At 40.7% G+C, this 52,801-nt stretch overlaps 1 protein-coding gene across 1 annotated transcript; it reads right to left on the minus strand.

Moving 5' to 3' along the window:
* Nucleotides 1-1,628: 1,628 nt before the first annotated feature.
* On the minus strand, nt 1,629-44,087 carry ICE1 (interactor of little elongation complex ELL subunit 1). The gene is made up of 20 exons (XM_086743086.1): nt 43,865-44,087; nt 42,972-43,030; nt 41,373-41,408; nt 40,915-40,932; nt 40,033-40,144; nt 38,961-39,037; nt 30,243-30,280; nt 28,312-28,394; nt 28,003-28,042; nt 27,857-27,913; nt 26,015-26,104; nt 25,878-25,931; nt 18,864-19,207; nt 13,560-18,263; nt 11,682-11,850; nt 8,426-8,586; nt 5,859-6,049; nt 4,325-4,431; nt 3,468-3,566; nt 1,629-2,548 (listed from the first exon to the last, which is right to left on the minus strand). The coding sequence occupies exons 1-20, from the start codon at nt 43,949-43,951 to the stop codon at nt 2,367-2,369; spliced, it is 6,708 nt and encodes a 2,235-aa protein (XP_086599212.1). The 5' UTR covers nt 43,952-44,087; the 3' UTR covers nt 1,629-2,366.
* Between the last annotated feature and the right edge of the window lie 8,714 nt (nt 44,088-52,801).

Below are 52,801 nucleotides of genomic sequence, written 5' to 3' on the forward strand. Positions count from 1 at the left end.
ATAGACATCTGTAGCAGTGCCTGTTGTGCACAGGTATTACTAATATTAATAGACATTTTTCATTTACCTAGTTAGAATCATAGAATCATAGAATGGTTAGGGTTGGAAGGGACCTTCAAAGGTCATGTAGTCCAACCCCCCTGCAAGGAGCAGGGACATCCCTGACTAGATCAGGTTGCTCAGAGCCTCATCCAGCCTGGCCTTGAATGTTTCCAGGGATGGGGCATCCACCACCTTTCTGGGCAACCTGTTCCAGTGTTCTATAACTCGCATCGTAAAAAATTTTTTCCTAATTTCTAATCTAAATCTACCCCCCTCTATTTCAAAACCATTACCTCTCGTCCTATTGCAACAGGCCCTACTAAACAGCCTTTCCCCATCTTTCTTGTAGGCCCCCTTGAGGTACTGGAAGACCGCTATCAGGTCTCCCCGGAGCCTCCTCTTCTCCAGGCTGAACTGCCACAACTCTCTCAGCCTGTCCTCATAAGAGAGGTGCTCCAGCCCTCTGATCATCTTCGTGGCCCTCCTCTGGACTCCCTCCAACAGGTCCATGTCCTTCTTGTGTTGGGGGCTCCAGAACTGGACACAGTACTCCAGGTGGGGTCTCACCAGGGCAGAGTAGAGGGGGAGAATCACCTCCCTCAACCTGCTGGCCACGCTTCTTTTGATGCAGCCCAGGATGCGGTTGGCCTTCTGGGCTGCAAGTGCACATTGCCTGCTCATGTTAAGCTTCTCATCCACCAGCACTCCCAAGTCCTTCTCCTCAGGGCTGCTCTCAATCCATTCTCCACCCATCCTGTATTTGTGCCTGGGATTGCCATGACCCAGGTGCAGGACCTTGCACTTGGCCTGGTTGAACTTCATGAGCTTGGCTGTGTTAAATTCACTTTGGTCAATTAGATGTCAAGAATGCTAGCAGCTATATTTGCAACTGAAATCAATGGACACTTTGCACTGCATGGTTTCACTTCAGAGGAAAGAACCTCTCAGAGGGCTAGGAGACTGCATTGGTTCTCAGGCTCTGAAGAGGCACAAAAACCACAATGCATATTAACACCAGCTCTTGCACCAGAGCTGACCATGTCAGCAGGACTGGCAGCAGAAATGAAAAGAGCTGAATGCCCCAGGCTAGAAGAAATTGCAACTGTGCTTGCAAAGTGCTTGCTGCAACTTAAAGATACTGAACTGTCTGAAGACAAGCCAGAAAGAGTAGATGTGCCTGCAAAGACACAAGAGGTAGGAGAAAATTAGGTGTAAAGTTTATGTTGTCCAGTTCACTCCAAGTTAAAGACTTAATTATCCAAGCCAGCTGGCTCCAGCAGACCTTCAGCCTTTTGACCTTTTTATGATAAAAAAGGGAAAAAAACCTGAACACTATGTCAAAGCTCTGGCAGAATCAAGGTCCCACTACAATGAGAATCTGCATTAGCAAAGCTCATCCCTTCGTATGGTTACAATCAGAGAGTGAAAATATAAGTTTTCAATGAATTTTTAAAACTACCTCCCCAGCCTCCAAGGCATACCAGAAAATTGTGGAGAGATGCAATAGACCCTCTTTCCAGTGGTCAGAACTGCAGTGTTACCGGCAGTTCATTCTATGTTACTTAAAAAGACCAACAAGAACACGATGGTGTTTGCTTCTTTTATTATGAAAGATACAAAAACACAGAGTGTAGTGAAGCTATCATTAGAAATGGGAACTTTTTTGAACCACCTTTCTATTTACATACACAAAATTCCCCAAGTGGAACAATATCAAATGTGAGACACATTATCAGAATATACCATATATACAAGTTCAGAGATTTAACATCTCTGTTACTCTATACATGATTGTTACACAAAAAGTCAATTCCCACTTGTCTTACACAAGTATTTTAAATTAAGCTTATGAGACTACTCAAGCAAAATAAAGCAGAATCTGGGCAAAGTTCTGCTATCTGAACGGTTACTTTATAAATATAGTACAAAACAATAGAGCCAGGTTTTCAGCCAGGCTCAATCTTCTGTTGTGTCAAATAGCCCATGCTCCAAACTGATGGAAGTAAAATAATGGAAATTATTACTGATTTTTATTGACATCCAACCAGAAAGATCCCAGGAGTCAAGGACACACTGGTTTTCCAATCACTGATCAGCTATTAGAAAAAGTAAGTATTTTTACTTATTTTTTAAAAACTCTTCCCTCAAACAGGAAAACCAAATAAAATACTTGAGCTTGCTTTGTGTGACTAGACATTCTGTTAAAAAAAAAAAAAAAAAAAAGAAGAGGAGACACACCACTTTGTATTGTTTTTAACTGGAAACAACTACTGCTTAGTAAAATAAGGCACTTCTTCCTTTAGATCAGTCAACTTCCCCAGGTTTTAGTTCAGCTCCATTTTACACAGAGAAGTGATTTCAGCTATGCCACTTGTGACAGCCGAAGGGATGTTGTTAAGAACTGTTGCTCTCCAAGCATGGATGGCCTCAACAATACCTTCTGGATTGCTTGCACCCAAGTCACACAGTGAATATATGGCTGCCAGTTGCACACCCCAGGGAACACCTGCAAAAAGTTAACACAAATCAGCTTATAGAAATTTTGATATGCAATAATGTTTTTGGGAAACCTCCATCTAAATAAATTATTAGTTTAAGAACCGGAATTAAAACACACGAACAACTGAGAGGCGTAAAACCAGAAAGCAGCAAGATGACGACTCGCATGCAAATTCCATAGTCTTATTTTATACTAGCACTTCCTAGGTTTGTTTTTTTTTCTCCAGCAGGTTTTCAATATTCAAAGGGCACAAAAGATTTGAGCATTGAGTTATTCTACTCTAGTTAATGGTGATCAGACTTCTATGAAAACAGTCAGGTTTACACAGAGTCTGAAACAGATACATATACCACTTACTTGGAAGAACTTGAGATTGCAAGGAACAGAAGCTATACAAGTTATTCAAAACAGCTCCCTGACATCAACCAAAGCTTCACTGCAAAATGTACTTCACAACGAGAAAAACTTAGCAATATAAACCTCTCCTGCCCTAATTGCCTTGCTTTGTCTTAGTCAGGAATTCGGACTGTCTTGCAACTCTCTCCCCATACAACAATCTTGCTAGTAGCAAGCTTCAGCATGAGCTGCTGGTAAGTGATTAGCTGCTGATTAGCTGCTGCTAACACCTTAGCTATTACTGCTCAAGTTAAGATCACCCTTTAAGTTCTCTGAGGCAGCTGATAGGCTGTTACATGAAGCAGTGTACTGAGTTGTTCTCCGTCTCAAACAGAACGGATATATGATTCATTAACTTTAGAAGAGAAAGGGACTCAAACTGAAAACTGTTTGTACTGTTACGCACTAACATAAAACTGCACAAGCAGGCTGTTTTGGCAAGTGTGTCTCAATTTGTGTATGTTCTGTTTACACTGACAAAACTTCACATTGCAGATGTTAGACTAAAGTTTGTCTAAATAAACATTACCTTCCTCTTTTGCATGCTGTACAAACAGTCCAATTACAGAACTAATATTCTTCACTGCAGCAAGATATCCTTCCTTTAAACCTATTTGGCCTAATCGACCTGAAAGGAAAAGAAGTTACTATGTATCTGACATTCAGACAGTCAACTTGCTAATTTTTAGACCTACGAATTACCTGTTGAAGTGTCAACAGAAAATGCAAATTCCAATTACAAAAATTAGTCATTATTGTTACCATGTTGTCTTGGGAATAACAGCTGTCCTCTTCCTTTTGTGACTAAAGACCTCTAGGGATTTTTCATTAGACTGATATAACCTCCTGCAGGTTTACAATTTTTAAGTGCAAAATTCTCAAAGAATCCAGTTGCTGTTTAACAAACAACATTATATAGCCTACATACTGAAAATATCTATTGAAACACAAAGTTTATCTATTTACCTTGAATGCCATCTAGATCCCAAATAAATGAATGTAACTTAAAACTGCAGGAAAAGGTATTGTGTTGCATGTAAAACCTTATTTTATACACTTTGCTATGAAGCATATGTAGCTACAGATTATTTTATCTTAAATACATAAAACATGTTGGTATTTTTTTGTGAAATCAAAGTAACATCTCTCAAAACTTAAGGACAAGCTTTCCACAAACACAAGCTTTCTAACAAACAGAAAATATCTGCATAGGATTGTAAAGCTTTGGCTTTTAAGGTGAAAATTTTTTAAGAAAATGTGACAAAAAAGAAAATCAAGATCCAAAAAATTGCAAAAATACTTCAATCCACTTTCCAGGCAGGTTGACACTTTCAAAGGGCATACTTACACAAAGCAGAAGTTCAAACAAGAATTTAGATTACTTACCAATTAGCCTGAGTGTCAATGCTACAACACTATCAGGAATGGATTGAGCAGTTTCAGGTCCCTTTCTCCTCTTTACCCATTTATTCATAGAAGGCCAAAGCACTTTGCTGTAAAAGACAAATGAATTTGAAAACCTGATACTGCATGAAAGGGTGGCACAATATTCATACAATAATGAACACAAATGATTCTTCTGTTTACCATGTATTTCCATAGCTCCACTTGCATCTTTAATTCACCTTCTAGGGAAACTCATAATAGTCCAAGGATCCACAAATCTGAGTAATGTAAAGAAGGTTTTAAACCCAAACAATCAAAGTTTGGAGGAGGAATCATTCCTGTTCAGAACAGTATTCCTGTTCATCTTCCATTAATTTCCCTGCAACATTCTACATCTCTACCTAAAGTCAAGAACTCACTCCACTGACTTCATAAATGTATATGAAATCACATTTCTTTCAAATGTCATGCTGAGATGTTGTACAAGCTTCTTATATGACTGAAAAGTCACAGTTCGCATGTTACAAGTAGAATCTGAAGCTTGGTTTTAAACCTGAAAGGACCTGAGATAAGACTTTTTTCATCCTTAAAATGATGCTAAGAGACCTAGTTACCTATTAACAGCACAACTCCACACAGACAATTAACTCTGTACAGCTTTAATTAAAATGATACACCTTTCACTGAAGCCAATTTGCATTTATTTTAAAAGTATTTCACTAAAAATAACTTCTTTACTATTCGAAAGCATGGAACTTGTATAAAAGACTTGATGATGATTGTAAGTTATTTGCATTTACTTTATACTTAATGTTTACATTATGCCATAGTTAACAAAAGCTGTATTTTTGGAGATTCTACTAGGTTACATAACCTCTACATAGAAAACAGGGGCTCTCAGATCAGTGTAGGTATCAAAATGAAGTCTTTCAAACCAAGTAAAATATGGCAGCAGTCCATGCACTGGATTATAGGGTTCAAAGAAAATTTAAGACACGGAATCTAAGTATTACAATGATTTTAGAATTTAAATCAGACTGAAATCAGGATAGTACACTAATGAGTATGGTTACATTTCACTTTCAGCACTGAAGGAGTGCTACGTACACATCAAAAGTTCCACCCTAATTTTCTAGTGATGGGGGAAGGGGAATTCAACAATTAAGTTCAGAGAAATACAATCAATCATTTTGCTTCGTTGACAAACAATCCATCTAAAAATCTTTCACAGTTGTTCACATATAGCTATTTTTAAAGCAATTCCTTATTAGAATGGTTCAAACAGGGTTAATTTCTTGGAGTAGTACCATAAAATCCTGTATCTCCTCATTGATCACTCATTCTAATCTTACAATAAGGCACACAATAAGTCTCATCAGGTTAAAACTCCTTCATTTCTACATAGCTATGCAATGTTTTATTATGTTAAAAGCTAAGTCATAACGTCTCAAATTTGGGGAAAAACCCCAACACTAAAACAAACCACAAAAAAACCACACAGGAAAACATTTGAAAGAACTGCTTGCCACAATACCTTATAACATTGTCATGTGTCCAATCCCACTTTAGGTGAGAGCAGAGTAGATCAACAGCAAATATATACTGCCAAGCATCTTCACTCAGATCTTCTCCGTATTGCTCACTCAGTTGAAATTCTACTTTTGGACATGACTGCATTTCTAAAAGCAGGTTTGAGACCATAACACCAGCATCTAAAGAGGAACTCTGGAATTTTAGAAAGTGATTACCTTAATTCATGAAAAGTTAACAACTCAGAACCAAACTCTATACATGTATTTGATTCTGACTGTTCACAGCATCTTATACCATAAATTCAACTTTAGGTTTGACTTAACACAAGCAAACAGAGTACATAAACCAAAATCTTCAAGCATTCAGTAAGTATTTTTCTTGATGCTTTTACTAAAAGGAGACTCTGGGAAAAAAACTGCAACAAAAACCACAAACCCTACACCCATTCTCTTCTCTCCTCCTACCGTTTGGGGATTTTTGTTTCTCTCAATGAAGTTCTAGGGTCAGAAGAGTGTTCTCCAATGCAAGATATTACAGTAATCCTAAGTAATTCTAAGGTTTTTTGGGTTTTGTTTTTTTTTTTTTTTTAAATGATTTTCTGATGCTGAAATTTGTTACTGTTTATTGTGTATTAGGGGCTAATTTCCAAGAAAGTACTTTCAATAGTTGAGGTAGTAGTAACTGAAAACATGTAATGTGAAACAATTTTGCTAATTAAATAGCTAGATCAAGCAAGGAAATTAAAAAACAAACATCCTTTGAATATCTGAAGTGTGAAGAAAAAAGCCTAGGCTTATCACATAAATACAATGAGTGCTTACCATTTCTTCTCGGTACAAAAGCTCACATAATTGGCAAGTTTTGCAATGGTTTAAGTCACTAAAGTGGCATACTTTGACCAAGAACTAAATATCCATTCTACCTGAGCTTTACTTTCAGAAATAGAATCATCTTCTCATAAAATCGTATGTATAGCAGAGTGTCAACCACAATCCACTTGAAATTTGTCCCTGTATTTCCACCTAAGAAAAAAACATCTTACAGATAGGATGATGTCATCTGCTATCATCAATATAGAAATTCCTAAGGTCCTTCTCCCCAGCTGCAGCAGCTCTCATGTTTCATAGAGATCCATAAAGAAAGTAGGTAGTGTGAGTATACAGAATTAGTATTTCCAGGAACATTTACTGAGACATACATATGTGCATCACTATTGGCATAACATTGAAAGCTGTAACCTAATAGAACAGAGAATAAAAATTCTTTCCTAAACAGGTACTGCAGTACAGCATAACTCTGAATACCAGAGCTTAATGCTACATCACAACTGTGATTTAATCAAAAAAGAAACATATACAAATCCATGCCCTCTTAAGGCATGGATTTGTATCGTGTACAGTGGAGTGCCCTCACTCTACTTTAAACTTCCACTATATCAGGTTTATAGGGGCTGTAATTCCAGTGGTACCACATTAAATTCAGGGCTGGTTTCAGATCTATTAAAAAAAAAAAAGGTCACACTTTCTCCAGTGAGTGAAACACCCAAAGGCTGTGCTGACAGCAGTAAGCCTAGCTGCAGTCCTGAGGGCGGCTGTGGAGCAGTGTGTTAGGACAGGGAATAGGTGAGCTATGAATCAAGATAATTTTGTTCACTTGACATTTACAGAACTGTAGCACTTTCACCAAGCAAGCCTGGCATTACTATGGGGTTTTCAAAACTACTGGGGCCCTAGCCTTCAAGCAAATACACAAGCCTGTTACACAAACTCCTTCTCCAAAAGCAAAGCACCTCCAGGTTTCCATCTGCATGATATAAATTTTCTCCTACTGATACCAAGTGTGTCCCAATTTTTCCTCTGCAACATCCCTTTCAGGATGGTAATATGTGCCTGCTGAAAACTGATATGAATTAAATGACTTGCCCAAGGGCTCAAAGACTTGAAGTCAAATCTCAAAAGTCCTTAGGTCCTTAACATTGGTCATTCTCCTTCTACTGTCACTGCAGTTTTGTACTGAACATGCCAACTGCTTATGAAATGAATTGGCTGATAGTTTTTGTGGTGATAAATGGGTATTTATGGTCTACCTCATGGAAAGATCATGAGTACAGAGATAGGCTTATCTTGAAATTAACTGTGATAAATAATTACCTATTACACAGAGAACTATGAAAGACAAACAAGCCCAATACATATTAAAAAACCCCGACAAAACAAACCCAAAAAACCCCACCTGAAATAACATCAAAGTCACAGTTCTATAGAGGGACAGACTTCCCTAGTCCAAGAACATTCCAGTCAAAGTTTAAAGACAATGTTTACTTTGAATGTTTAATAGAGGGAATACTATTTAATAAGGTAAACCAGAAAAGTGTTGTGTTCTAGTAGGGTTAGACAACCACAGGAAAAAGGCCTGAAGCAGCATTAGTTGTGCAATTGTACAAACTCCACGGGAGATTCACAGGGTATCTTCACACCCTTCATGAGAAGTAAGCTGCTTGATTTGATTAAGCCAGCAAAGCAACCAATGCAGACAAAAGCTGATACTGACAATGAAAGCAGACATTACCTGTTCCCAGTTGAGATAAGCACTCAAACAGGCCAGCACCTCATTGCTTGCACTCTGCCTGACAACTAATTGCATAGCTTTGTTAATTGCACCTTGGAAGATAAATATGTCAGACCACACATTTGTGATAAATAAAATCAATTTTTCTGAGTCTGGAAAGTCTAAGGAAAAAAAGAGAGAACAAAGTAAGATTTTAACGTTTAGAAACAAAAAAAAAATGTATATACTCAGGCCTTAAAAGATTAGTGGGAAAAAAGGCATAGAAGTCACATAACAACTGCAGCTGAGGGAAGGGGAGTCATACTAGCACATCTCAGTTCCGAGATTAAATATGAAAAAAAGACCTAAGAAAAAAAACTACCCCCTCCCCTCAAATCGACCTCCCCCCAAGTAATTTCATTCTCTTTTTAAGGAGAAAAAAAAAAAGGCTTCACTGGACTTCACTGTGTAACAACATGCAAAAGGACCTTTCCTTTTGCATTTTGAGGTTAGTCTCCCTTCTTCCTTCTTAGTGCACTTTAGTTCACTAAGGAGAGCGGTCTTGGAGCACTGAAATTGGATTCTTTCAGGATAAAATTAAACTGGAAGATGCGCTCCAGAAGCCTACCTAATACACTCCAGTTACAAACGGGCACTCTGATCACTGGATCAAACTAGAGTTAGTAAAGAAAAAAATAATACTGAGTTGCATAATAATGTGAAAAGCAGGTCTCCAGTACAAATCCACAGTACTTGCTAACATCTTGCACCCATACACCTATGAAATTCACATAAGAAAAAAAACCTTTGCAAAGAACTTTCATACAATTCAAATATGAAATCTGATATTGCTCAGCAATTTTCCCAGACTCTGTCAGGGAAATTATACACTATACAAGTTGTAAGTGAGCATGTATGAATGATGTATGCCAAAATTTTTATTTCCAAAGACACAAAAAGGTGTACTTCTGCGATAATCGAAGAAGCCTCATTCATTAAATTAACTCACAGCAAGTATCTAACAACTATATATCCAGAACTATACAAGTAAGAGAGGACAGAGTTCCAGGCCATCTAAGGGTACCTAATAGACCCTTCTGAATACCAAAGCAGAGATCTTCAAGGCGAAATATTAAGGTAAAACATGACTGTGTAGACTGCAAGCAATAAAAAGTACATTGGAATAAGCAATAAGTAGGTATTACTTTCATGCATGAAATCAATACTGCAATACACATGCCTGAAACACTACTGTCACTATAAAAAGGCACAAAAAGCAATGAAAACTTAGAAGCTAAATTTGTCTTCCCTCTTCACTTCAGCATAAACTCTACATTTTTAGAGAGATCTTAAGAACTAGAGAGTATATGAAAATATATAAAATCAAGAAACTTTACCAGATTCACTGAGCATAAAGAACTCACAAAGTTCCATCCAGTGTCTTGGATGGACCTTCCCTACTCTGAAGCCCCTCATCACATAAGAAGGAACCTTTTCTTCATCAGAACAAGGACTCTTGCTAAACTAGAATTATCTACATCCTGCAACTTGAATTGCCTGCGCATGAATTTAGAACACTTAAAGACTCACTCAGTGATAAGTAAGAGTTAAAGGGGCATCAAAAGAAGAAAAGAAAAACAGAAAAAAGGAGGGCAACAGAGAAGGGGTAAAAGGAAAAACAACTGAAGAAAGGTAACATTAAATTTATAGTCATTTAAGGCAGAAGACCCGAAAGGAGAACAGAACAAAAAAGGTTGGACAAGAAGTCATAGAGAACAGATGATGTAAGTCTGATGAGGTAGTAGTGACTGTTTATAGTCAATTTGGCAATTGTGTAGCTGGCACATAGCTCACACTCCTGTTGCCATAATTCTGATGGGAATTAATATATGAAACTACATAAAAGAGAAAACCCTAAAATTAATACATTGTAATCAAATAAAAATAAACAGATTGAACAAAAAAACCCACAACCCTTAAGATATGTTTACAGCTGTTCACACTCAAAAGGTAACAATAAAACCACAGAAAAACCACAACAGGAATTTATGCAATTCGAAGTACAAACCAGAAAATCATTCAACAAAAATCTGCTTTTAGCTACTGAAGTTTGAATCTCACCCAGAAAAAGACAGGAAAAAAAGGGGAATGTTTAATATTTGCAAAAGCTCACAAAAAGACTAAGTACCAAGGTACTGCAAAACAGAAGGCTTAACTGTTAATTTAGACTAAGAAAAGATATCTGACAAGTAACAGTTTCTGACATGGTGCAGTATTAAAACTATTAATATGAAAAAAAGTGAAAGGAGAGTTATGATGGACTGCCTGAAGGACAGAAAACCAGGTAAGAAAACAGGAATTCCAAAAAGAACCCAAGCAAAAAAACCCAAACAAAAATATCCCAACCCAACAAAAATAAGATAATTTAAGAACAAAATAAAATCACAATCCTTAGTAACATTTAAAAAAAGGAAAAAACACAGGGATGTTATATGGAAGATATCCACTAACTGAAGCAATCAAAATTGTAGTGTTTTGCTCCTCAGTGCTCTCAAATTTTATTTTATTTTAATTTGAAACACAGATACCAGTATACTGTTTTGAGTCTTGGATGGCTCAGTATTTTCAAACTAAGTGAAGTTCTTCCGTAACTAAGACAGACTCTTAATTTCATACAGTTTTAGTATGTATGTATTACCTTTGTTACTGGCAACAAAAGGAGGTGGGGGAGAGGAAGGGAACCAAAATGAAAAAAACTTCTCAACCAAGTGAGACTTTGGATAATGGGAAGTAAAAAAACTTTAAGGACATGTTGTACAAATGCACTGGTTTTGATATAGATATTGTCCAACTCCTGACACAATTTTAAGCTGGTACATGTTCTCAAATCACACTTGCTTTATGAATCAGTGCTTAGTTAAAAAGAAGAAAATACTAATAAGCAAAGTACAAAATTCCCTGGAATCACATTAACATTTTGGAGATGGTAGGGCAAAAATGAAAGCATAGAGGATCCTAAATAAAATATTTACTTGGAAAAATGAGTGGAATACTAAGACCCCTGGTCATCACCAAACTGAGACACAGATGTGGAGGAACTGTGAGAAGGGAAATTTCTTCTAGAACAGTCTATACTTCTGCACTATAGAAAAAAGTTCTAAGGAAAATGTCCCTATCACAGGATTTTTGTTTGTTTTTACAAAGACAATCATCCTTGAACACTACAGCAAAAACACACAGCATATTTAAGATACAAGACCACTAAACCATACTATACCTTCTTTAAGTAGGCTATAGCAGAAAAGGCGGGCTCTTTCCAAATCTCCCAACTGTCGACAAATTCCTATATAGACTCGACATAGAGCCTGATTGAAATTGTAATTTGTGGCTTTCTTTTGAGCCTTGAGTTTATTGAGAATAACACGCAGCAAGGACTCTGCTAGATGCTATAAGGCACAAAAATACTGTTAGACTATTATATACTTGAGAATATTTGATAACATGATAGTAGTATGACAAGTAAAAACAACTGTCTTATTTGCAATAACATTGCATACATATAAAAATGCAGAAAACTAAATCAGAGGCAACCAGTGAAAGAAGAGTAACTTCCCAGAATAAATGTGCCTTAAACAGATGCAGAACCGGACTTCTATTCTTTAAATATGTAATTGTTTAGTTATATGATTAAAAACTATCTTCCTTAAACAAAAAAGTGAGGAGAGGAATAATGACAGGTGGAGGAACCCCAATAACCTAATCAGAGCAAATGGAGTACCCTGACCTGGCTACTCCCAGCGCTGTCAGAGGGGGACAAACAGCACATTGTCCAGGTGTGAGACTAGATTAGTCATCAGAGTTTCTCCCCTTATGCACTGCAGGAGGTGAGGAGGGCATGTTACTGTCTACAGTAACATGGGACTCGGTATGACATGCATCAAAGGAGAATATTGGGATTGTGCAAGACTTACTATAGGATGTTTAGAGGGAGTGCTAAAAGCGAGGGGTAGAATGAGAGTCTTAGGAGCCAGGTGCCAGAGAGGCCACAGTTTTAGACTGGGTACCCACAGACACCAGAGAGTCAGAGTGTTGGCTTCGTGAGGAACCAGAATGTTCAAGCTAGCTACCTGAAAGACCAGGAGTCTGAGGGTCAGACGCAGGTCAAGCCATAGGTCTGGACCAGCTACTGGAGGGATGCGTGTCTGCTTCTGTGTCTGTAAATCTGCCAGTGCGTAAGACAAGTGGGGAGGACAGGAATCACCTACTGGATATAGTGAGTGTCCAATGTTAGCTACTGCAGTGATCCATACTGTCTGTATATATATGTATGCATTTTCCCCTGCCAGGAGTTCATCCTGAGCAGCCAGAGAAGGGAACAAGATTAGGTGCACATTGTGCCTAACAGGAGTACGTACTCGGCCTTGCTACTGGCTGGACATGGAAACAAAGCTGCCGCAGCCTTGCTTCTATAAAGTTACCAGATTTGGCAACTCCTAACAAAGATGACCCAAGAACTTGGCAGCAACTTCTGCAGAGAAGTTAATTATATTCAAGAACTGAAACAGGGCAAAATGCTGCCATGCATCAGTTGGTGAACTGCTCTGCTGCAGACTACAAATTATGAGAAAGATGGCAATTAAAGTGGATTTTTTCAGCACTGATGTGAAGCAAATTCTGAAAAACAAACTAACGAAAGGTTTTTCGAATAAAATTCATACGAACAACAAATTATGTAGAATAATAAAGGTAAACACGGAATGAAAGGGTATGTCACTATTGTATTTACAACGCAGTTTATATTACTTAATTGAAAAAATAAAAACAGGTATTCAAACCTGACGCTTTTAGAGGAATTCCTTTTACAACTGTTAATGCTATCCACCACAAAAAAAATGCTGCAAAAATAAAGGTTTTTTAATGCATACATCAGGAAAGGATGCAAGTTTTGCATCTTGGACACTACTGAACAGTAATTTCTTGTGAAGTTTTATATTTTCTTCAGTTATACAAGTTTAGACGTCTGATAACCTTTCAAGACTGCACTTTGGCACTGCAGATTGCCTGAACAATTGAGAATTCAAACACTACATACTTATACTCTTCATCTGCACAGAAGTAATTATTAAAACACAAAATTAAAAATTATGCTACTTACCTTGTTTTTCATACCAAATTCATAGACAATTTCTTTCTCTTCATCTCTCATTATTGGAATCTTTGAGATATTGCTGACAAATACATGACCTTTTATAACTGGTAACAAGTCAAAACAGGATTCAGCGATTTTCTTCAATGCCAAAGAAACTTTCTGGCAATCAGGATCAATAATTTTCTTGTCTGGTAGTGGTGCTTCTAAACTGGAACTGCGTGCTGAACCACTGATTTCACAGCTTTTGTCATGGAAAGCCTCCTGCATTTCAGAGACTGTATTTTTAGGATTTCCAATAGCAGCATTATCATTGGGCTCCAGCTTTGGAGATTCACTGTCCAGCCTCAGTCTCTTTGCACTTCTTGGCATAGATATTGGCAATAGCGTCCGTTTTTCAGGATGATTTGATGAGCCTGAAAACAATTGCTGATTTTGCACATCTTTGTCTTGATCTTTGCTACTATCAGATTTCAAATTGCTCCCAGTTTTAACAAAAGCAGTTGATGTGGATGCAATTGCTTTGAACCCACCTACTTGAGTCACAGGTCCTGGTAAACTCTGGCTGTCTGAAAAAGCACATCGGTTAAGCTGAATGTTGCCTTTCAGAATGTTCAGTGTCCTGGCCCTTGCAGATAGCTCTGGATACATAGCGTCCAGTATTTTCACAGAGTTCTCCTGAAGAGCACCTGGAGCAGCATTATCAGCTGCAAACAGAGGAAGTCTTCCTGGGACGGGAAGTGCATGCTTTGGAATGGAAGTACAAAATTTTAAAGGTGAGGAGCAAATCCTTCTACCTACTGCCATCTCTGAGGGTGAAAGAGGGGAAAATAAAAGAGCAGATTTTACTGTGGGAGTATCTGTTAATGGAGACATGAGAGGAGGAACAGGAGTTTCACGTAGCGGGGATATCAGGTCATCAAGAGGGGAAAGCAAGGAGGATCGACCAGTAGAAGACATTACTGGGGACATGGTACATGCAGCTTTTGGAGGAGTAGCAATCAAAGGCTGTAGCAAGGGGGGCAAAGGAGGACCCATCTCTTGCCTAATTTTATTTATAGTCTCGGACGAGCATTTTGTTGGCATAGAAGTATCAGCACTTGCAAGAACTGGCTGAGTTAGTTTAACTTTGAGAGTCTTTGTTTTTCTTTTACCTTTAAACAGTCTTTTTGATAGCCTAGCATGCATTACTTGGGCAGCTGTCTTGGTTGAAACAGTCAAGATTTCAGATGGTTTCTGCTCTTTGCTCTTAAATTTACCACTCTTTTCGAGAGCAACATCTACACAAGACTCTGACTTCAACATATGTAGCTTCTTCTCAAAAACTGGTTTTGGCGGCTCAGAAGGCTGCCTAACTGTCCGACAACTGCATGCTACATCACACAGTGCTGGATTTGGAAAATACTTGACATCTAGGATAACATCAGTGTTGTTTTCTCCTATGTTGCAAGCAGTGCAAGTTTGATTATGATTATAATCTTCAAACACTGAGACTCCCATATCAACACCGTGTAGTAGACTTTGCTCCACATTTGCCTGAAGTTTTTCAGAATCATTTTCTTCTAAGAAATTGCCAAGTGCTAACATTCTTTTATTTAATTTACTGGTTTTCACATCCAGTCTGCAAGTTTCTGAGAATCTGGTTAACATCTGGCATAGCGGTAACCTATTTTTTGAATCATTTGGCATCACAGCGCTTTCTTTTGATGTCCCAGTTTTTAACAGACTTTCCTCACTGTCATTGACGCATCCAGCTCTGTCAGAATCTACCACACATTCATTAGCACCCTCAGTATTTTCAGAGGTTACTAATACACACTCTCTTTTCCAAGAGGCTATGTCTTTAGGATAATGGTCCCCAACCACACTTGACAATTCATTTGCAGTATCTGGAGAAGTGTTTGTTTCACAGTGTGTATCCATATCCACCAGAGTGTCTGCTTTTAGACGACTAACTGTCAAAGTGTTTCCTGGGTGCACTGTTGAACGAAGTTCACATACCTGGTAATTGGTATCAACAATTGCACCAGTTTCCACAGCATCTACTGCAATTCTCCCAGAAGCAATCAGTTCCTTTCTGATCATGGGAACACATTCGGAACATTCAACATATTTAACTTTTTGTGTAGAACAGTCTTTCTCTTCAGATTCATTGTTTTGCTCTGGCACATCAAAATCATTTTTAGATCTTTTATTGGCATTTTTCCCAGATGCCTCAAAACTATGAAATTCTTTGCTTTCTGCACCAGCTGTTAGTGAACTAGTTCTAGAAGGATCTGTTCCAATCTCCCATGTAGAAGTCCTGCATCCTGATTCTTGAGAATCAAACTTTTGGAGAAGTAAAGTATTCTTATTATAAGAGTTTGCATCTAGGATCTGTGATTTAACAGATGCCCGAGATTCTTTATCTTCTGGCTGCTCTTTCTCATCTGGAATTTTCACTTCACTTTTGTGTACATATTCCCTCTCAGGGCAGTTCAGTTCTTTGCACATGTTGTCTTTTTCAACAGATAGGATCTCGGCACCCTCTTCCAAGATTTTTGAAGAACACTTAAATGCACTACCCGTAACACAATTTTTATCTCCTTTGTTTTCCCATGTATGGGAAAAAGCAGCCTTTTCTGTGGAATTAGTTTCAACAAAACTGTCAACTTTCTGAAGATCGAAATTTAAAGTAGGAGGTATTGTGGATTCCAAGCCAATTCCCACTTGCACAGGAGAATCTGCTTCTTCAGTATTTATACAGCCCATCTTGAAGTCCCCTTGAGTAGAAAAAGTCAAGCCTCTATTAAAATCTGTTTCTGAAGCAGGCTGGCAGATGACCTCTGAAATATTTTTCTTCACAACATTCTCTTCCCAGTTAAATGAACTGGAACAAGTCTCAGTCACCCACTCCTTTATTTGTTTATTTAACTCCCCTTTTATTTCATCACATTTAACATTTTCAGTTACCAAGAACTGATTCAGAGGTTTTGCCAACTGTGCCTGGGAAGTAAGATTACTTTCTACTAAGACAGATTCAATGGTATCCACTCTTTCTAACACCTCATTATTTTCATCTCCAAAATTTTCTGGATTAACTTTGAATTCAGTTTCTTGAGATTCAAACACTTTCAAGTTTTGAGTTTCAGACAACCCACATTCTAATGTACTACACAGGTTTTCAGGTTCTTTTATTTCACCCTTTATTTCTGTAAAATCTAACACAGGGGACTCACACTTAGCTACACTGCTTTCTTCATCAATAATGCATGATGTGTTTGGTAGTGCAAGTATACTTCCAAAGTCTGACTTCCCTTGTGATAAATTACTACCATTTTTTTCCTGGTGTGGTTTGCCTTTTAAATATCCCCCCTCCTTTATATCTACTGATTTTCCATTTTGTGCACTATGGAGTAGCCTTGATGATTCAGCTATTTCTAGAACATTTTCTCTGTTAAATTTCATCACTAGTTCAATAGTGTCAGGTCTGGTTATGTTCATGTCTTCAATTTTGAGCTGCTCATCATCTTTTGGAAAGGCTGACAAAGAAGTCCTCTCCATACCTACATTTTTGTCTATGTCATCCATAGACAATGAATTTCCAATTCCTTCAATAGTAGATACAGGTAAGTAATGTCTAGAGGGTTTAACAGTCTCTGGTTCATGTTCTCTGTCTGTTTCATCTTTTATTGTTTGCACACATTGTTTCTCCAGTATCTCTTCACTGTCATGTTTTATTTCAGAGCACTGAGAGCGTGAAGAGATCTCAGTACCTCCAGTGTATGCCTCAGTCTCTGTAATTATTCCCTCCCCATCATGCTGTATCATTAGGTCTTTAGGACACTCAATTTCACAGAAGGATTTTAAACTACTGAAATTAGATAATACATTTGCAGAGAGTTCTCTCTCATTATTTGCCTCTGCACAGAGTCCTTTCATCTGTATTGCAGCTGTTATTCCCTCTCCAATTATCACTTGTTTTATATTTTCCCCTACATCACTTGCCATATTAGTTACATTTTTTGATTCACTTTCAACCACTTCATTCTGTATCAACACATCAGATTTCTCCTCAGAATCTTCACTTTGAAGCACAATGGATTGCTCAGGTGGCAAATGAGTAACATTTTGAGGAACAGATACTGCCCTAGGAGGTTTTCTCTCTCCTGATAATCCATCTCTTTCTGCTTTCATTAATTCACCAGGCTTTTCATGTGCACCCTCAGAATCAGCAGCTTTGATTAAAATTACATTCTCCTCTGTTTGCTCCAATTCACTACATTTTTCCATCTGATTCTGATGCTCTTCACTGTGCATGTCCTCACTATCTCGGTTCTGTTGTTTGATGGCTTCCAATTCATGTGCTGTTGCTTCAATTAGTTCTCTCTTCTCAGTTTCCATATTCTCAGAATTCTCCTCCAAACTATCTTTGTTAGTTTCCATGTTTGTAATTAAAGTAGCTTCAGCTTGCTTTGTTTCAGCATTTCTCTTCTCTTTGCTTGACATCTTTGGACTGATATGGACATTCTTTTCATTCCAACTCAGGTTATGTGAGATTTCTGCATCAAAACTGTGCTCATGTGATTTGTTTTGTCCGTGACACTGCTTATTGAGGCTGAATACATCACAACTCTGAGGCTGAACTTGGTCTTCTTGTAAAATATCCTCCACTGCAGAAGCACTGCAATCAACCTCTTCATCGCTGGAACCTGTGGCTTCTCCAAACATATCCTTCAATGAAAAAAACAAAGTTAATATTCCAAAGCCTGGTATCAATTTGAAGATCTATTTCTATAAACGTGGCCCTGACATGCAGTGGTTTTGAGAGATTAAGGCTGACCAACAGATTTACTTCCTTCTCCAACATTGTTCTTCACAGCAAATGGAAAATACCTCTGTGAAAATTTAGAGACTTCTTTACCTACCTACTTGCTTTCTAAGATTACTGGAAGACAACATTTGAGTAGGTTCCTCTTGACTTTCAAGCTGTGGAATTTTGCTATGAAAGCCACACTTACGCTCAACAGGAGTTGGGACTGTATGTCTGCAATACTGGGAAAATAAATTATTACACCAGTTGAGACATGAGTGACTCTGTTTTAAATATACTTCTGAAAATTATGTTTTGCCCCTTTCCACAGGCATTATGCTAGAAGGTAAAAAAGTGTCCATATGGAACTGAACACTCACATAGAGACCATTTCAATGCATGAGTAAGTAATACTGACACTCAAAAAAATAAAAAAAAAAGCCCAGGAATATTAAATCATAATTTTTGGCAGTAATTATACAACTAAGTTAGTGCCAAGTCAGACACATGCTGAAACTCACCTGTGTAGTTAGTGGTGAAAGCTGTACTGGAGAAAGTAGAGCAGGGAGAGGCCTGGCCCAATTCAATATATCCATTACATTTCCACATGGGCCCTTTTGCCCCTGATCAGAGAAGTCTGAACTGCTGTGTGCCCCATCTGTCTGTATTAACACATCTACAATTTTCTCCTCACCACTGTGCAGACATTCTTCAGTAGTCCTGTTCTCAACATAGTCACCTCCAAAAGGCTCAGTACTCGGTTGAAGTTGCATGGCTGTTACAGAATTTTGCTTTCCAGCACTTTCTAGTGAAGGTAGCATTTTGCCATCACACTTCCTGATCTTTTGGTGGATTTGCACAGTTTCTAAGACACAAAAATATTGTTAAGAATTTTTCCCCCTCCCATTTTTCTTTATAGAGATAACACATCATAGTAGTAAGAATGCATTACCATCTTTTCAAGTGATGTTCCCATAGATTAGTAATAAGAAGCATGTAATGAAACTCTCAGAAATATTTTCCTTACAGAGATCAGATGTTGTTATTCACAAAGAATTCTTTTTTAATGAAAAATGTTTATATATGTACAAGGACCTCCCCTCCCACCCACTTTCTGACTTGAATCATTAAGTTTATTCCTCCCAATTTTTCTTATCAGGAAGGACCATACCAGGTAAGACTGAAGGTCCATACAGCTCAATTATTTATTTCAGTTTTAGCCCAGTAACTGATGTTCAGGAAAAGCAGGACAAGCATGCAGTGACATTCTGCACTCAGGCTGTAATTCTCAGCCTAAAGCAACCTGCAGCTGTGAGCCAGCAGCTGCATTTGCAGGCCAGTCACAATTATACCCTGCCATAAACACAGTTCTCAGCTAAATTCCTAGCTTTATGATTTAATACGCATATACTTTTAAAGTGTTTGTTCTTTAAATTTCAATATTGAGTCTAATTGTACAAGATTTTGTCTTTAATGATGTGACTGAGTTAAACCTGAACCCTTAAAAAAAGCTGTTTTGGAAGTGAGGTTCCCCCTGCAACATACTCATGCACAAAGGAGTTCGAACCACTAAGACAATGAAAAGACACTGAGCAGTTGACAACCCTGCCAAGATAATGTCAACTATACCAGTTTCACACTCTTATTCTAGCAGCAAGAAAGCATGTCCAAATGCTCTGTGTGATTCTTTGCATTGTACTTTTGTTTCATTGCTTTTCCAATCACAATTTTTATTATTATATTTCTTATGCATGCAGACAAAACACATTGTCCCAGGAAAATCTAAACAGTAGAGACAAAGAATTCACATATTGACTATAATTGTGCTAGATACTTCTAACAGTGAAACAATGGCCCAGTTTTCTGAGATTTAAATTCTATGATTTTATAAAAAAAGGATGACCTCCAATAAAACAGTAGAAATAAACTATCCCAAAACCCCATTGTGCCACATGGAACTAGAACCTACTCTGCAATTCTTATATGACAATTTGTATGTGTGATTTTGTTTATAGTGCTCACAAACACTACTGGACCCAGAATCAGCAGTATTCAAGCAAGCAATCAAGCCTATACCGTGCACATCTACGTGCCATCCAACAGTATAATGAACAGCACAAGCACAAAATGGTTTTGAACAAAGGATGTATTGATTTAATTGGCAAAACTTGCATTCTGTTGAAAAAATTAACGGGAATAGTGTGCTTCATTACTGCTGCCAGTGTTTACCCACTACTAGAACTTGCACAGATACTCCTGAAGCAGCATCAATGGTAACATCTGATTTCAAAATACTAATTTAATTTGATAGGTGAAAATGACCTCTCAGAGATCTATCTCCCAATAACCTTTAAGCACATTCTAATATGTTGGCTCTACTAAGGAGTTAGTAGGAAAACTGATCAAAAACCCTACTTCCAAGGTCCATCTCAGTCACTTCTCATAGCAGCTCCATGTCAAAATCTCAATTGCTGCAACAGAAAGTAGGAAGAAGGAGAAACTGTTCGGCCTACAGGCCTCATTTTCCCCACAGATAAGTAAGCTCTGATATCTCCTTTGGTCAAAGCAGTATCTTAAAAGTTTTAAGATCATACACTGTTTTATAAAGCTATTTACAAGCTACAGTCACACAGAGTTTCCAGGATGTTCTACATCTTGTAATGAAAAACCTAGATTCCTTTTACAATTCAAGTCCCATTAGACCATCCGAGGGAAAAGGAGATCCTTCACAAGCAGGAACAAAATAAAGATGGAAAATTCAGAAGGTAGTTCTCTCTAAGATATATTCTTGGATTATATCTTAGATTTCTTTCACGCTCTTTTGTGCCAACCAGTACCAAGCTCAGAACTTTCTCCACACTGAAGCAGGCAGAAACACAGTGTTCCATATTTTGTCCCTAGAAGAACTTCAATTAGACAACTGGGAAGTTTACTTTGCATAGTGAACTACATAATAGCACGAAGTTATCAGGAACTTTACATCCTATCTATACTCTGAAGATCACTCTACATGCAGCCCAAGAATATTGATACACACCATCCACTAAAAAGTTCCCTTTGAGAAACAGATCAAAGATATAATTTCTGAATAACTAAGAGATTCTCCATCCTTCTCTCCTCATCCCTTCTCAATCCAGTCTCTGATAACTTTGAATTTCTTTAGGAATGAGATGCTTTTCTCCTGGTTACTCCTTATCCATGAGAAAGTTGTCATAGCAATTTTTGAAAGGTTCAGGATATAGTAAACTTCTCCATAGGAAACCGCCAACTCATTGGCACCTTGGCCTGAACTTCAGGTTTCGGAAAAGCCCTACTGATATTGAGCCCTTGTCATCGGAAGAATCCTCTCAAAGACGGTAAGTCACAGACAAATTTTACTTGATACAGGGAATCACATTCTTTTTCATTATGTCACTTACCAAAATAATTAAATTTTGTCCTCAAATGTACAAACTGGATGTCGTGGTTTTGTTAGTGGGGGGGGCCTAAGGTGGTAGCTTCTGTAGGAAACTGGTAGAAGTTGCTCCCCTTTGTTCAGTGGACTCGGCCGGGCCTAGGGCGGACCCGCTGCTGGCCAAGGCCGAGCCAATTGGTAGCAGAATGTTCCGTGATAACGCCTCTGTGATAACGTATTTAAATAGGGGAAAACAGAAAAAAAAAAAAAAGAGAGAAGAGAAGATGTGAAGAAGCTGAGCGGGGGCAGAGGCGCAGAGGGGGAGGGGCAGGCCTCATGGGCCTTGCAGGCCTCACCCTCTGGCCTCTTGCCAGGCAGCCGACTGGGCCTGACTCGGTCCAGCCTGGCTGCAAGAAGTGGAAAGGAGATGAGAAGTGAATGAGATGTAAAAAAAGATCCTGAGAGACATCTGCCAGCCTGTTGTGAGGAACGGCTGCAGGTCAGTTCAGAAGTGAGGGGGAGGAGTAATGCGGCTCCTGGCCAAGATTCCCCTGCAGCCTGTGGTGACAACCATGGTGGAGCAGGTTGTCCCCCTGCAGCCTATGGAGGTCCACGGAGGAGCAGAGATCCACTTGGAGCCCGTGAAGGACCCCACACCGGGGGAGGTGGATGCTTGAAGGCAGCTATGGCCCATGGAGGGCCCGCTGGGACAGCTGTTCTGGAGGGACTGCACCCGTGGAAGAGATGACCCACGCTGGAGCAGTTCCACGAAGGACTGTGGCCCGTGGGAGGGACCCCACGATGGAGCAGAGGAGGAATGTGAGGAGTTCTTCCCCCAACCATGAAGCAGCGGCGTGAAACAACGTATGATGAACTGACCCCCCTCCAGAAGGGAACTGGTGTCCTGGTTACCCAGAACATGGAGAAGGCTGAGGTTCTCAATGACTTTTTTGCCTCAGTCTTCACCGACAAGAGTTCCTGTCCCACCACCCAAGCTGTAGAAGGTGCAAGCAGGGACTGCGAGGATGAAGAACTGCCCATTGTACTCGAAGAGCAGGTTCAGGATCATCTGAGGAACTTAAAGGTGCACAAGTCCATGGGTCCTGATGAGATCCATCCGCGGGTCCTGAGGGAACTGGCGGATGAAGTTGCCAAGCCACTGGCTATCGTATTTGAGAAGTCGTGGCGGTCTGGTGAGGTCCCCGATGACTGGAAGAAAGGGAACATAACCCCAGTTTTTAGAAAGGGGAATAAGGAAGAGCCAGGTAACTACAGGCCGGTCTGCCTCACCTCTGTGCCTGGCCAGGTCAAGGAGCAGATTCTCCTGGAAACCATGCCAAGGCACATGGAGAGCAAGGAGGTGGTTGGTGACAGCCAACATGGCTTCACCAAGGGCAGATCGTGCCTGACCAATTTGGTGGCCTTCTATGACGGGGTGACGGCATCGGTGGACAAGGGACGAGCAACTGACATCATCTACCTGGACTTGTGCAAAAGCTTTTGACACTGTCCCGCACGACATCCTTCTCTCTAAACTAGAGAGACACGGGTTTGATGGACGGACCACTCGGTGGATAAGGAGTTGGCTGGATGGCCGCACTCAGAGAGTGGTGGTTAACAGCTCAATGTCCATGTGGACACCGGTCACGAGTGGCGTCCCTCAGGGGTCGGTGCTGGGCCCGGCCCTGTTCAACATCTTTGTCGGCGACATGGACAGTGGGATAGAGTGCACCCTCAGCAAGTTCGCCGACGACACCAAGTTGTGTGGTGCCGTCGACACGCTGGAAGGGAGGGATGCCATCCAGAGGGACCTTGACAGGCTGGAGAGGTGGGCCCGTGCCAACCTCATGAAGTTCAACCAGGCCAAGGGCAACGTCCTGCACATGGGTCATGGCAATCCCAGGCACAAATACAGGCTGGGCGGAGAATGGATTGAGAGCAGCCCTGAGGAGAAGGACTTTGGAGTGCTGGTGGATGAGAAGCTCAACATGAGCAGGCAATGTGCACTTGCGGCCCAGAAGGCCAACCGCATCCTGGGCTGCATCAAGAGGAGCGTGGCCAGCAGGTCGAGGGAGGTGATTCTCCCCCTCTGTTCTGCCCTGGTGAGACCCCACCTGGAATACTGTGTCCAGTTCTGGAGCCCCCAACACAAGAAGGACATGGACCAGTTGGAGAAGGTCCAGAGGAAGGCCATGAAGATGATCAGAGGGCTGGAGCACCTCTCTTATGAGGACAGGCTGAGAGAGTTGGGGCAGTTCAGCCTGGAGAAGAGGAGGCTCCGGGGAGACCTGACAGCGGTCTTCCAGTACCTCAAGGGGGCCTACAAGAAAGATGGGGAAAGGCTGTCCAGTAGGGCCTGTTGCAATAGGACGAGAGGTAATGGTTTTAAAATAGAGGGGGGTAGATTTAGATTGGAAATTAGGAAAAATTTTTTTACGATGTGAGTGATAGAACACTGGAACAGGTTGTCCAGAGAGGTGGTGGAAGCCCCATCCCTGGAAACGTTCAAGGCCAGGCTGGATGAGTCTCTGAGCAACCTGATCTAGTCAGGGATGTCCCTGCTCCTTGCAGGGGGGTTGGACTAGCTGACCTTTGAAGGTCCCTTCCAACTCTAACCATTCTATGATTCTATGATTCTAAGATCCTTTTTTTCAACAGAAGCTTGTATCTGTAAACATACACATTTTGCTATTATGAATCCAAAGTAATGGCCACTTTCATGAGAGGCAAACAACAAGATGGCTGTCCTAGACTTAAAGAGGGGAAAAAAAACGACCCAAAGCAACAGAAAGAAAAATGTATTTCTACAATACCTAGCCAGTCCAACAAAAGTAAAAAAAGGACTGACTAGAAGGGGCAGTTATAGACAACTGCTTCCTTTTGTGGAAGTACTGTAGCTTGAGAAGATGAAATAGGAAAGATGGGACAGGACTCCTGGAATCTAAAGTTCCCCTTGTGGTGGATGGGAAGGGGATAATACTAGAACCCCATACTCATGAAATCACCCATATTTCAAACTCTTCAGCTTCTTGTACTTGTTCTTGTAATTTGATTGACCCTTGATCAAGAAATCAAACTCACAATCTCAGAGGTCTAGCTCAGTTTTGGAGCTGAAGCCACAGATCGGCTGCATTAAACTGGTGGGAGTGAGGCTGATAAACTGGCTTATGAGCCCATCCTTATATTTTGGCATCTCTTAAGTGGATTCCACTGGAACACAATCTGAAACTAGATTCATTGAGATCTACACTGGTAGCAAATTTTTAGACTTAACAGGGTGGGGAGGCAGGAAAACAGTTCACCTTCAAAGCACTTAATAAGGCAGGGTACTTATCCCAGACAGTATCTCTGTAGTCTGATTTACAGAAAACCAAAGTAGTAGAGAAAATAAAAGAAAAACGGATGATTAATAAGCATACTCTGGAGAGACAAGTACAGAAATACTAATGAAGTTTCAAGGCACCTATTACTCTTGCGGGCAGAAAGAAAATGACATCTATTATGTGAAGTTAAAGCAGTTCAAGTTTGCTGTGAATGTGCATGTGGATAACTACTTAGATTATTTTTTAATTGTTATACTGAGTATCACGTTACAAAATTAAAGCTATCACCAAATTACACACTTTGATTCTCTGTATCATGAATATGAAAAATAATGCACTGTTATCTATTATTATTCAGGCAGGTATGAATGAAGAAAATGGTGGTTACAGCTTCTTAAATTTTACAATCCAACTATGTTACCGTATTTTTGTTTCAGACCTCAAAGAGCGCTTGCATCCCATAACTCACATTATATACCGCAGAATTTATAATGATATAATCATTAAGGTATAAATTTGAGATGTGAGTTTTGACTACTTAGAAATAGTGAAAGCAGCTGATAGTAAAATAATTTGATTTCTCGATTACAACACCTTTTATTTAGAAGAGTATTCCAGCTTACTTGGCTGTTCAAATTAATATTTGCCATTATTTTCAAATATTCTAATCACACATGTACTTGACCAGGCAATCATCAAGGAAAGTATTTAAATATGTCAAAAAAGAATTATTCAAATGGTACCCAATCTGACGACATCCCAGTAAGACTAAATTAATGCACTTGTATATTAATAAATTCATATTTACTGGAACCTACCTCCCGTAACAGCCCATCTTCTTTTTTCAGGCCATGCCTTATCCTGAACAGAAGCTGAAAAAATGTACCAATATTTACTTTTAGTCAGAAAAAGAGACAGCTTCAAGAAAATTTCAAGACTTTGCATGCCATCTCACCCAAGGCAGAATCATTTTCCTGATTCTCTCTTTTTCCTGTTGCACTGTCAATGCACATCCAAAGTTCTTCTAACAAGAGCTTTATTTTTTCTGTTAAAATAAATATTTTTATAAATTGAGGAAAACTTCAATTGCTCAGAGAGCTAAGAATTTATGTTTCTTTATTTTTACTCAGAACACAGACACACCTACAACAAAATACAAAATATCCACAACAAAAATTAAGGCACAGGGACATAGGGGCATTTTAGGTTCAGAAGAAGAGAAATGCTAGAGGCCATTGAAGGAATGGATCCTGCATTGGCCATAGCCACACAGCAGACTGAAGGAACAGTTGCAGAATGCTTCAGCTTTTCTTTTCTATAGTGAAGATGGTAAAAAGTTGTAGCAACCAGCAGAGTAAAATGTAAAAGCAGGTTTGAATGTAGCATTAGTGAAATTAAACAGCTTTCTAAAACAATTCAGGTGACATGACCATAAATGAGGCAGGACATATTTTAGAAAGAAAGTATTTATATCACATTCTTTTTTTTTATGCCCACTCAGTAGTAACTGATCTTAGTCTTACCATGGAGTAACAGCAAAGTAAGTGTATCTGAATTAATTATCAGGCCACAACACTAGTAGACATTGTCTGGAGTCCTAACAGCACTACTGCTAGGTAATGCCAAACAAACCAGTTCTAGAATCAGAAGGGCAGGTGGAGAAGGAGAAAAAGACCAAAAACTCAACAAAATGCACAAGCACTTTACCTGCTTATGCCAAAACTATTGTCAGATCCAACAATCAGGAACTGAGACTATTGGTTTTGTGACAATTCTGTAAGTTAAAGACCACAGCAAACTGCTACTATTTTATGAAAAGACATATTAAAAAAACCTCAGCACAAAAGAGGAAAACCTGCCCAATTCTGCATGACAGCTATTAACAACATTAACAATTTCTCTTTAGTAATAAAGCCTTGCTACTATTTGCAGCTCAAATTAGAGCTCAGATCTTAATTTTCTCATTTTGCTATTGAATAAAAATTAAAGGATGAAATTGGGTACAAATTTAGTACACTCCAAAAGGCAGTAAAAATATGCCAAGACACACAAGAACTGAAAGGTCTACCTTGGTCAGAAAAATTGAATTTTGGCAGCAAACATCATATACAAATTTTGTAAAGTAAAAAATAGAATAGGGAAGTTCTTTCACCTGAAAATTGCCTACAGAATTTCTAAACAATTCAAAAGCAATATCAGTATTTTAAAAGACTGCAAAAATGCAAAAAAAAACCCACCTGCTTAAAATTTGTCCTCAGTACTTTAGTGGAAGTTTAGAAGGAGTTTGCTCCATTACACAGTTAGAATCAGATAATTTGTAGCAGACATTTTAGATCATTAGGGAAAAAAAAGTCAATAGGATAAGGAATAACTATACATCCTGGATTTCCACTTGATTTAGAGCCTCACAGAGAAACTGTAGCAGATTCCACTCCTATCTTGTATCTTTTGCTTTGCATTCTTCCTTTATGATTTCAATGAGCTTCAAAGACAATGGGATTGTTTGTATTTTTCTCAGTATTTGCATTCTGTTCTGTAATTGCATATCGATTGACTTCAAACACACACAGGGTAAACTACTCATTTTAATGAATCAAGTATTCTCCTTACCGCAAAACTGAAAATAGTAATATATTACATTAGTCTTCCATCAGTGTAACATATTTCTATCAACTACATCTGCTCTTACAGCATTTCTGTCAGTATCCTGTGTTTCAAAAAATGCAACTCCAGAAGAGTTGTAATAAATTCATAACGGTTTGTTCCACACAGAGAACGATCTTGCAAAAAATCTTACCTCTGTCTATATCTGTTGTAAGATCTTCACTTGAACTCTGAGTCTCCACATGCTTAACTATTAAAAAGAAGAGAGAGGGGAAAGAAAATTTTCAAACGGAACAATATCACACATCAATAAAAAGGCAATCAAAGGTGAACACTTACCTTTTCTGCACTTCTCTTTAAGTACACCATCAAGTGTTCCCTGTTAAAATTAAATAATATTAATTTTCCATGCCATATGTAGTTTGTAGAGTATCTACTCTTAATTAGTATGAAATCTAAATGAACATTTCAGAGGTAATGGTTCAGTTGGAAAATTTCTATCTCTTAAGATGAATCACTATGTTTAGTTACTCAATATCCTCAAGAAATGTTATTACACTATTTCAGTATCTCTTTTACTAGTAGCTTCCTTTTCTTCACTCAGAAATACTACAAGAAGCTTCATCCAAAAGATCAGGAAAGTCTTACCTGTGCCTTCTTTAGCTCCTTTTCAAGCCTTTTCTTTTCAGTTTTCAGTTGTCTGAAGTCCTGTGTATGCTTTGTTGCAGCCTCTTCAAGAACAAGAACAAAAATTCAAGTTAGAAACTACCATATAAGAAACTACCATATAAGACCATAAGTAGTATGGGTCACCAGTTTGCAAATCAAATTACCAGGAAAAAAAATATATTGTGACATACAAATCTATTAAAGTTATATTTTGGCTCATTATGTCAACAACTCATGCATACAAGTATGTCATCTTCCACTGCATAATTATTGTTCTGAACTACTGGAACACATTTATTACTTTTTTCACTTACATGTAAGACTGAAGAGTGGGTCATACTGTAATGATACTGTACTATAGAGCACTATACACAAAGCAAAAAAAAAGGGAATAAATTTAAGAATGAGGTGCAATGTTTTTTTCATGAGTTTTATTCTCTTATTTAGAAGAGGGCTCTGGTTCAAAGATGAAAACCATAGCCAACTGCATTAGAAAGATGTAGAAAGCACTCAAACCTAATAAACAGAGAAGAGTACCTTATCTCTTAATGTCTAACCAACACCTGGGAAGAGTGCAGATGGGTGGGAATAAAGAGTACAAGGCAGGTAAGAAAGGGTTGAATGTGAGGTTGCTAGGGAAATTCTCAAGCAAGAGATACTCGAAAGAACTCCTGAGAGATACATCAGACAGACAGAACTTTCCTGCTGCTCAGATCAGAGCACAGAAGAGAACATATCAAAAGAAGGAGCATTTAAAAGGCAGCTAAGGTGGTAGGTTGACAAAAAACAATCACGGGAAAATTTCAGATTGACAAAAGATACCAGGCTAAAATACGAGGTCTGGGATATTTAATGAACACAGAAAAGAACCAGTCACTAAATTGGACCTAATGTAAACTATCTCACAGTATTTTGTTCTAGCTCTGCTAGAATTTGACGTTTTGGGAGCAAAAGGGTATGAAAACTTTGCTTCTGCATAATGGAACACCCAAATACTCATCAAAATAAACACCCTGTACCTGTAATTTACAGTAGGATTTGGAGGGGGGGAGCGGGTCCAACACTTAGATACAAGTCATCCAGTTTGCTGTACTTTAAACTGTGGTAAGCACAGTTGTAAGTGTGCCCTGAATGAAAATGTTTGCCTTGCCAACTAACAGTACAACAAGTTAAGTACCAGAATGCTTTATGCATATCCACCCTCTACCAGCAAAACAAGAAAAACACAGTGCCACAAGGCACGTGCTTTATCTCTACTTAAAAACAAACCAACCAACCAAACCAAATTGCCAAAATATTTAAAAATCAGAAAACGTGTGTCAAGATCACTACATATTTAAATATGATTATAAACACGACCAGAAGAATCTTGCCAGGAATATTAGGATGCTGGAGCACATGACAGGCTTGTTGAACTAAACTTAATTAGCTTGAGAGAAAAAAAAAAAAACAACCAGAAAAAAAAAACCTTAGAAGGGATCCAAAAGCAGCGTTCCTGTGCCTACAATGAGGTCTCAAGAAGATGGAACAAGACTGTTCAGTGATGCATCATGGGAGGACAAGAAACACCAGGCATAAATTGATACAAGAGAGTTTCCAACTGGCTATAAGGAAAAGCTTTTTCACCATGAAGACAGTCATGCAGTGAATTGGGTTGCCTGGACAGGCTGGGCAGACTCCATCCTTTGAGGTTTTCATGACCAGAAGTTCCCTTCCAACTTCATTTACGTCATGTGCCTAAGATACTCAACAGAAAACATTTTGCTGGAGAGCTGATGTAATTCAGAGACTAAGCACCACACATAGTACTGCTCCTTGGGGCCTCAGAGTTAGAAGGCTGCAATTAGTTCTTTGGATAAAAAAGGAGATGGAGTAGGACAACAGTACAGTAACTCAATGTAGAAAGTTACCTTCAAGTTTCTTCACTTTCATTTCCAGTTTCTTTCTCCTGTTAAAAAGAAGACATTAATACATATTTTTTGTATAGAATTATGTTGCATGAAAAATCAGAAAAAAAAATCTAGCCATTTCAGAGAAAACACACTTCCTAGACCCAGGACATCGACTTCTACCTAGACTTCAGCAAAGCCTTTGACACTGTCTCCCACGGTATTCTCCTGCAGAAGCTGGCAGCCCATGGCTTGGATGGGTACACTCTTGGCTGGGTAAGGAGCTGGCTGGAGGGCCGGGCTCAGAGAGTGGTGGTGAATGGAGTTAAATCCAGCTGGCTACCGGTCACAAGTGGTGTTCCCCAGGGGTCGGTGCTGGGGCCTGTCCTCTTCAATATCTTTATTGATGATCTGGATGAGGGCATTGAGTGCACCCTCAGTAAGTTCGCAAATGACACCAAATTGGCTGGGAGTGTGGATCTGCCTGGGGGTAGCGAGGCCCTACAGAGGGATCTGGACAGGCTGGAGAGCTGGGCTGAAGCCAATGGGATGAGGTTCAACAAGACCAAATGCCGAGTCCTGCACTTCGGCCACAACAACCCCAGGCTTGGGGCGGAGTGACTGGAGGACTGTGTGGAGGAAACGGACCTGGGGGTACTGATTGATGCTCGGCTGAGCATGAGCCGACAGTGTGCCCGGGTGGCCAAGAAGGCCAACGGCATCCTGGCTTGCATCAAAAACAGTGTTACTAGCAGGAACAGGGAGGTAATTGTCCCCCTGTACTCGGCACTGGTGAGGCCGCACCTCGAGTACTGTGTTCAGTTTTGGGCCCCTCACTGCAAGAAAGACATTGAGGCCCTGGAACGCGTTCAGAGGAGGGCTACGAAGCTGGTGAGGGGTCTGGAGCACAGGCCTTATGAGGAGCGGCTGAGGGAGCTGGGATTGTTCAGTCTGGAGAAGAGGAGGCTCAGGGGAGACCTTATAGCTCTCTATAACTTCCTGAGGGGAGGTTGTAGTGAGCTAGGGGTCGGCCTTTTCTCTCGTGTAGACAGTGATAGAACTAGAGGCAATGGTTTCAAGCTGCGCCAGGGGAGATTCAGGCTGGACATTAGGAAATATTACTTCTCGGAAAGGGTAGTCAGGCACTGGAATGCACTGCCCAGGGAGGTGGTGGAGTCACTGACCATGGGGGTGTTCAAGAAACGTTTGGATGTTATGTTGAGGGATATGATTTAGCTGAGAAGTATTGGTGATGGTTGGACTGGATGATCTTTTAGGTCTTTTCCAATCTTGATAATTCTGTGATTCTGTGACCTGTGAGACCAATGTGTCCCTGAAGTTGAAAACTTAAATCATGAGCATGGTGCTGACATTCTCACACAAACAGCTGTATCTGTTACAGAAGTAAGAGTTTCCTTTTAAGAATCAGCCCACTAATCCAGGTAGATAAATATACCTTCATCTACAACTTGGAGTTACAAACACAACCCGAGAAAACTAGCTTCTGGTTTTTGCATTTCTATGACGTAACGCAGACAGGTTAGTTTTAGACCTTAAAAACAACTAAGCCTTGCTTACAACCAAGAAGACCTAAGCAATAAGATAATCAGGAACAGCCTTCAGGATCACTTACGTCCCACAGCTTTTTGCTCAGAATATCCAGGTGTTTACTAAAGCCAAATCAAAATTAAAAAAAAATCATGCATCCTGAAAAATTTTGACTTCAGTATTTCCAAACCTACCTTATATGTAAAACATACAAAGAACTAGAAAATGTTAAAAAAAGTAAACACTTCTATAGTTCTATTATTTCCTCCTATTAAATCCCAATATCCCAGAAAGTTTTTAAACTCTTGTGATAAGTAGAGGACTCTGTCCTGAAAAACACAAGGTACCGATGCTCACTGATCACTTTCATGAAGAAGAACACAGTTCATCCATTCCCCATATTAAAACTTGTATAATGGATTGAGATTTACAGCCTAAGCCTTTCTGGATGTGCAAGCTTTAATCATCGCTTCAGACATTAACCGGAATACATATGAAAACTCACTAAGTAATGGGATGGCTGACCACCTTTAGCATGTTCAGTAGTCAAAGCATTTAAACTACAAAGTAACAGAGCAATGCTCTTGGGCCTTCTCAGCCTGAACAGGTTCATACTTAGTTCTCTCTGTACTCAGATGATAGCTTTGACAGTCAAGAAATAGGTGTGAATTTAAAAAAAAAAAAAAATCACAAAACATCTTCCAAAAAAAAAAAAAAGAAAAAAAAAGAGGGCAGGTTTGTCCTTTAAAAAATAGCAGGTAATGAACTTCTGCTTCTCTGCAGATGATCTTCCGACCAATGCACAGAAGTAGTGCATCTACAGTATATGGACATTGGAAGCAAGGCAAAATGGGAGGACAAGAGATGCTGTTCACCACTGTAGGGAGAAGATTTGTGCAGCCAAAGCTCAACTAGAGCTCAAACTGGCCAGTACTCTGCAGGATAACAAAAAGGAATTTTAAAAATATGTTAACAGCAAAAGAAGGATCCGAGATAACGTTGGTCCATTACTTGACGATGTCTGTCTCCTAACAACTAGGGACACAGACAAAGCAGAGACATTTAATGCCTTCTTCACCTCTGTCTTTGACACTGATGATGGGCCCTGGGACCCCCAAAGTGTGACTGGGAGGATGATAAACTCCCAGGCAACTCGGAACTTGTTCAAGACTTGCTGCTCCAGCTGAATGCAGTAAGTCTATGGGCTCTTATAGGATTCATTCCAGGGTGCTAAAAGAGCTGGCTGATGTCATTGCAGGACCTCTCTCCATCTTTTTCAATGGGCTTGGGAGTCTGGAGGAGCCTCAGTTGACTGGAAGCTGGCAAATGTTATCCCAGTTTTCAAGAAGGGTAAGAAGGAAGACTCTGGTAATTACAGGCCTGTCAGTCTCCCTCCACTGCAGAGTAAAATTACGGAGAATTTATGGAGAATTCTGGGAGTTACTGAAAAACACTTCAGACACAACATGGTCACTGGTCATAGCCAGCATGGGTTCATGAGGAGACAGTCCTGTTTAACTAACTTAACTTCCTTTTACAAGCTGACTCATCTAGATGACTAAGGAAAGCCAGTATATGTGGGGTTTTCTGGATTTTAGCAAAGCTTTTGATACTGTCTCTCACAGTACCCTTCTGGACAAAACGGCCAGCATACAGCTAGACAAGTTCTTAACACATTGGGTAAGCAATTAGGTTGTGCTCAAAGAGTTATAGTAAATAGGGTTACATCAGGCTAGATGCCAGTCACAGGTGGAGTTCCCTAGGGCTCAATTTAATGGCCAGTGTTCTTTCATGTCTTTAATAAATGCTCTGGACATAGGAATCAAATGTGTACATTAAGTTTGATGATGATAAAAAACTAGGAGTCGTAGAGTCCCTCAAGAGTAGAGAGGCCTTACAGAGAGATTTGGATGGACTAGAGAGCTGAGCAATCACCAACCGTACAAAATTTAACAAGTACCAGATTCTCCAGCTGGTATGGGGTAATCCTGGTTATATGTACAAACTGGGGGACAAGATGCTGGAGGGCAGCTTTGTGGAAGAAGACTTGGGAGTTTGAATTGATCACAAGTTGAATATGAGTCAACACGTTATGTGGTGGCCAAAAGGGCCAATCATGTCCCGGGGTGCATCAAGCACAGCATAGCTAGTTGCTCAAGGGATGTGATCATCCCACTCTACACTGCACTGGTGCGGCCTCATCTCAAGTACTGTGTGCAGTTTTGCATGTCGTAATGTAAGAAGAATTGTTTGGGTTGGAAGGGACCTTTAAAGGTCATCTAGTCCAACCCCCCTGCAAGGAGCAGGGACATCTCCAACTAGATCAGGTTGCTCAGAGCCCCATCCAACCTGGCCTTGAATGTTTCCAGGGATGGGGTATCCACCACCGCTCTGAGCAATCTGTTCCACCACCTTATTGTAAAAAAATTTTTCCTAATATCTAATCTGAATCCACCTCCCTCTATTTTGAACCATTACCCCTAGTCCTGTCACAGCAGGCCCTGCTAAAGAGTCTCTCCCCATCTTTCTCGTAGGCCCCCTTTAGGTACTGGAAGACCACTATCAGGTCTCCCCAGAGCCTCCTCTTCTCCAGGCTGAACAGCCCCAACTCTCTCAGCCTGTCCTCATAAGAGAGGTGCTCCAGCCCTCTGATCATCTTTGTGGCCCTCCTCTGGACTTGCCCCAACTGGTCCATGTACTTCTTATGTTGAGGGCTCCAAAACTGGACACAGTACTCCAGGTGGGGTCTCACCAGAGCAGAGTAGAGGGGGAGAATCATATCCCTTGACCTGCTGGCCATGCTCCTTTTGACGCAGCGCAGGATGCAGATGGCCTTCTGGGCTGCAAGGGCACATTGCTGGCTCATGTCAAGCTTCTCATCTTCCAGCACTCCCAAGTCCTTCTCCCCAGGGTTGCTCTTAATCCATTCTCTGTCCAGCCTGTAGTTGTGCTTGGGATTGCCCTGACCCATGTGCAGGATGTTGCACTTGGCCTGGTTGAACTTCATGAGGTTTGCACAGGCCCACCTCTCCAGCCTATCAAGGTCCCTCTGGATAGCATTATCATCAGAGTGTGTCCAAAGGAGAGGACTAAGACAGTGAAAGGTCTCAAGGGCAAGACTTAAAGGGGCAGCTGAGGTCACTTGGTTTGTTCAGCTTAGAGAAGGGAAGGCTCAGGGGTGATCTCATCGCAGTCTACAACTTCCTTAAGAGGGGCAGCAGAGGGTGAGGTGCTGATCTCCTCTCCCTGGTGACCAGTGATGGGACACAAGAAAATGGAATGAAGCTGCATCAGGGGAAGTTCAGACTGGACATTAGGAAAAGGTCCTTCATTGAGAGGGCAGTCAGTGCCTGGAACACGCTCCCCAGAGAAGTAGGGTGCCAAGCCTCTCAGAGTCCAAAGAGCATCTGAACAATACTCTTAGTCATATGGTTTAGTTTTAGGTAGTCCTCTGAGGAACAAGGAGTTGGACTCAATGATCCTTATAGGAAGGTCCCTTTCAACTCAAGAAAGAAGTTCTGTGATATAAACAACTAAGAATCTGAATAATCAGAAAGCACTAAATGCCAACATTTATCACTGCAGTGATATTTAGAGAATAAATAGTTACTTTTACACGTGCAGTAGTACAGACTAATTTCATCAACACATACAATTACATTAAGAAAGAACATAGCTAGATATTAAATCTAGTAACTCACAAAAAGCAAGGTTTAGAGATGATCCATTTAGACAGAACTCCTCTTACGTTATGCAACTCAACGCTCCTATCTGATCTTTAAGATGCACACACAACTTCAGCTGACAGAAAGCTATGCTAACAGAAGTTGCACTCAGAAGCAGAATACATACAGCATTACAATCTACTCCAACTGCAGAATTCATGATGTGGTTATATTTGTAGTAGTCAAAAGTTGAAAAATATAAAGACGAAAAACAACAACTATGTCTGTCATATTTATTTCATCCTTAGAGAGAATGTGATCTTTTAATTTAAATTAGCAACCTTACTTCTGGAACATTCTAACCTTTTAAACACTTTTTTCGAAGCTTGTCTGTAGGAGTGATTTCATACCCAAACCCTTCTTCACAGTGAACATGTGTATTTGTTTCAAGCTATTACACTCGTTATAAGCTCAGAATTGGGGAATTGCCATCCTTGTCAATATTCAAAACTCAACTAGACAAGGTCCTGAGCAACCAGACTTTGATGCTGGCTCTGAATGGCAGATTGGACCAAAGGACTTGAGAGGTAATTTTTGACCTAAGTTATTTTACAGTAACTATAGATTAACGTTAATTTTATGAACAATTCACTAGAATTCTGCTTCTGAAAAAACTCAGCTCTCAAATTACTGAACTCATGTGACCTACTGCTTAAAACGGTCTCACTGTCAAAGGTATATAAAACAGCTACAGCATCACAGAATGGCTGAGGTTTGAATGGACCTCTGGAAGTCATCATCTCCAAACCACCCTGCTCAAGCAAGGTCACCTAGAGCTCACTGTCCAGGACCATGTCCAGATGTCTTCTGAATATCTCCAGGGACAGAGAGGCCACAACCTCCTAAGGCAACCTGTGCCAGTACTCAGTCACCCTCACAGTAAGAAGTGTTTTTCCTGAAGTTCAGAGAGAACATCCTGTGTTCCACTTTGTGCCCGTTGCCTCTTGTCCTGTCACTGGACAGCATGGAAAAGAGCCTGGCTCCCTCTTTGTTACATCATCCCTTCAGGTATTTATAGACATTGATAATAACACTCCTGAGCCTTCTCTTCTCCAGATGGAACAGTCACAGCTCTCTCAGCCTTTCCTCAATAGAGGGATGCTCCAAGTCCCTTCATCATCTTGGAGGCCCTTCACTGGACTCTCCCCAGTGTGGCCATGTCTGTCTTGTACTAGGGAGCCCAGAACTGGACACAGTACTCCAGGTGTAGCCTCATTGGTGCTGGGTAGAGGGGAAGGATCACCTCCCTCAGCCTGCCAGCAATACTTTGCCTAATGCAGCCCAGGACATTGGTAGCCTCCTCTGCTGCAAGCCTACGTTGCTGGCATACGTTCAACTTTCTGTCCACCAGGGCCTCCAGGTCCTTTTCTGCCAAGCTGCTTTCCCACTGGGTGTCTCCCAGTATATACTGGTGAATGAGGTTGTTCCTCACCAGGTGTGGGACTTTGCACTTCCTCTTGCTGAACTTCATGAGGATTGTGTCAGACCATTTCTCCAGCTTGGCACACCCCTCTGGCCTATCAGCTGCTCCTCCCAACTTTGTGTCACTGCCAAACTTGCCGAGTATGCTCTGTCCCATCGTGCAGATCACAAACAAAGATGTTAAACAGGACTGGACCCAGTACGCAGCCCAGCTCCTCTCCTGCCGCGGTACACTGCTAGTTACCAGCTTCCAAGTAGACTTTGCGCTGCTCTTCATCCTCAGGGCCTGGCCTGGCCATTCAGCCAGTTTTCAATCTACCTCACTGCTCATTCAGCCCCTACAGCAACAGCTTAAGGGGCTATGAGGCTCTTAGGGGAGACAGTGTCAGAGACCTTACTGAAGGCCTGGCAGGCACTAGCCACTGCTCTTCCCTCATCTACCAGGCATGTCAGTTCATTGTAGAAGTTTATCAAGTCAATCAAGCATGACTTCCCCTTGGTAAAGCCATACTGACTACTTCCAAGGAGTATCTTGTGCTTCATGTGCCTGGAAATGGGTTCCAGGATGAGCTGCTCCATTACCTTCCCAGGGATGAAGGTGAGGCTGACTGGCCTGCAGTTCCCAGCTCCTCATTCCTGAAGACAGGAGTGACAGACAGGAGATGGGCAATGTATGTATATTAACACAGTATATTGCCAGCACATTAGATTGGCGAGTTCTCTCTTAAGATGCAATTAGCAATGGGGTAGCTGCTCTCTGCTGCTCTTAGACAGAACAATGTGCTGAAGATTCCTTTAAGCTCACAGGACATAGAGTACCTATATGTGAAATAAGTGCAGTCTGGCGGAAGTGACAACAGCAAGTGACAACAATGCTAGTCTGCTTGTACAATCTTTTGGATAATAATGGCTTGCTGCTGTGCTTGTCAGTACTGTATGTTTCATAAGCCACGTAAAGATGCTAGGGTATCTTATCTGAGAGATGCTTCAGTCCCTTGATCATCTCTGTGGCCCTTTGTTGGATTCTCTCCAGTACACCCCTATCTCTCTTGTGCAGAGGAGCCCAGAGTGGGACACAGTACTCCAGGTGTGGCCTCACCAGTGCTGAGTAGAGAGGAACAATCACCTCCCTCAACGTGGTGGTAACACCAAAATAGCTTAGGAACACCAAAGTTAAAAATGATAGCCAGTTTAAAAGGAAGGAAGTAAGGAGTCACCAGTGGGATTTCCACTGGGATATGTGCTGGAACACATCAGAAATAAAAGTTGACTACAAAAAACAGCAGAAGAGTACCTTTCCATACAATACTGAGAAGTCACAGTTCCCCAGTACAGGTGATTTAGAGGCTATGAGTATAACAGGGCTAAAAAGCAATTAGACAAGTTCATTAGAGAGTCCATCAAGAGCTGTAAGACATGATAACACACACATATGCTCCAGGCAAGGAAGTCTTTGAGTGACTGGTTACTGGAAGAACAAACTTTGGGAATGATCAAGGCACAGCTTCACAGTATTCTGTACTATGGCAGCAAAAATGCCTTCTGCATTTTTGGTGCCAAACCTCTCTGGCCTATTTGCAAACGTGGTGGACAGTTCAGGGTCTGATGAATGCTTCTTTAAAAACAATTATTTTAAGGATAGATTTTAAGTGCAGATCACTTCGGCAATATAATTTATATATTGGCCTCAGAGACTTATTAGCACAATGGAAACAGACAGCAATAACAAAAGCCAAGACTAAGAAGCACTTAAAACTGGAGAAACTACAGTTGCTTCTCCAGTCTCATCCTGTTCTTAAAAACCTCCACTAAACCACCACCAAAATCCACTTCAAGACAGGATAATAATTATACTAATTCTACCTTCCAGAGTGTTCCTACAAAATTTAAGACCATTCTTCCTTCCATCAACTCCCTGTTCTAAGAATCTACAAGCATAAAATTAGAACAAAGTGGAAAAAATAACTAGCTAAGGTACAAGACCAAGCTCTGGAAGAGGTAAGAGAGGGAAAGAAAGGTTGTGAAAAAAAGAGGTACCACTCACACAGCATCACTGTTTACTATTTCTTCTTTAATTTTAGCATATTCCAACTGACTCTCCCGATAAATCTTGAGAGAACTCTGTGGAGAAGGAAAGTACAGTTAAAATATGTCCTTACTGAAGGCAAAAAAAAAAAAAAAAAAAAGATGGCAGACACTTTACCTATTCTAATGAAAACAGTCCATAGCCAAAAAAAAAGTATATTCAATGAGAAAACATGCAAGTAGAAAAGTCAGGTTATTCTGCTTCTTTAAAGGCAAAAGTTATAACAAACAAATAAATAAATCGATATCTATCTATCTTTTGAGTACGTGCCTCCAACAGTTACCTGGATAGGAACTCAAAGCTGAAGTCAAAAGCACAACTATTATACACCATACATATAATCCTGCTTTTCCTGACAAAGTGCTGTCAGGACACCAGCTATTAACGCTTGCTGAGGGAAGAGGATTTTAAAAACAGTTCTAATATAGATGAAAAGCTACGTACAGTGACAAGACAAATGTTAATATCCTATCTTGTACTGGCATGAAAAAACTATGAGGCAGAAATACTAGTTACTGCCTAGAAAATACATATGGTTAGATTATTTGAACAGTCAAAAGCTTTTTTGCTGTAGGCTAAATCTCAGCTAAGGGATGAGAGAGAAATTAGGAATAAACTCAAGTAGCTAATAATGTAAAAGTACATGTTCAAAATGGTAACAGAAGCAAATCCTATTCTGCACAGACCCTTTTTGCACCTTTTGAGTAGTAGAAGTTATAGAGAGTTCAGAAATCTAGTAAGACCAGAATAGAAAAACCAAAGGACTTTGAACGTAGCTCCTTCCTTCCTAAATAAAGAAATAAACACCAAACAATCTGATCAAAAATCATAGGAACTACAAAAGCCTGAACTTTTTGCCTATCTGAAACCTGCTGCCATTTAATTAATTTCACCTAAAAAAAGAGCTGTCTGTCGCAGAGCTGGAAATAACGACCGGGCTCATTAAAGTCTGCTTTATTAAGACAAGCATTAAATATAGACATTTCCTTCAATAGAAAAACTGCAAGTTATTTAAACATCACAAGCACACCTTTTTCTCTTCCAACTCTGCTTTCAAGGAACCCAACTCTTCCTGGCACTTCTCCAGAGGCAGGATTTTCTGTAGCATCTGCTCCACTTGGCAACGAAGAGCAGAGATCTCTCTGAAACAGAAAGTGTATTAAAAAAGAAAAAGTTGCCAGAAACCATGGTGCTTTAAAACTCAAAGTTCTGATTCTTCAGGCAACTGAGTATTTTGCTTTCCCCTATGGAAAAATGCTGAGAGATACTCAAAGGCTTTTAGGACTCTAAGTGTTCTCATTTTTCCACCCAACATTTTACATTCAAAGAAAATTAAAGATCTGATTTAAAAACATTAAACTGAGCCTAAAGCTAGATTAGCAGACGATATGTGCCAGACAGGAGTACTGCCCCGCTGCCAACAGTGAAGTCCCAGGAATAAGTATCTCTACACAGATAGTGCTGTGAAATAAGAGCGGAGTCCAACTGCGGGATTTTTCAGCAGGCAGGATGGAGTCTGTAAAGATTATATGCTGCCTCTTCCTCTACAGTCAAGTAGGATAAGCAAGGGCACGTAGCCACAACTATAACACAAAATGCTTCATATAAAAAGGGCCACTCCAGTTACGCTTACATTTAACCACCACCAAAAGATGAGCTCCCCATCTCCACTTGGTCACTTTAGACTCTTTCGTAACATAGGGCTAGGAAAGAATTTCACATAAGTACTGTAGAAGGAGAACAGATTTTCCTCCTATTGCTAACTACGGCCTACGAAGCATGGTAAAAGAAAGGACCGTATTAAATGCTCAGCCTCCACCCAGGACTGTTGCTGTTACAATGTCAGACTCCTAAAACTGTCCCAGAGACAGAGAACATAGCATCTTTAGTAAACAGTTTAAATCAAACTTACCTTTCAGCAAATTGAAGCTGTAATCACTTGTTAAAGTAGAAATTTAAAAGTTTATCAAACATCCTTAAGTATATTTTAATCCAACCACCACTTGCAGAGAGACATCCAATAAAGACTTCCACCCAAAAAACATAGGACTTGCAGAACTAAGTGTTTGAAATACTTTTATATGTTTGCAGTGAATAAGCAGAGCTTCTTCTCTTACATGAAAAAACTTGGGTCATTCTCAGCAACATAGATTCAAATAGTCCATACTAAGTTATATATTAGAAACAGTCAGATCTTAAGTGGATAGTTTTAATTCCAAAGCCCTATTTTCTTTACAAATCCTATCCAGTCTGTTCTTTACTGGAGACATCATCTCTTAACTTAAACCTTAAATAAAAAACCTCAAGCCCTCTCATGAGAAATGCTGATATACTAATTCTGTAAGAACGCTAATAGAAAAGTAAAGGATATCAGTGCATTTCTGTTGATACTCTGTCAGCAAACGACTGCAAGAAAAAAAAAAAAAACAATACATTAGTAATTTTTTCACCTAATTTTGACAGTCATGTCTTAGGATACCTTTCCTTTTGCTTTATAGAGAAATACAGAAACTTTAAGATCGGTTTGCATTTTCTGGTAGTAGTCAGTATAACCCTTTTGTTTCATTAAGTCATTCAAAACTCAAATCAGGCTGCTCTAAAATAAAAAAAACCAAACAAAAACAAACAAACAAACAAAACCATCTGGCAATTACATGAATTTGTAGTCATTAACTATTTGCAGCTTAAAAAAAAAAAACAAACCCAAAAACCAACCACACACAACCAACAACCTTTATTTAAGTAAACAACATAGTATACCTATAACCACAAAATCATATCCTAATTCCCAAACTTAAAAGGATGTTTTCCTAGGAAAGAACACAGAAATTTTAGAAAAATAGTTCAAAAGACCCTAGAAGGCTTTAATCTTTACACTATTCTCCTAGCAGCCATAAGAGAGCACACTTACTCTGATCCAAGGTGTACAGGGGTCCATGGGACAGGACCAAGAAAAGCTATTCTTTCCTTTCCTCAAATGTTATGGATTTAAAAATGGAAAGGAGAAAGGACAAGACAGAGAAATACCATGGCAGTTACTCCAATACAGCGAGGGCTGCATTACTTTCTTTTGCAACAGTTAAGAGTAATCAACTAAGGCAAAAAAGAAACAGTCTGAGCTACAACTAATTAAAGGAGAGGTAACTCCCACAAGAAATGTACACGCTGACAGAGAGAAGAGGGACACAAAGTTTGGAGGCAGGAAAAGGAATCTACAGACACAAAGTAAAGGAGCTTCGAAGAAAAGGGTCCTGGTTAAGACAGTGAGGGCTCTCTTAAATACTTTTTGGAAACTAGAATGCAGGTCTGGAATTTAGATTTGCTAAAACCAGATTGACACATATCTGGCAAATGGTATATGAGAAACAAACTGTTACAATTACATGACATAGCAAGGATATCAGGACATAGAAGGGAGATACACATAACATGTCTCAACATATTAATCCACACAATCCTATGTTGATCATTATTGAGAAGCGGAAGCAGTTACAGAAGAGAAAGCAAACTATGAGAAGCATTTTAGAATCTTACTGTTCTGACAGAGGTTTGGCCTCACTTTCCATATTCTGATATTTAATCCCAATAGTATTTCACAACTTAATGCTCGGACTAAGTTGTCCTGTAAAGTTTTGCATACATCTGTACTTGACTTCCAGTTCTCATAGTATATTCTTCACAACAGATAAAATGAAACAAATCCATTCAAACAGCTGCTTCTGCTAGTATTTGTACTAATATAAGCTATTACAGCTACACAAGATAGCCCTGTTTTACTACCATTACAGGCAAATGTTTTAGGGTATAAAATAAAGAAGTCTTACAGTCTAGATTTAGGATGCATTTGTATAGTTTTGTGCATTAACTAATATCTACTTTCCACAAAACATATTTGCTGCATTGCTTTAAAAACTTAAGAGCAATAAAGCTCAAAACAATAAAAAAGACCACTTATGCAATTGTACTTACTCTCCATCAATCATTTTTTGCTTCAGCGCAATTAATGCAGCTACATATTCATTTATATTCTGTAAGGAAGAGCCTCAAGTTAGTAAAGAAGTTTCACCCCAAAAACCAGTACTATACACTGCAAACAACCCCTAAACTGATCACTAATGTTCTACGTGATACAATAATCTGTTTTCTTTTTTTTCAGTTCTCTTAGCGAAGTTACTAACTCCCCAAAAAAACATTCATACAAATACACATAGAGAACGCAGGCTCCACAGGAAAATGTGCACACTTACATGAGGCTTTACTACAACAGCTTTTCAAACTTTGCCTTTACAGTAGGTTATATACTAAAATCCCCATAGCTTTTTCTCTCAAAAATCAAATTAAGCTTTAGAAGAATATTACCAATAAACGACATATAGCTCATCTGAGTCTACAGATTTCCCACATCCTCAACCCAAACTCATTCTAAGACTGTCCGAAGACCTCCTTCGCCCCCTGAACTCTCAGCAGGGCCTGCCCCTCGTTAACAAGGGAAACAAACACTGCCCAAAGCGTTACCCTACAGAACTACACGCTCGCTTAAGAGGGCCGAAGAAAGGAGGCGAGCGGTGACTCTCTCCCAGCTGCACCGAGGCGAACTCAGAAGACGACCGGACACCCTCCAGCAGACCCCGCTCGCCACGCCGCAGACACGGGCTACCTCGCCGCCTTCCTCCCGCCTGAAGCCCGCCGCTGCCGCTCCTTTTACAGAGCCCGTTTGCCCGCGCCCGCTACCCGAGAGCGCTGACCGCGGCACCCAGCGCTCCCCGCCCGCGGCCCGGCGCAGCAACCCCACGGTCGCATCCGTAAGGAACAACGCCGCCCCAGGCCCTCCCAGCACTACAGGCTCGGCGGCCGGCCGCTACCTGCTGGAGGACACTGCAGTTCGCGCAGGCCGCCGCGGCGGCTGCGGTCCTGGCCGGTGGCGGCGGCGGCGCCTCCCCAGGCATCATAGTGACGGGGACGCGACAGGACGGGCCCGGCCGCGCCCCACGCAGCCACACGCGCTCCTCCGCCCAGCCCCGAGAGAGGCGCGGGGGCGCGGCCGGAGCGGCATCGTACGCCGCTCCCAGCAAGGACCCAGCTCGCGTCCACGGAGGTGACCCAGTCGCTGCCTGGCTACTGGCAGCCGAAAAGACGGCAGAAGACGCTCTCTGCAGAGGCCAAGCCTTGAACGCGCACAGTGAACACCGTCTTGGCCCACTGAGAGAAACGGCTGCTCCCGCATCTGACACACCCTCTTACGATTACTATTATTTTTTCTTTTTGTATGCACAGGCACTTGTGAGGGGCGCTGCTGCGATCCCGGCGCAGGCGCGGGCCACATTAGCGCTTCTCTGGCCGGGCGCTGCCGGGGCGGGGCGGGGCGGGGCGCCCGGGGGGTGGAGCCTGCGCCTTGCGCTCGGGCCGGGCGGGGCGGGGCGGGGCGGGGCGCCCGGGGGGTGGAGCCTGCGCCTTGCGCTCGGGCCGGGCGGGGCGGGGCGGGGCGGGGCGGGGCGGGGCGGGGCGCCCGGGGGGTGGAGCCTGCGCCTTGCGCTCGGGCCGGGCCGGGCCGGGCCGGGCCGGGCGGGGCCGGGATGGGATTCTGGCAACGGCAGTGGTCTGCGCCCAGCCGAGCTGCTCTATGTGTGTTCCGCTGTTGGCGAGCTGGAGCTGCTGTCTAGCCACGGCTGTACTTAGCTGCTGCTATTCCCTGGCATACGCAGAACCAGTTCTTAAAATGGGAGTGTGCCTGTTAAGCTCACCCAGACAGTGCCTTGCTGGGGGTAGGCCCCGGCAAGCGACCGAGCTTTTCATTTTATCCAAGCATTCGTAAAGAGGTATTTAAGGGCGATATTTAGCATCACTTGCCATCATCATGGCTACCTGCATCTACTTATTCTTTGTATAGCAAGCGAGCTAGGAGAAGACTTCGTGTGTTGCAGACCATGCTTTCGATCGCTTAGAGAAACCGAATTTAAGGTAATAACTGCTGACTGTGGTGGTCCACACTGTGTTACTGCTGAGGTGTGTGGTCCCATCACATTGTTTCCGTAGCAATCATTCAGTATCCAGTACGCAGCATAGATGGTTGCACACTGATTTAGTTTGTGGGATTTTTCTATTCAGCTCATGCTGTTGGACTTCATTTACTACTCTTTGCAACGCTGCTGCTTACGCAACTTCTAGGCTACCGGAAACTTTCTCTGGCTCACAGTTTATCCAGGTACTTCAAGTTGCTTTTTCACTCTTGTCCTACTGGTAGTTCATACATATTCCTCAGGGCAGTCACTATTCACCTCTAGATTTGCAGAACCACATTAAATCTTCCTTCTCACTAACAGTCCATACAGCTGCATGGTTAACTGGATCTTAATTAAGACATTGAAACCTGTAACTCCTATGTAAGTGCTCTGATCAAACAGACTGTTTCAGGCTTCCTGAATCTTTCTACTTTTGAGAGCTTTACAACAATATAATAAAATATTCATTAAAGCAGGAGTAAAGTTCAAGTGACCGTATCACTAGAATGAGTCACTCCCTCTAGGGTGAGTAAATTGCCTGTGGGAAGTGCCCTTCCTAGGGAATGGAGCTGAGTGCTACTCGTTTTAGATTTGAGAGGTTGGAGCCATGGTTAAGTCAGGTAACAAGGCACTTTATTAGGTGAGACAGTTAAGGGCATAGTTCTGCAGGAAGAAGCCATGCTCTATCAGAAGGAAGTGAATAGATAAGATGTTTTCAGAAGAGTTCAGTGTTTCTTGCTGCTATTTGTGCTTAAGTGAAAATGTTACCCTCAAAATTCAATTTTTGTTGAAGATGCCCACATTTTCTAGTTCCCATTCCTTGACAAGAAGAAAATATTTTAAAACTGTGTTTTACACACCCTAGAAAAACTAGTTATTAAAAGCATTCCTTCATAAATTAAGAGATGTTAAAATTTAAAACAGAGAGTATGAAATAATAATGTAAACTATACATTTTGGGTTTTTTTTTAATTGCATTTAATGGGATTAGGCCAAGAAGAAGAGAGATGGTAGGGCTTGGAGTTCTGAAGTTCTACTTCGTTGTATATCAAGTGATGAGCACATCAGAGTTCAGAGAGGATGTATGGGGATCGGAGAGCACTAGGAAGGGCAGACAGGATCTAACAGGGGAAGGTTATAAATCTGGAATTTAAAAAGCCCTGTGAGTGCAACAGTAGACTTATACAGGGCTAAGTTGTGGGTGCCGTGAGGTCTGAGTCACAGGTCTCTTTTGTTGATGATAAAACAGAAAATTTGCCACTGTTGATAGCTGTGAATCTCCTCATTGCTGAATTGGGCCATTTAAAAATAATAAAATGATGCTTGCAGGGTTATGGTGTATATTTAGCAGAACTGAAATAGCCAGCAGCACATAAACATAATTTCTTTACTTTTGCTCATAGAGACAACATAAACTGTCCTTCCTGTTTCTCATGAATGAAGAACAGAAAGAATCAGACCCTGATGTTCCAAAAGAAGGTCTGCACAAAAAACACTCAGGTGTTTTCGCTTGTGGCACAAAGGTGCCATCCTCTTTCCGCCAGTGACTGAAGGTAATATTGATGATAGGTGCCATTAGAGAGGCTCTGTAGAGGAAATCAAGATGCCTAACTATCTTCACAGCTTGTCAACATGACAGCACCATGGTCTCTGGCAATCTCAGCTTTCTAGCAGAAAAGTTTTTTAACTGTAGTTAGTGTGAAAGAAACTCCTATTAATCCAGCACCATAGTTTTATTTACATGTATGCCGCAGAGGGCTCTTGCATAAACAAAGACACAAAGGACTGGATGATGTTTGAGATGTCATTGGATTTCCTGTTTGAAGCATTCTAAGGCAGTCTCCAGTTGGGACAAACTTAAGGCTGATTTTCATCATTAGTTCATTAATTGGAGAAATTATTAGTGACTGTCACTACTCATTAATAATACCACTTTCTTTTTTTTACCACATTAGTGAAGAACTCTGAGTATGAAGTTCTATTTCTTAAAAAAATGCGGAAGTGCTGAAAGAAAGCAGTAGAGAAGTACTGCCATTTACATAAAATCAAGATGTGATCTACCAGAATGAAGCAGACAGAAATACCAGTTGCTAGCCAGAAATAGCAGTCAGAGGTTAGAACATCATATTATGAGCAAATCAAAACAAAAAAAATATCTGCATGTTGGATATCAAGCACCTCTGACTCAAAGGTGCTTGACTGATAGGAGGCAGCCACTAGCAGAGGGAAGCAGTCCTGAAGGGCAAAAGAGTCCAGGAGGAATGGACATTCTTCAAGAAGGAAATTTCAAAGGCTCAGGAGCAGGTTGTCTGTTGCAATAAGGGCACGGACTCCGTGGATGGTGTACTGGAGACCTATATTGTCTGTCAGCATCACTCTTTTATATCTTTTCTCAGTTCCATGCGAACTGCACACGCCTGATCATCTATTTCGATTGGTAACAATATACTGTTCACGTGCCTTAAACTTCATTTGGATTGGTTATAGATTTTTAGTTGTCTTTACTATTTTTGCCTTTGGTATTTACTTATCTTGTTCTAATTGTTGGGTTTTTTTTGTTATTGAGCAAGTGGTGTTCAAGGACATAGCTCAAATTCTTCAAAATCAGACAGCTGTGCTGCACTCTCTGTTCCCACAGTTGTCCCCGTGTGCTGAAAGACGAGCTAGCAAGGAAGAAGACAGGCCTGGATGAACAGAGAGCCCGACAACTCAAGAGGAGGACTACAAAGATGTTTTGAGGCTATGCAGGGAGAAAATTTGTAGGGCCAAAGCCAAACTAGAACTTAATTTGGCTATTGCGGTAAAAGATTAAAAAAAAAAGTTTCTATAAACACATTATTAACAAAAGGAGCATTGAGGAGCATCTACATCCTTTATTGGATGCAGGGGGAAATGTAGTGCCAAAGAATGAGGAAAAGGCTGAGGTACTTAATGCTTTCTTTACCTCAGTCTTTAATAGTAAGACCAATTGTTCTTGGGGTACCTAGCTCCCTGAGCTGGAAGACAGGGATGAGGAGCAGAATGAAGCCTCCATAATCCAAGGGGAAATGCTTAGCAACCCACCACACCACTTAGACACAAACAAGTCTATGGGGCTGGATGGGATCCACCCAAGGGTATTGAGGGAGCTGGCAGAAGTGCTCACCAAGCCACCTTCAATCATTTAGCATCAGTTCTGGCTAGCTGGGGAGGTCTCAGTTAACTGGAGGTTAGCAAATGTGACGCCCATCCACAAGAAGGGCCAGAAGGATCTGAGGAAGGTTATGGAGCAGATCATCATGAGTGCCGTCACACGGCATGTAGAGAACAACCAGGTCATCAGGCCTAGTCAGCATGGGGTTATGAAAGGCAGATCCTGATTTACTAACCTGATCTCCTTCTATGACAAGGTGACCTGCCTAGTGGATGAGAGAAAGGCCGTGGATGTTCTTTATCTAGACTTTAGTAAAGCCTTTGACACTATTTCCCTCTGCATTCTGAAGAAACTAGCTGCTCGTGGCTTGGACAGGTGTACTCTTCGCTGGGTGAAAAACTGGCTGGATGGTCAGGCCCGAAGAGTTGTGGTGAATGGAGTTAAATCCAGTTGGTGGCTGGTCACAAGTGGTGTTCCCCAGGGCTCAGTATTGGGACCAGTTCTGTTTAATATCTTTATCAATCATCTGGCTGAGGGGATTGAGTGAACCTTCAGTAAATTTGCAGTTTCCACCACTAACACTGTGTCTTTGAATGTAACATGATGCCAAATGGAACTTGCATAGTACACAAGGAAAGTCTGTGTCATGCCCTTATACTCCTCCACTTCACTCTGTCCATATTAGATTGGGAGTATATTATTTTGTACAGAAGGCTTTTTTTTCTCCTTTAAACACTGGATTTATTCTGAAAGAGTAGTAGCTACAGTTGCAGTAAAAGACCTCCTTACAGCTACCCTGTTTTTGGAAACTGGAAGTCCTTTTATATTCATCATAACATAGGATTTCTCAGACTATATACTACAAGCTAAAAATAGCACAAGCTATCATCTCAATTTTTGAGGGAAAGAGGAGGTCATCCTTTATATTTTCCAGATGTGTAACAAGTCCTTTGGCAAAAATAAAACAGAAGTATTGTGGCCTCTTAGAAACATGAGCTATGAAATTGCTGTCTGACAAGATGAGAAAACTGTGATGAAGCCATTAACATTAATCACAATTTGGATATTTATTTATTGTCCCCAAGCTTGGACTGTCTGCCAGATTGCACATAAATGATATTGTCACTAGCTTAAAAATCAAGGGCCAAGTGTTGTCCAAAAAGCATGAAGTTGGCTTTAAAATTATAGTATGCTGTAAATCAGTGTATGAATCTTTTATTTTTCAAGGCTTTAGGGAAAGGTATTTCAACCCACAGGGAGAATAATTTCATTTCCTAGCATCAGAAGATACTTGGAGTGTTCCCAACATTGCAGAGTCCTCTCAAATCCAAATTTCTTAGGGTCTCTATTGGTCTTCCTTTATGTCCCATCTACCTCTTTGAACTGTAAATAGGAAAAGTTGTGCCCATGAACTTTCCTTCGGTTTCATTAAACTCAGTGAGAGACAACTAACTTTATTGAGAATCGCTTCACTTCTGTCAGTGCGCTGGTAGAATTCAGGTGCATTTAGATAAAGCCATCTTTCTGTCTGCAGCCTTTCTGCTAATGGTGAGACACAGCAGCTATTTTTATAAGGCAAAATGACAAGATGACAATTTTTTCCTTTGAAGAAACTTTCACCTTTCACCTTTTCTCCCTCCCTCCGTTAGCAATAGTTATAATGAAAATTGATCACATAGGTAGGATCACAATTGTGCCTTCCAAGCATCCATATAGACAGTTAGGCAAAGGATCTAGTTTATGTCTTTTATACGAAACTGTTACTGCATAAATGTGAAGTCTTTGAAGTATGGACCAGAATATTCCCTTTGTGGGTAAGTTTCCAAACAATTCAGTGTTCCCTCTGCCCCTCTCCTTCCTGATTCTATAAGCTAAGGAATAAAGAGATTTATCTTCTTGCCATTTACTCAAAGAACCTTACTTTCTTTTTCTGTTGAATGGCTTGGCAAAAGGAATGCAACTTCACTGCTTTCCTTCCCAGTACAGGATAGCTGCTAGACTAGTGATCAGAATACTGACAGCAATTTAATCTCAGAGAAAAAAAAAAATGTACTGACATAAGAACTATAAGATAGTGCATACTAAATTTTTAACACTAGTGTTTTTACTGGAAAAGACTTAGACTGTGACTTAGACTATGATACAGAATCACAGAATCATAGAATAGTTTGAGTTGGAAGGGATCTTGAAAGGTTATCTAGTCCAGTCCCCCTGCAAGGAGCAGGGACATTTCCAACCCGATCAGGTTGCTCAGACCCCCATCCAGCCTGGTGTAAGGGTCGGTCAGAAAATCAGTATTGTCTCAACCTTGTCATCGAGGACTTCCAGGTGGACTATGGACTTGATCTGGCCTAAAAGTTAGGCTCACAACGTGACATGAGTTGCTGTGAGCAGCCTGCCTGAGATGCAGTTGTTTGTTTTTTTCCTCCTGGGAACAGAACGGAACTGTTATGGACAAGGCCAACTCTGGCCTAACAACAAAATGTACAACATCCTTGAAACGGCAGACAGAGTGGCGTGGAGGTGCCATGGCTCATCCCTGTTGTCAAAACTGGCAAAGATAACCGTGCAGCTGCTATCGAGGAGGATGAATCACAACTGCTGTCTCAAAAACAACGGTGAAAAAGTGCCCTTTAGCGGAACTTTGCTAATTATAATGTACAAAAAACACACTTCTATCCTAAGGGCCGAGAACAGGCGGAGATCCCCAAAGTAAGGAGGAGCAAGGTTTGCCACTTGGCATAAAGGTCGACCCCTAACAACGAGACCCCCGAAGAGCTCTCCCCACCGAGGATCGACATCGACATCAATTGTGAGGACCAGCAGGACGCTGCCTGGACCTGGGACCATAGGGACGCCTTGGACCTGCGGTAGCAGCTATTATCTTCTTTTTTCCCTTCCCTATCTTTACTTTTCCTTTTCACTCCCTTTCACCTATCGCATGCCGCTTTACGGGCAAAATAATAAAGTTTGTTCTGTTTGATTGAAACCAACCCCTTTGGCGTGTTCACCATAATTTTGCACTTCGAGATCGCATTAAAAGAACCATCACAAGTCCTGAGTGGGCCGTGACACCTGGCCTTGAATGTTTCCAGGGATGGGGCATCCACCACCTCTCTGGGCAGTTCCAGTGCTTCACCACCCTTATTGTAAAAAATATAATTCCTAATATGTAATCTAAATCTACCTCCCTCTATTTTGAAACCATTACCCCTTGTCCTGTCACAACAGGCCCTACCGAACAGTCTCTCCCCGTCTTTCTTGTAGGCCCCCTTGAGGTACTGGAAGACCGCTATAAGATCTCCCTGGACTCTCCTCTTCTCCAGGCTGAACAGCCCCAACTCTCTCAGCCTGTCCTCATAAGAGAGGTGCTCCAGCCCTTTTATCATCTTCGTGGCCCTCCTCTGGACCTTCTCCAACTGGTCCATGTCCTTCTTGTGTTGAGAGCTCCAGAGCTAGATGCAGTACTCCAGGTGGGGTCTCACCAGAGCAGAGGGGCAGAATCACCCATTGTAACCTACACAGGTAGCAGTGTAGTTCCATGTCTCCCTGAAGCCAATATTCATGCCCTTATAAGTAATCAGTCATCTATTTATATCACTGAATATAAGTGTTTTGGAAGCCGATTCTTGTGTTAAAAGGGAATGGAAATGAGGCGAAACTTGTGAATTAACAATACACTCTAATACAATGTAATCCCTGTTGGTTTTGCTAGAGATGAGTTAGCTTTCATCTTAGTACTGATGACACTTCAATTACTATTCAGAAAATACTTCTGAAAACTAAATACTTACATTTTCAAATGAATATGTTTAGTTCTAAAAGGCAGAGTGCTAAAACCAGAAATTTTATTTCCTTATACATACCAAAAGTTTTTGTTTCCCCATAACAAACAATCTGAACTCTATACATTCACTAACCAAAAGCACATTTTATGCAAGTCTGTTTGACATGTAATATTGTTCAACTCCGTGGTAATGGCTATGAGAAAGTTCTGGTTTAAATAAGGAAACAATTAGCTAATACATTCACAGTTTCTTCACCCACTCCTTTCTGGAAGCAAATCAGTTTTCTTACATATTTGGAGGAGATTATTGTGCATACTTTGTACAGATGGAAGCCACAAAATAGTTCCAGTGCTACCAGCTGCTCTGCCAGTTTTCTGGAAAATTTCTTCCAAGAAAATGCTTAAAATACTGAATGTCTCCGGGAAAAATAATTTTTACCTCGTAGGTACCAGTGAATGTTTTTTCAGTATCATTTTTTCTTTCATGAGCCAGTTCTTTTAATATAGTACTGTACTTGCTGATGAAAATAAGAAGGCCTTCAAAAGTGTCATTGACATGAAGGATGCTGAAAAATGCCTGCGTAGATTTGATAATACAAAGGTAAACTGTAATCTAAGAGTTAAACTCATCATTGAGCATTCTGTGGTGAAGCCTAGATCAGGTAGATTTGCTACTGTACTTAAAAAAAAACTTTTTGTCTTTCTGTTTCTTATATGCACAATACGGGAAGAAATGATCATAGAATTATAGAATCATAGAATGGTTAGAGTTGGAAGGGACCTTCAAAGGTCATCTAGTCCAACCCCCCTGCAAGGAGCAGGGACATCCCTGACTAGATCAGGTTGCTCAGAGCCTCATCCAGCCCAGCCTTGAACGTTT

This window comes from Chlamydotis macqueenii, chromosome 2, assembly GCF_036417535.1.
Source record: "Chlamydotis macqueenii isolate bChlMac1 chromosome 2, bChlMac1.mat, whole genome shotgun sequence".
In the NCBI taxonomy this organism is placed as follows: Eukaryota; Metazoa; Chordata; class Aves; order Otidiformes; family Otididae; genus Chlamydotis; species Chlamydotis macqueenii.

Excerpts from the sequence above, each read along its gene's own strand:
- ICE1 (XM_086743086.1), bottom strand. The coding sequence starts at position 43,951 with ATGATGCCTGGGGAGGCGCCGCCGCCGCCACCGGCCAGGACCGCAGCC. Across the intron at positions 39,038-40,032 it reads CAGAGTTGGAAGAGAAAAAG|AGTTCTCTCAAGATTTATCG; the intron begins GTGTGCTTGTGA and ends CCTTCTCCACAG. Across the intron at positions 26,105-27,856 it reads TACAACAGATATAGACAGAG|AAAAAATAAAGCTCTTGTTA; the intron begins GTAAGATTTTTT and ends TTATTTTAACAG.